Source organism: Salmo salar, chromosome 03, assembly GCF_965601325.2.
Source record: "Salmo salar chromosome 03, fSalSal1, whole genome shotgun sequence".
NCBI classification, from domain to species: Eukaryota; Metazoa; Chordata; class Actinopteri; order Salmoniformes; family Salmonidae; genus Salmo; species Salmo salar.
In genome coordinates, this window is record NC_138293.1 from 46,948,232 (window position 1) to 47,020,320 (window position 72,089).

The 72,089-nt window shown below is 43.7% G+C and overlaps 3 protein-coding genes across 3 annotated transcripts in view; 1 reads left to right on the forward strand and 2 right to left on the reverse strand.

The window, feature by feature from the left end:
- The first annotated feature begins 6,250 nt into the window (after positions 1-6,250).
- LOC106600531 (fibronectin type III domain-containing protein 7-like) lies at positions 6,251-24,683 on the forward strand. Its single transcript, XM_014191956.1, has 9 exons — positions 6,251-6,413; positions 9,859-10,119; positions 13,631-13,912; positions 18,016-18,267; positions 19,849-20,103; positions 20,210-20,467; positions 20,745-21,005; positions 22,696-22,954; positions 24,662-24,683. Exons 1-9 carry the CDS (start codon positions 6,251-6,253, stop codon positions 24,681-24,683), a joined length of 2,013 nt encoding a protein of 670 aa, XP_014047431.1.
- A 16,388-nt stretch (positions 24,684-41,071) lies between these two features.
- On the reverse strand, positions 41,072-59,277 carry LOC106600568 (uncharacterized). The gene is made up of 6 exons (XM_014192026.3): positions 58,672-59,277; positions 57,978-58,046; positions 47,320-47,471; positions 45,190-45,250; positions 42,306-42,523; positions 41,072-42,201 (listed from the first exon to the last, which is right to left on the reverse strand). The coding sequence occupies exons 1-6, from the start codon at positions 58,894-58,896 to the stop codon at positions 41,499-41,501; spliced, it is 1,428 nt and encodes a 475-aa protein (XP_014047501.1). The 5' UTR covers positions 58,897-59,277; the 3' UTR covers positions 41,072-41,498.
- Positions 59,278-62,585: 3,308 nt separating this feature from the next.
- LOC106600567 (EEIG family member 2) overlaps positions 62,586-72,089 on the reverse strand; it is an 18,910-nt gene continuing 9,406 nt past the window's right edge. The window contains exons 6-11 of the mRNA XM_014192025.3: positions 70,820-70,932; positions 70,493-70,588; positions 70,068-70,302; positions 69,810-69,946; positions 66,339-66,402; positions 62,586-66,087 (exon numbers count right to left, since the gene is read on the reverse strand). Coding sequence (XP_014047500.3) covers positions 66,045-66,087; positions 66,339-66,402; positions 69,810-69,946; positions 70,068-70,302; positions 70,493-70,588; positions 70,820-70,932 — 688 coding nt within the window. The 3' untranslated portion in view covers positions 62,586-66,044. The remainder of the gene's footprint in view (positions 66,088-66,338; positions 66,403-69,809; positions 69,947-70,067; positions 70,303-70,492; positions 70,589-70,819; positions 70,933-72,089) is intronic.

Here is a 72,089-nt window from a genome sequence, read left to right on the forward strand (position 1 = left end):
GTCTCTGACCAAGCCATCCACTCCAGCTCCTGATCTGGCAAAACCTAGGCTACAAAACGACTGGAGCCTCAATCCAGCACAGCGGCAGTTGAATCCAGTAAATTCAACAGACCGCCCTTTTTAACTATACTTTTTAGTAAGAAAACGTGTTTCTGTTCAAAACAAACCATATTTTCAGATATAAAATAAAGGTTAAAGTCGACAACAAAGATAGCGTTTGCCTAGCTCCTCACTCTCGACCCGAATCACCCGTGCAGAGTCCCGTACCCCCACAAACCAAGAGTCCCCGGATTGGCCCCAAAATTTTACAAGCTTTATGATTCGCTAATCCAGCCAGGTCACCAAATTCATAGTAGAAAAAAAACATTAAATTGACAGTACTGTACATACAGAATTCAACCAACATGACTCAAATGATTGCCCTGTAGTACCTCTTTGAAATGTGGGCATTAAATACAAAAACAAGTGTTTGCAATCCAAAAACAACATAGGCTCAACATCAAACTGAATTAAACCATAATGCTACTAATACAGTTGAAGTCGGAAGTTTACATACACTTAGGTTGGAGTCATTAAAACTCGTTTTTCAAACACTCCACAAATTCCTTATTAACAAACTATAGTTTTGGCAAGTCGATTAGGACATCTACTTCATGCATGACACAAGTAATTTTTCCAACAATTGTTTACAGACAGATTATTTAACTTGTAATTCATTGTATCACAATTCCAGTGGGTCAGAAGTTTACATACACTAAGTTAACTGTGCCTTTAAACAGCTTGGAAAATTCCAGAAAATGATGTCATGGCTTTAGAAGCTTCTGATAGGCTAATTGGAATAATTTGAGACAATTGGAGGTGTACCTGCGGATGTATTTCAAGACCGACCTTCAAATTCAGTGCCTCTTTGCTTGACATCATGGGAAAATCAAAAGAAATCAGCCAAGACCTCAGAAAAAAATGGAGACCTCCACAAGTCTGGTTCATCCTTGGGAGCAATTTCCAAACGCCTGAAGGTACCACGTTCATCTGTACAAACAATAATAGTACGCAAGTATAAACACCATGGTACCATGCAGCTGTCATACCGCTCAGGAAGGAGACACGTTCTGTCTCCTAGAGATGAATGTACTTTGGTGCGAAAAGTGCAAATCAGTCCCAGAACAACAGCAAATTATCTTGTGAAGTCTTCTACGTCTTCTATGATGCAGTTAACCATGCTTCGCGGGTAAACGTGAGAAAGTACGGAGAATATTGGTTGCTTAGTTCTGAGTGCAATTGTCCGAATGTACAAGATGTCCGATATGCTGACTCCACTTGCCCTGTCTCTGGATTGTGTTCCAAGCATGCTCAACAACGTTCTATTAAATCTCTCAGGCCATGGATCTCCTTGAGGATGGTATGGTGTTGTTCTTGACTTCGACTCCAAGCATGCTCAACATCTCGTGTATTAGGCAACTTTCAAAATCTCTTCCCTGATCACTATGCATTCTTCGGGGCAGGTCATAATGGATTAATTAAGTACTTCTCCCTTCTCCCTTTCGCGACCGTGGACGCTTTCTGATCCTTCGTAGGAAAGGCTTGAGTCTATCTGGTATAGTGATCTGTAATACCCAGGCCATTTCCTGTGTTACTGGAATCTGGTTCAATGGACAGGAAATCCATGCAGACAAGATCCTAAGGTCCACCCCTATGTATATGGGACAAAAGAGCAACTATCTTGGGTAGAGCCTTTCTCTGAATACAGCGAGCACAGGACTTGCAGTAGTCTTCGACATCTGCTTTCATACATGCCCAGTTGAAACGGTCTCTAACTAATCCATAAGTCTTGTCAAATCCTAGATGACCAGAGTCATCGTGTAGTGACTTCAACACCACTTCTCTGAATATCTCTGGCAGAAGTAGCTGTTTGGAGGATTGGTTACCCTGTACAGCACTCGTCTTCAATCTTTAGTTTCTCCCATTCTCTCAGCAGTAGAGAGATGGCTGGATGTCCCATCTTCATGACATCACCTTTTGCTAGAGCTGACCACACCTTGCCAATGCAGGGATCTTCTTGTTGAGACGCCAACAGTTCAGATGGACTTAACCTTGGCGGCTGATGAGCACTCAACGAAGTCAGGTTGCAGTATGCTTGAGGAACGGCATGTATGGAACCAATCACTCTGTCTTGAGATAATCAACAAGTCACTGTAGACATCTGGCACGATGCAGGAATATTTCTCCAAATCGGGTTTCATTTCAGGTTTCTCATGCGGACGATGGGATAAAGAGTCGGAATCAATGTTCTGTTTTCCTGGCCTGTACTTCAGACTAAAGTCATAGGTAGACAACACAGCAAGCCAGCGATGGCCTGTAGCATCCAGTTTTGCTGAGGTCAAGACATACCGTATGTCAGCGGATTGTTGTCTGTTCTCACCTCAAAATTTGCTCCGTACAGGTAATCATGCAGTTTGTCAATGACAGCCCACTTCAAAGCTTGAAATTAGCAGGATTGTTGCGCTCAGATGGGAATAAGCTTCGACTGACGAATGCGACTGGACACAGGTGTTGATCCTGGTCTTCTTGGTACAGTACTCCACTTAACCCTTCACCGCTTGCATCAACATGTAGTACATATGGCTGTTGAGGGTTTGCAAAAGCCAGCATCGGAGCTTTAGCAAGGCTTTCCTTCAGTTTCTCAAAGGCCATTTCACACTTCACATCCCACCTAGACCCAAAGGGTTCTGAGGACTTGAAAAGACAACGTGTACGTCCTTTGGCTTTCTTCCTTTCTTTGCTGAGGGAAGGCAACCATGCAGGAGTCGATTCAATGGGTAACTCACTTTTGAGTAGACTCACAAACCGTCAGTAATAGCCACAGAATCCGAGGAAAGAGAGCAGAGCAGACACAGTACTGCTTAGAACTGTGATACTATATCAGGATGGAGTGGCTACAGATCTATGTGTCCAATATACAGTACATCACCAAAAGTATGTGGACACCTGCTCCTCAAACATCTCATTCCAATATCATGGGCATTAATATGGAGTTGGTCCCCCCTTTGCTGCTATAACAGCCTCCACTGTTCTGGAAAGGCTTTCCACTAGATGTTGGAACATTGCTGCAGGGACTTGCTTCCATTCAGCCACAAGAGCATTAGTGAGGTCGGGCACTGATGATGGGCCATTAGGCCTGGCTCGCAGTCGACGTTCCAATTCATCCCAAAGGTGTTTGATGGGGTTGAGATCAGGGCTCTGTGCAGGACCAGTCAAGTTCTTCCACACCGATCTCGAGAAACCATTTTTGTATGGACCTCGCTTTGTGCAGGAAAGGGCCTTCCCCAAACTGTTGCCACAAAGTTGAAAGCACAGAATTGTCTAGAATGTCATCGTATGCTGTAGCGTTAAGATTTTCCTTCACTGGAACTAAGGGGCCTAGCCCGAACCATGAAAACAGCCTCAGACCATTATTCCTCCTCCACCAAACTTTACAGTTGGCACTATACATTCAGGCAGGTATCGTTCTCTTGGCATCCGCCAAACCCAGATTCGTCCGTCGGACTGCCAGATGGTGAAGCGTGATTTATCACTCCAGAGAACGCGTTTCCACTGCTCCAGAGTCCAAAGACTCTGGAGCAGCGAGCTTTACACCACTCCAGCCGACGCTTGGCATTGCACATGGTGATCTTAGAATTATGTGCGGCTACTCGGCCATGGAAACCCATTTTATGAAGCTCCAGACAAACAGTTATTGTGCTGACGTTGATTCCAGAGGCAGTTTGGAACTCGTAGTGAGTGTTGCAACCAAGAATATATGATTTTTATAAAATCTTCACCTCCTTTCTCTACACAGGCCGTGATCAGCCTTCTCACCACAGCAGTGTTCGTACCAACCAGGATAGACTTCACCTTTCATGGACGGGTCTGGACATACCAACATAAGTGCTTCAATGGTCTCCGCTACACTCTTACTGATCCTGAAAACTAAAACTTCAGCGACAAATAGCCATCATAGGAGTATTGCTCTAAGCTAAGGCCCCAAATCTTCAAGTGTTTAATTTGCTTTAATGGCAGATGTGTCAAGAACTTGTGGTAAAATAACCTGTAGAGTAGAGTAATGTGAGACCCACTATCTAATAATGCTTTAGCATAGATGCCTTCAATCTGTACAGGAACAACAGCACTATGGCCCACTAAACCAGTAGGTAGTAGGCCTTTTACTGCTTGACCTTTCTTGTTGCACTTGGTGGAACGTATCTTCATCGGGAAGTCAGGCCACTCCTTTACTGGGTCCCTCTGTTGTTCCCCATTGACCGTTTCTGGCGGATGAGACGCTTGTTGACTTTCTTCAAGTTTTCTTCACCCTCACAGTCTTGTTTGAAGTGTCCATCCTCTCCGCATTTATAGCAGAAGATACCAGGTCTACCTTCATCCTTGGTAGGACCTTGAAATGGATCAGCATTCTTCTTTCTGACTTTGACAGTGGAATCTGACTTCTGAGTGGATGTGTCAGGCTTACCGGTGGTGACAGCAGTGGACCTAAGACAAGTCATCTCAGTTTTCAAGCCACTCATTCCTTTTCTCAGCAACTCAATGTCACTGTTAGATTCTGTGGTTGCAGCAGCAACTATAGTGACAGCTGCTGACATCACAACACTTGTGAAAACATTCCAGTCTTGAATAATATCTTCCTCCTCCCTTACCTCGGAAAGCCGCTCTGAGAAGGCAGGTGGCTCACACAGCTTGAAGGTCATCCGTATGCGAAGAGCAACCATGCTGTGTGACAGTGCACCTCTCGCATTCTGTTCAATGTGTTTGCGATTCATCTCAGACAGTTGAATTCCTATTTGCGAAACACACTGTGCAGCAGTTTGTTTAATCTCAGTACATATGTAGAAAGCTTCTCTCCCTCATTCTGGAACGTGCTTCTGAACCTTCCCATCAGATCAGATGCACTGTGTTGCCGAATGCAGTTTCAAGAGCATTCATGTAAGCAGTGGCAGTAGCTGTGGGATTCCCAATCTTCAAAAACCTCACAATGTCAGCAGCAGGACCCTTTAGACTTTCAACTATTCTCTGCTTCTTCACCTTTTCAGTACATTGCCATTCATCCAGCAGATGAGTAGTCCGTTCAGCCCAAGCATCATACTCCTCTTCTCCACTGGGAGTAGTCTTCACACCAGAAAACATGCGTAGCTTGCAGTAACCTTGCATATTAGTAGGTACACTGTGGCATTTCTTCACCAATGAGCTAACGGCACTAAACAACTGTGTTCAGATCAACAGCAGGGGAGGGACTTATCAGGCCTTTAACATCAGTAACAATCTTCCCCTCAGCAGCAGATGCAGGTGATGCACAGGCCAGGGACCAACCTCTCCAGGTATCCCTATAACATCTGGTTTAGGTTAACAGTTTTGGTTAACAAGTATGCACAATACACCAGTATCATTCAAGGAAAACAACTGAATAACATCCCAGACAGAGGCCCAAAAAATGTAACCCTCTCAAATCAAATCAAATCAAATTGTGTTAGTCACATGCTCCGAATACAACAGGTGTAGACCTTACAGTGAAATGTTTACTTACGAGCCCCTAACGAACAATGCAGTTTTAAAAAATACAGATAAGAATAAGAAATAAAAGTAACAAGTAATTAAAGAGCAGCAGTAAAATAACAATAGAGAGACTATATACATTTTAAAACTGACTAATCCAGCCAGCTCACCAAATTCGCATGCACAGGAGAGAAAAATAATTAAGTGGACAGTACATTACAGAATTCAACCAACATGTCTCAAATTATATTTGTGAAATGTAGACATAAAATAAAAACTCAAGCGTTTGCAACCCAAAAACAATATAGGTTCAACATCAAACTGATTATTTTAAATGTTTTATTTATTTCACTAGGCAAGTCAGTTAAGAACAAATTCTTATTTACAATGACAGCCTACACCGGCCAAACCAGGACGATGCTGGTCCAATTGTGCGCTGCCCTATGGGACTCCCAATCACGGTCGGTTGTGATACAGCCTGGATTCGAACCAGGGTGTATGTAGTGACTCCGCTGCGCCACTCGGGAGCACCAAACGATTTGCGTTGGCAGGGAATTACACCATAGAGCTTCTAATACATGTGTTTACAAAATATTACATAAACGCAAATAATAAGCCTAAAATGTATTAATAAGTGATTTCTGTTCTTTCCCCACTTTGCAGACATAACATTCTCTGTGTTCCAAGTGACCACAAAAAGTATGACGGTGCGATGGAGTCGTTACTCCGGCGCCAGCTCTTCGCCCAGTTCCGCGGCAACTCCGTAAAGGGCTCTGTCAACTCTCTCTCCCCCAATACGGTGTACACCATGCGGGTCGAGGCCATGGATAAAACCGGAAACGTCCTGAGCTGCGCAGAGTTGGAGAGGAGCTCATGTATGTTGGCTACTGTATGCGCGCCTAATGGACGTGTGTGCGTAATGGACATGGAGAGAAAACAAATCACAGGCGTCTTTATCCTATTCCGTCATACTTTATGAATAGCACTGGTGGTAACACTCCCCGGCACAAGTCACATTATACTATGCCCTACCAGAGACCGTGGTTCAATCCCCACGTCCATATTTCCCACTGTTGCTACCACCTACCTGTATCCCCTTCTGATTTCCAAACTGTCTCAATAAAAGTGTGAAATACCCCCCCCCCCCCCCCATTTAAATCATCATCTTTATTTTTATATTTATATTTATATATATATATATATATACTGTCTATATCTATATACCTACAGTACCAGTCAAAAGTTTGGGACACACCTACTCATTCAAGGGTTTTTCTTTATTTGACTATTTTCTACATTGTATAATCATAGTGAAGACATCAAACTTATAAAATAAAACATATGGAATCATGTAGTAACCAAAAAAGTGTCAAACAAATCAAAATAGATTATATATGTTAGATTCTTCAAAGTAGCCACCCTTTGCCTTGATGACAGCTTTGCACACGCTGGGCATTCTCTCAACCAGCTTCACCTGGAATGCTTTTCCAACAGTCTTGAAGGAGTTCCCACATATGCTGAGCACTTGTTGGCTGCTTTTCCTTCACTCTGCAGACCAACTCATCCCAAACCATCTCAACTGGGTTGAGGTCGGGTGATTGTGGAGGCCAGGTCATCTAATGCAGCACTTCATCACTCTCCTTCTTGGTCAAATAGCCCTTACACAGCCTGGAGGAGAGTTGGGTCATTGTTCTGTTGAAAAACAAATGATAGTCCCACTAAGTGCAAACCAGACGGGATGGCGTAATCGCTGCAGAATGCTGCGGTAACCATGCTGATTAAGTGTGCCTTGAATTCTAAATAAATCACAGACGGTGTCACCAGCAAAGCACCCCCACACCAACACACCTCCTCCTCCATGCTTCAAGGTGGGAACCACACATGCGGAGATCATCCGTTCACCTACTCTGTGTCTCACAAAGACATGTCTCACAAAGACGCGGGTGGAATAGAAATCTCAAATTTGGACTCATCAGAACAAAGGACAGATTTCCACTGGTCTAATGTCCATTGCTTGTATTTCTTAGCCCAAGCAAGTCTCTTCTTATTGGTGTCCTTTAGTAATGGTTCCTTTGCAGCAATTCAACCACGAAGGCATGATTGACGCAGTCTCCTCTGAACAGTTGATGTTGAGATGTATCTGTTACTTGAACTCTGTGAAGCATTTATTTGGGATACAATTTCTGAGGCTGGTAACTCTAATGAATTTATCCAGAGGTAACTCTGGGTCTTCCTTTCCTGTGGAGGTCCTCATGAGAGCTAGTTTCATCATAGTGCTTGATGGTTTTTGGGACTGCACTTGAAGAAGCTTTCAAAGTTCTTGAAATGTTCCGTATTGACTGACCTTCATGTCTTAAAGTATTGATGGACAATCATTTCTCTTCGCTTATTTGAGCTGTTCTTGCAATAATATGGACTTCTTTATACCAACCCTATCTTGTCACAACACAACTGAAACGCATTAAGAAGGAAATAAATTCCACTAATTAACTTTTAACAAGGCACACCTATTAATTGAAATGAAGCTGTCTGAGAGAATGCCAAGAGTGTGCAAAGCTGTCATCAAGGCAGAGGGTGGCTAAGAATCTCAAGTATAAAATATATTTTGATTTGTTTAACAATTATTTCTGTTACTACATGATTCCCTATGTGTTATGTCATAGTTTTGATGTCTTCACTATTATTCAACAATGTAAAAATAAAGAAAAACCCTGGAATGAGTAGATGTGTCCCAAACCTTTGACTGGTACTGTAGATATATACAGTTGAAGTAAGAAGTTTACATACACCTTAGCCAAATACATTGAACCTCAGTTTTTCACAATTCCTGACATTTAATCCTAGTAAAAATTCCCTGTCTTAGGTCAGTTAGGATCACCACTTTATTTTAAGAATGGGAAATGTCAGAATAATAGTAGAGAGAACGATTCATTTCAGCTTTTATTTCTTTCAACACATTCCCAGTGGGTCAGAAATGTACATACACTCAATTAGTATTTGGTAGCATTGCCTTTAAATTGTTTAACTTGGGTCAAATGTTTTGGGTAGCCTTCCACAAGCTTCCCACAATAAGTTGGGTGAATTTTGGCCCAATCCTCCTGACAGAGCTAGTGTTACTGAGTCAGGTTTGTAGGCCTCCTTGCTCGCACACACTTTTCAGTTCTGCCCACACATTTTCTATGGGATTGAGGTCAGGGCTTTGTGATGGCCACTCCAATACTTTGACTTTGTTGTCCTTAAGCCATATTGCCACAACTTTGGAAGTATGCTTGGGGTCATTGTTTATTTGGAAGACCCATTTTGCGACCAAGCTTTAACTTCCTGACTGATGTCTTGAGATGTTTCTTCAATATATCCACATAATTTTCCTCCCTCATGATGCCATCTATTTTGTGAAGTACACCAGTCCCTCCTGCAGCAAAGCACCCCCCAACATGATGCTGCCACCCCCGTGCTTCACGGTTGGGATGTTCTTCGGCTTGCAAGCCTCCCCCTTTTTCCTCCAAACATAACGATGGTCATTATGGCCAAACAGTTCTATTTTTGTTTCATCAGACCAGAGGACATTTCTCCAAAAAGTACGATCTTTGTCCCCATGTACAGTTGCAAACCGTAGTCTGGTATGTTCATGTCTAGGAGACAGAACGCGTCTCCTTCCTGAGCGGTATGACGGCTGTGTGGTCCCATGGTGTTTATACTTGCGTACTATTGTTTGTACAGATGAACGTGGTATGTTCAGGCGTTTGGAAATTGCTCCCAAGGATGAACCAGACTTGTGGAGGTCTACAATTTCTTTTCTGAGGTCTTGGCTGATTTCTTTTGATTTTCCCATGATGTCAAGCAAAGAGGCACTGCATTTGAAGGCAGGCCTTGAAATACATCCACAGGTACACCTTCAATTGACACAAATGATGTCAATTAGCCTATCAGAAGCTTCTAAAGCCATGACATCATTTCTGGAATTTTCCAAGCTGTTCAAAGGCACAGTCAACTTAGTGTATGTAAAACTTCTGACCCACTGAAATTGTGATACAGTGAATTACAAGTTAAATAATCTGTCTGTAAACGATTGTTGGAAAAATGACTTGTGTCATGCACAAAGTAGATGTCCTATTCGACTTGCCAAAACTATAGTTTGTGAACAAGACATTTGTGGAGTGGTTGAAAAACAAGTTTTAATGACTCCAACCTAAGTGTATGTAAACTTCCGACTTCAACTGTAGATGTATACAGTATATTATAAAAAAAGAAAGATGATGATACTGAATCTGATGACGATGTGTGCATATGTGTGCGTGACCACTCTTCTCTAACCACCAGGCCCCGAGGTACCAACCATTGAGCAGGCCTACTCCAAGCAGAGCAACAGCATCACCATGGAGTTCACTGAGGTGTTTGGGGCTAGTGGCTACATCCTGCAGGCCAAGTCTGAGGTGGGAGAATTATTTTCAGAGACCGTGGTGACCAGCTCCCCAGGCACGGTGCTGCAGTTGCAGCCATACACAGACTACACCCTCAGTGTCATGTCTGTCAACAGTGGGGGACACAGCCAGCCCTCAGCACCCGTCCAGATCAGAACAGGTAGATGATTTAGTTACCTGTCCATATACCTGTTTACAAATATACCTGCTCATGTAAATACAATTGTTCATATCAGGACAGGTAAATAGATCATGTACATACACATGTTTAGGTACATACACTACCATTCAAAAGTTTGGGGTCACTTAGAAATGTCCTTGTTTTTGAAAGAGAGGCACATTTTTTTGTCCATTAAAATAACATCAAATTGATCAGAAATTCAGTGTAGACATTGTTAATGTTGTAAATGACTATTGTAGCTGGAAACAGCTGATTTGTTAAGGAATATCTACATAGGCGTACAGAGGCCCATTATCAGGAACCATCACTCCTGTGTTCCAATGACACGTTGTGTTGGCTAATCCAAGTTTATCATTTTAGAAGTCTAATTGATCATTAGAAAACCCTTTTGCAATTATGTTAGCAGAGCTGAAAACTGTTGTACAGATTACAACTGGCCTTCTTCAGACTAGTTGAGTTTAATACCCTTGTTTGAACCAAGTAGTGAGTTTATTTGTTATAATTAATTGGTATTATATTTAAAATATGATTGAATTGCTCCTAAACTGTATGTTGTTAATGCATTATGTTTTTTGAAGAAATATTTATTTAATGTATAAGTGAATAGTTTAGTTTACTTTGAAGTTTAAGTTTTGACCAATAAGGTCGCTTGTTAAGCTGTGGCCAATGGGAGTTGACCTGGTTAACGGGAGGCCTGGCAAAAAAGAGAGGGAAAAGACGTTGATAAAGGGATGGACGTTTTACATTCGGACCGTTGGTGAAGAAAAATTATAAAACACGACAGAACTAGAACAAAACCCATACCTACTAAGACATGAAGGGAAATTATAAAAGAGTTGTTATAGTTTTGTTAAAACTTAGTAAAGACTGAAGCTACCGTCTCGTCGTGGAGGTATTTGCCAGCCTTGAGGTTAGCCTAGCATCGTGTGACACCGGGAGATAATTGCATGGGAAGCTTAACAAGTTCATGTTCCCATGGGATATCGGTTACGGCTAAGGAGTACTGTCTGCATGGGTAGCTGTGCTTGCCTTGGACTTTGTGAGGAAACCTGCATGGAACTGCCATACTTCCCTGAGGGAATATCTACTAAGTACTGAGTAACCACAATGTGAGGTGCTTCTGGATATTTTTGGGTGTTGTCATTTTATTTTTAGCTCCAACGCGCGCCAACGGTTTATTTAAGCAAACTTGAAATCATTTGGACACGGTTGTGCACGACTCATTGTGGTTTATTATTTTTTATTTCTTTTGATGTTGTGTCTGAAAATGTATTTGTGTTTGAAAATGTTTTAATACACATATGGAACGTTATGTATGTTGCCTTGGTGGAGTCATTGATTGTTTCAATTTCATTTAATGCATGGGATGGTTTATCCTGATTCAATAACAGAAACCTATAATCATTTCATCTGAAGTGAATACCCTATTGTCATAACCCTAGATAGTTTACAATATGAATTCTTATTGGAGATGTCCTTCTCACCTAACATCCCATGCTGTTGAGGCACTCTACATAAATTAATATTGTGAGAGTCATATTCGAGCCTGGTGAGAGGGTTACATGAGTATCTGGAGCATCAGCATTTGTGGGTTTGATTACAGGCTCAAAATGGCCAGAAACAAAGAACTTTCTTCTGAAACTCGTCAGTCTATTCTTGTTCTGAGAAATTAAGGTTATTCCATGCGAGAAATTGTAAGAAACTGAAGATCTCGTACAACGCTGTGTACCACTCCCTTCACAGAACAGCGCAAACTGGCTCTACCCAGAATAGAAAGAGGAGTGGGAGGCCCCGGTCCACAACTGAGCAAGAGGACAAGTACATTAGTGTCTAGTTTGAGAAACAGACGCCTCACAAGTCCTCAACTGGCAGCTTCATTAAATAGTACCCGCAAAACACCAGTCTCAACGTCAACAGTGAAGAGGCGACTCCGAGATGCTGGCCTTCTAGACAGAGTTGCAAAGAAAAAGCCATATCTCAGACTAGCAAATAAAAATAAAAGATTAAGATGCGCAAAAGAACACTGACACTGGACAGAGGAAGATTGGAAAAAAGTGTTATGGACAGACAAATTTAAGTTTGAGGTGTTTGGATCACAAAAAATAACATTTGTGAGACAATTTTTTTTTTAAAGATGGAGGAGTTCTTGATGCCATCTGTCAAACATGGTGAAGGCAATGTGATGGTCTGGGGTGCTTGGTGGTGGTAAAGTGGGAGATTTGTACAAGGTAAAAGGGATCTTGAAGAAGGAAGGCTATCACTCCATTTTGCAACGCCATGCCATACCCTGTGGACGGCACTTAATTGGAACCAATATCCTCCTACAACAGGACAATGACCCAAAGCACAGCTCCAAACTATGCAAGAACTATTTAGGGAAGAAGCAGTTAACTGGTATTCTGTCTATAATGGAGTGGCCAGCACAGTCACTGCATCTCAACCCTATTGAGCAGTTGTGGGACCAGCTTGACCGTATGGTACATAAGAAGTGCCTATCAAGCCAATCCAATTTGTGGGAGGTGCTTCAGGAAGCATGGGGTGAAATCTCTTCAGATTACCTCAACAAATTGACAACTAGAATGCCAAAGGTCTGCAAGGCTGTAATTGCTGCAAATGGAGGATTCTTCGACGAAAGCAAAGTTTGAAGGACACAATTATTATTTCAATTAAAAATCATTATTTATAACCTTGTCAACGTCTTGACTATATTTCCTATACATTTTGCAACTCATTTCATGTATGTTTTCATGGAAAAGAAGGACATTTCTAAGTGACCCTAAACTTTTGAACTGTAGTGTGTATAGACCCGTTCAGATATTTACCTGTCGGATATATGCACCTGTTTAGATACATATTCCTGTCCAGGTTCATATACCTGTTCAGGTAGCTGAGCTATTCCAAAATCTGTTTTCCCAAACCAAGACATAACCTTACACTTCTTTGAGACAAGTTCTAAAACTGTCTCAGGACCTATGGTTAGAAGGGCAGAATGCCACATATCAGAAGTGGCCTTGAGTTTAATGTTGCACTAATTAGAAAGGCAAAGGACAATTAGTATCTATTTCATCCGAGCCACATTGAAGAATAGATCACAGTCAATGAGTCTGTCCCACAACTTTCACTCACTCTTCAAATTAAATTAAAAGTTGTTTACTTAAGATCCTAATCATGACTGAAACGCTCTGAGAGACAAAGGGCTGCTATCTCCTACCTAGAGCCATAATGGAGTGCAGTTTCACAGCTCCGTTGGGATAGTGGGTGCATGGGGCGGAAACTGTGATGCAACGGTAACTATCTCCCCATTTGAACCTCAGAATATGAGAAGTGAAACCATGAGAACTACGTTGTCTCCTCTCCCCAAGATTTTCCACAGGAAAATCAATATTATTTGACACCTAACAAGCAAAGAATGATGACTCTCTCTGTCTCTCCCCCTCTCCCCCTGTCTATCAATTTATTAATCTTCAGTTTCCTCCCTTACCATCCCCAGTGGTGGTGGCCCCAGAGCTCAACTCAACCTCTCCCAGTAATGACACCATCTTGGTGACCTGGTCTCCGGTAGACCATGTCATCCTCTACATCCTCTGCATCATCAGGGAAGGCTCCGACTTCCGCCTCAAACTCAACACCAGCAATCCCTTCATGAACTTTGATGAACTGGAGCCCGGCACCACCTACTGCATTAAGGGCACGGCATGGGACCTGGACGGTCGCCCCGGAGACGACCTCACTGTGTGTCAGATCACCCTTAAGCATGGCAATTGGGTGTTTGGTAACTTAAAATAGCTTTTATTTGACCAGGAAGGCTTTGGTAAGATGTTGTAACCTTTGTCGAGAGAAAGACCTGGCTAGATGACCGAAAGGGAAAAGCTATTTATACTTTGTGTATAGACACAATACTCAACAATAGACACAATGTAACAAATATGACAAAGCCTGGCAGAAAGAGTCACTGGTTGGGAGGGGTCTGCTATGGGGCTGGTAAACATTTTCATCAGAGCCTATCCACCTAGTGGTAGGCCAACCTGGACTCAGGGGTAGACGTAGCATAGTAAATATGTCTCCCTCTATTTAGAATGATATGTTAAGTTTCCTATGGTATATATTAATTTGTGTACGTCCATCATCCATTTCGTATGATATGTTATGAATTACAATTCATATATGTTACGAATTTCAATTTGTACAATATGTTACAAATTTACAATATGTATGACACGTTACGAAATCCAATTTGTTGTGGCTAACGTAACCATACCAAACATAACATATCATACTGATTTCAATGTCCAAGAAAGGCATTGATGTTTATGGTTGGAGCAACGTGTACCTAAGCGATTATATGCAACGCAGGACAGGCTAGATAAACTAGTAATATCATCAACCATGTGTAGTTAACTAGTGATTATGATTGATTGATTGTTTTTATAAGATAAGTTTAATGCTAGCTAGCAACTTACCTTAGCTTCTTACTGCATTCGCGTAACCTCGTGGAGTGCAATGTAAAGCAGGTGGTTAGAGCGTTGGACTAGTTAACCGTAAGGTTGCAAGATTGAATCCCTGAGCTGACAAGGTAAAAATCTGTCGTTCTGCCCCTGAACAAGGCAGTTAACCCACCGTTCCTAGGCCGTCATTGAAAATAGGAATGTGTTCTTAACTGACTTGCCTAGTTAAATAAAGGTCTTAAAAAAAAAAACGGCCAAATCGGCATCTAAAAATACTGATTTCCGATCGTTATGAAAACTTGAAATCGGCCCTAATTAATCGGCCATTCCGATTAATCGGTCGACCTCTACTGGAGGCTTCGTGCCATGGATCATCACTGGAGGCTCCGGGCCATGGATTATCACTGGAGGCTACGGGCCATGGATTATCACTGGAGGCTTCGTGCCATGGATCATCACTACAGGCTTCGGACCATGGATCATCATTGGAGGCTTCGTACGTGGAGCCGGAACAGGTCTCACCGGACTGGGGAGACGCACTGGAGGCCGGGTGTGCAGAGCAGGCACAGGGCGTACCAGGCTGGAGAGACGCACTGGAGACCGGGTGCACGGAGCTGGCACAGGATATACTGGGCCGTGGAGGCACACTGGAGGTCTGGAGCGTAGGGCTGGCACAACCCGTCCTGGCTGAATGCTCACTTTAGCCCGGCAAGTGCGGGGTGCTGGCACAGGACGAACTGGGCTGTGAAGGCGCACTGGCGACACAGTGCGTAGAGCTGGCGCAGGATATCCTGGACCGAGGAGGCGTACTGGAGACCAGGAGCGCTGAGCCGGCACAATCCGTCCTGGCTGAATGCCCACTCTAGCATGGCAAATGCGGGCGCAGGCACAGAGCGCACCGGGCTATGAATGCGCACTGGAGATATAGTGCTGATCACAGCATAACACGGTGCCTGACTGGTCACATGCTCCCCACGGTAAGCACGGGGAGTTGGCTCAGGTCTCAACCCTGACTTGGCCAATCTCCCCGTGTGCCCCCCCCACAGATTTTTTTGGGAGCTGCCTCTCGGGCTTCCGTTGTTGCCGTGCTAATTCCTTGTAACATCGCCGTTCTACTCTCGCTGCCTCTATCTCCTCCTTCGGACGGCGATACTCCCCGTCCTGCCTCCAGGGTCCTTTCCCGTCTAGGATTTCCGCCCAGGTCCATTCGTCCTGACCACGCTGCTTGGTCCTTTGGTGGTGGTTAGTTCTGTAACGGCTCTCGTCGGACCAAAGCGCAGCGTGGAAAGTGTTCATGATTTTTATTGATCAAAAAACACTCGAACAAAGTAACAAAACGAAAAGCGAACAGTTTTGTCAGGTAATAGAATACTAAAGAGAAAATAACTAACCACAAAACACAGGTGGGAAAAGGCTGCCTAAGTATGTTTCCAGCTGCCTCTGATTAGGAACCATAATCGGCCAAAAACAAAGAAATAGACAACATAGAATGCCCACCCCACATCACACCCTGACCTAACCAAATAGAGAAATAAAACGTCTCTCTAAGGTCAGGGCGTGACACTTTAGCAGTATGCTTAGGGTCATTGTCCTGCTGGAAGGTGAACCTCATCCCAGTCTCAAAACTCTGGAAGACTGAAACAGGCTTCCCTCAAGAATTTCCCTGTATTTCGCGTCATCCATCATTCCTTCAATTCTGACCAGTTTCCCAGTCCCTGAAAATGAAAAACATCCCCACAGCATGATGCTGCCACCACCATGCTTCACTGTGGGGATGGTGTTCTCGGGGTGATGAGCGGTGTTGGGTTTGCGCCAGACATAGCGTTTACCTTGATGGCCAAAAAGCTACATTTCAGTCTCATCTGACCAGAGTACCTTCTTTCATATGTTTGTTGAGTCTCCCACATGCCTTTTGGCGAACACCAAAAGTGTTTGTTTATTTTTTTTCTTTAAGCAATGGCTTTTTTCTGGACACTTTTCCTTAAAGCCCAGCTCTGTGGAGTGTAAGGCTTAATGTGGTCCTATGGACAGATACTCCAATCTCCGCTGTGGAGCTTTGCAGCTCCTTCAGGGTTATCTTTGGTCTCTTTGTTGCCTCTCTGATTAATGCCCTCCTTGCCTGGTCTGTGAGTTTTGGTGGGCGGCCCTCTCTTGGCAGGTTTGTTGTGGTGCCATATTCTTTCCATTTTTTAATAATGGATTTAATGGTGCTCCGTGGGATGTTCAAAGTTTCTGATATTTTTTTATAACCCAACCCTGATCTGTACTTCTCCACAACTTTTTCCCTGACCTGTTTGGAGAGCTCCTTGGTCTTCATGGTGCCACTTGCTGTTACGGCTTGGTAGTCGTGGAGGAGGAATGAGGCGCAGGAAGCAGCGAACACAGGGTAGTGGTGTTTTTAATATACACTCACACAAAAACAAATGTTCCCAAACACAGGGGAGAAAACACATACGGCGTAAAACAACGCCGACACGAACATAAGCCGTCTGACAAGAAACAATCCCGCACAACACGGAAGCGGGCCAGCTAAATTAAATAGCCCCGCTAATTAACTAAACTGAACACAGGTGCCCAAAACCAAAAAAAGGGAAAACCAAAAAGGGAATCGGTGGCAGCTAATAGGCCGGTGACGACGACCACCGAGCGCCACCCGAGCAGGAGGGGGCGCCACCGTCGGTGGGAATCGTGACACTTGCTTGGTGGTGCCCCTTGCTTAGTGGTGTTGCAGACTCTGGGGCCTTTCAGAACAGCTGTATGTATGTATGTATGTATGTATGTATGTATGTATGTATGTATGTATGTATGTATGTATGTATGTATGTATGTATGTATGTATGTATGTATATATATGTATATATATGTATATATATATATATATATATATATATATAGAAATCATGTGACACTTAGATTGCACACAGGTGGACTTTATTTAACTAATTATGTGACTTCTGAAGGTAATTGGTTGCACCAGATCTTATTTAGGGGCTTCATAGCAAAGGGGGTGAATACACACCACTTTTCTGTATTTATTGTTGTTTTTTTTTACATTTTTTGAAATAAGTATTTTTTTTTATTTCACTTCACCAATTTGGACTATTTTGTGTATGTCCATTACATGAAATCCAAATAAAAATCCATTTAAATTACAGGTTGTAATGCAACAAAATAGGAAAAACGCCAAGGGGGATGAATACTTTTGCAAGGCACTGTATGTTATGTCTAGTCTATGAGACCAGGCTGGGTAGGCAGAGTTAATTACAACCCAGGTATTACTGTATATGTCTGCACTGTGTTTGTGTTTTTCCTTGAATAGATGTATGCGAGTCTCTCTGTGTGTCAATCAGTGTGCTTATGTGCATATTCATTTCTATCATTACGTTTATTTTTGTGTCTTTAAATAATTGCATGTTTCTCTCTGTTCCAGGTCCTCTCAGCCCTGAAGCCATCCAGGTGTTGTTGACCCAAGGCACGTCTGTGGAGTTGTCAGTCTACTGGCAGACGGTGCGTGGTGCGGATGACTACTTGGCCAAGACCTCTACTGGTCAGAACTGCTCTGCCTCAGAGAGGTACTGTATCATCAGTCCACTGCGCTGCGGGCAGAACCACCGTGTGACTGTTACTGCCGAGAACAGTGCTGGACGCAGCAACCCCTCTGACCCTGAGGACTTCATCACATGTATGTATACCCCTAACCCTTGACCTCTCATCTGTGACCCTTAACCTAATCTCAGGGATAAGGTATGTGTAATGTAATCCTATGCTAATCTTTCTTGTGTCTCTCTGTCAGTCCCATGCCCTCCAGATATTTCCAGTGTTATTACTATGGTATAAGGTCTACAGTGGCAAGAAAAAGTATGTGATCTCTGGAATTACCTGTATTTCTGCATAAATTGGTCATCAAATTTGATCTGATCTTCATCTAAGTCACAACAAAAGACAAACATAGTGTGCTTAAACTAATAACACACAAATTATTGCATTTTTATTGTCTATATTGAATACATAATTTAAACATTCACAGTGTAGGTTGGAAAAAGTATGTGAACCCCTAGGCTAATGACTTCTCCAAAAGTTAATTGGTGTCAGGAATCAGCTAGCCTGGAGTCCAATCAATGAGACGAGATTGGAGATGTTGGTTAGAGCTGCCTTGCCCTATAAAAAACACTCACAAAATGTGAGTTTGTTATTCACAAGAAGCATTGCCAGATGTGAACCACGCTTCGAACAAAAGAGATCTCAGAAGACCTAAGATTAAGTATTGTTGACTTGCATAAAGCTGGAAAGGGTTACAAAAGTATCTCTAAAAGCCTTGATGTTCATCAGTCCACGGTAAGACACATTGTCTATAAACGGAGAAAGTTCAGTACTGTTGCTACTCTCCCTAGGAGTGGCCGTCCTGCAAAGATGACTGCAAGAGCACAGTGCAGAATGCTCAATGAGGTTAAAAAGAATCCTAGAGTGTCAGCTAAAGACTTACAGAACATGCTAACATCTCTGTTGACGAGTCTACGATATGTAAAACACTAAACAAGAACGGTGTTCATGGGAGGACACCACGGAAGAAGCCACTGCTGTCCAACAAAACATTGCTGAACGTCTGAAGTTTGCAAAAGTGCACCTGGATGTTCCACAGCGCTACTGGCAAAATATTCTGTGGACAGATGAAACTACAGTTGAGTTGTTTGGAAGGAACACACAACACTATGTGTAGAGAAAAAAAGGCACAGCTTCAACAAAAGAAAATACGCCTTCTGGAGTGGTCCAGTCAGAGTCCTGACCTCGACCCGATTGAGATGCTGTGGCATGACCTCAAGAAAGCAGTTCACACCAGACATCCCAAGAATATTGCTGAACTGAAACAGTTTTATAAAGAAGAATGGTCCAAAATTCCTCCTGACCGTTGTGCAGTTCTGATCCGCAACTACAGAACACATTTGGTTGAGGTTATTGCTGCCATAGGAGGGTCAACCAGATATTAAATCCAAGGGTTCACACACTTTTTCCACTCTGCACTGTGAATGTTTACACAGTGTTTAATAAAGACATGAAAATGTAGAATTGTTTGTGTGTTATTAGTTTAAGCATACTGTGTTTGTCTATTGTTGTGACCTAGATGAAGATCTGATCAAATGTTATGACCAATTGATGCAGAAATCCAGGTATTTCCAAAGGGTTCACATACTTTTTCTTGCCACTGTAGATAATGTAATGTGCTGCCTGGAGTTCTATATTTATATATCTCGTGTCTCTCCATCAGTCCCGTGCACTCCGGAGCGTATCTGGGTAGAGGAGCGCGAGGCAGGCAGCTGCTCGATGGAGTGGACCGAGATGCCCCTGGTGGATCACTACATGGCCTTCATCAAGAGAGACGACGGCGCTGAGGAGCTCTGTAATACCACCGACACCACCTGTCAATTCCACTGCATGTGTGGGTACACCTACCTCACCACCGTGTTCGCCTACAACCATGCTGGGTCCAGTCCTCCAGGAGAAGTGTTGAACTATACTACTAGTAAGAGTTATTATACTGTCCACGCGCACACACACACACACACACACACACACACACACACACACACCTTTGTCAAGTCACTCACCTCTTTTTTCTTCCTCCTCAGTCCCATGTTGCCCAGAGGATGTTACCATAGCACTGGTGTCCACGGAAACCCTGGAGATCATGTGGTCATCGGTGCGAGGGGCGGAGCTATACGAGACGATGGCGGGGGAGATTGATGAAGTCATCCACTGTAAGGACACGGCGCCTGTGTGTGCTCTGTCTGACCTGCGCTGTAACACACAGTACAGTGTGGTGGTGACACCATGCCGCGAGATACAAGGCTGCAACCACACATGCAAACCTCATACACATGAGACAGGTAACACAAACACATTCACACACACAAGACCGACAGCACACATACACATTCACACAAGAAACAGGTTACACACACACACACACACTCATACATACAATGCAGGTAACAAACACATACACAGTGAAGACAAGTAATAGATAGACAAATATAGCACTGGAAATGTACGGTCACTTACAGAAACATTACATATATTCCATATTTTCATTCATACTGTACTTTCAAGAATCCAATCCATCAATCAATGAACCAATCCATTAACCCCTGGTTCCCCCTTCAGCTCCCTGTTCTCCAGAGATCCTGAGTGTGTCTCAGATCAACTCGTCCTCCAATGTCAGTGTCCTGTACATGGCCTCCAACACCCTCAACACTACCTACACCATCACAGCCCTGGGGCTCACCAACACACACACCTGTCAATCCGTCTCCACCTCCTGTCAGCTCACACAGCTGTCCTGTGGAGCCACCTATGATGTTACGGCGTATGCCAGCACGGCAGTGGGGCGAAGCCTGCCCAGCTACAGCGTGCCCCTGGAGACAGGTACGGGAAACCCTGTGTGAGAGAATGTGTTAATGAGTAGTGCAATATGGGAATTAGGGTGTCATTTGAGACTTGTACTTGGTGAATGTGTGGGGTTTAATATAACCTGTTCCTTCACCCAGAGCCATATACAGTGCATTCAGAAAAAGTATTCAGACGCCTTCCCTTTTTCCACATTTTGTTATGTTACAGCATTATTCTAAAAATGATTCAATTAAATGTTTTTCTCATCAATCTATACACAATACCCCATAATGACAAAGCCAAAACAGGTTTTTACATTTGAGACAAAAACAGAAATACCTTATTTACACAAGTATTCAGACCCTTTGCTATGAGACTCGAAATTGAGCTCAGGTGCATCCTGTTTCCATTGATCATCCTTGATGTTTCTACAACTTGATTGGAGTCCACCTGTGGTAAATTCAATTGATTGGACATGATTTGGAAAGGCACACACCTAGTTGACAGTGCATGTCAGAGCAAAAACCAAGCCATGACGTTGAAGGAATTGTCCGTAGAGCTCCAAGACAGGATTGTGTTAAGGCACAGATCTGGGGAAGGGTACCAAAAAATGTTTGCAGCATTGAAGGTCCCCAAGAACAAAGTTGCCTCCATCATTCTTAAATGGAAGAAGCTTGGAACCACCAAGACTCTTCCAAGAGCTGGCCACCCAGCCAAACTGAGCAATCGGGGAAGAAGAGCCTTGGCCAGGGAGGTGACCAAGAACTTGATTGTCACTCTGACAGCGCTCCAGAGCGCTGTCAGAGTGACAATCAGCGCTCTGACAGCGCTTCCTCTGTGGAGATGGGAGAACCTTCGAGAAGGACAACCATCTCTGCAGCATTCCACCAATCAGGCCTTTATGGTAGAGTGGCCAGACAGAAACCACTCCTCAGTAAAAGGCACATGAATGCCAAGCATCATGTCTGGAGGAAACCTGGCACCATCCCTACGGTGAAGCATGGTGGTGGCAGCATCATGCTAGGGGGATGTTTTCAGTGGCAGGGACTGGGAGACTGGTCAGGATCGAGGGAAAGATGAAAGTTGGAAAATACAGATTCTTGATGTAAACCTGCTCAAGAGCGCTCAGGTTCATCTTCCAACAGGACAACGACCCTAAGCACACAGCCAAGACAATGCAGGACTGGCTTTGGGACAAGTCTTTGAATGTTCTTGAGTGGCCAAGCTAGAGCCCGGACTTGAACCCGATCGAACATCTCTGGAGAGACCTGAAAATAGCTATGCAGCGACCCTCCCCATCCAACTTGACAGAGCTTGAGAGGATCTGCAGAGAAGAATGTGAGAAACACCCCAAATACAGATGTGCCAAGTTTGTAGTGTCATACCCAAGAAGCCTTGAGGCTGTAATCGCTGCCAAAGGTGCTTCAACAAAGTACTGAGTAAAGGCTCTGAACACTTATGTAAATGTGATATTTCAGTTTTTTTATTTGTAATTTTTGCTAAAATTTCTAAAAACCTGTTTTTCCTTTGTCATTATGGGATAGATTGATGAGGGGAAAAAAACACTAACTCATTTTAGAATAAGGCTGTAACGTAACAAAATGAGGAAAAAGTCAAGGGGTCTGAATACACTGTATATAGAGAGTTTGGCAAACTTGGTCTGTGACTCAAATGACACCATATTCCCTATCCAGTGCACTAGTTTTACATTCTGCTCCCTTCCCAGGTCCCTGCTGTCCCTCCACCCTGACAGTAGACCAGGTGACCCAAGCCATGACCAACATCACCTGGACCCATGCTAGATGGGCAAGCTTCTACGTCACTGCGCTGACATCATCGCGGGGATATGCCAAGTGCCACACCATGGACACGCACTGCCTGATGGGATGCATCACCTGCGGGACCAACTACAGCGTGAGCCTGGAGGCCATCAGCAGGACAGGCCACATGTCAGAGTGCAGCTATCATGGGTTCTCCTCCAGTGGGTACACACAGGCTACACATTCACACAGACACACACATACAGTGGGGGAAAAAAGTATTTGATCCCCTGCTGATTTTGTACTTTTGCCCACTTACAAAGAAATGATCAGTCTATCATTTTAATGGTAGGTTTATTTGAACAATGAGAGACAGAATAACAACAACAAAATCCAGAATAACGCATGTCAAAAATGTTATAAATTGATTTGCATTTTAATGAGGGAAATAAGTATTTGACCCCTTTGCAAAACATGACTTAGTACTTGGTGGCAAAACCCTTGTTGGCAATCACAGAGGTCAGACGTTTCTTGTAGTTGGCCACCAGGTTTGCACACATCTCAGGATGGATCTTCTCCAAGTCATTAAGGTTTCGAGGCTGACGTTTGGCAACTCGAACCTTCAGCTCCCTCCACAGATTTTCTATGGGATTAAGGTCTGGAGACTGGCTAGGCCACTCCAGGACCTTAATGTGCTTCTTCTTGAGCCACACCAGTTGTCCTCTGAATCATTCAGATGTTCATTGGCAAACTTCAGACGGGCATGTATATGTATTCTTGAGCAGGGGGACCTTGCGGGCGCTGCAGGATTTCAGTCCTTCACGGCGTAGTGTGTTACCAATTGTTTTCTTGGTGACTATGGTCCCAGCTGCCTTGAGATCATTGACAAGATCCTCCCGTGTAGTTCTGGGCTGATTCCTCACCGTTCTCATGATCATTGCAACTCCACGAGGTGAGATCTTGCATGGAGCCCCAGGCCGAGGGAGATTGACAGTTCTTTTGTGTTTCTTCCATTTGCGAATAATCGCACCAAATGTTGTCACCTTCTCACCAAGCTGCTTGGCGATGGTCTTGTAGCCCATTCCAGCCTTGTGTAGGTCTACAATCTTGTCCCTGACATCCTTGGAGAGCTCTTTGGTCTTGGCCATGGTGGAGAGTTTGGAATCTGATTGATTGATTGCTTCTGTGGACAGGTGTCTTTTATACAGGTAACAAGCTGCGGTTAGGAGCACTCCCTTTAAGAGTGTGCTCCTAATCTCAGCTCGTTACCTGTATAAAAGACACCTGGGAGCCAGAAATCTTTCTGATTGAGAGGGGGTCAAATACTTATTTCCCTCATTAAAATGCAAATCAATTTATAACATTTTTGACATGCGTTTTTCTGGATATTTTTGTTGTTATTCTGTCTCTCACTGTTCAAATAAACCTACCATTAAAATTATAGACTGATCCTTTCTTTATCAGTGGGCAAACGTTCAAAATCAGCCTGAATTTAAAATGGATTAAATCGGCCTGTCTGGATTCTTCTTGAGCAGCTTTTACACTTTCCCTTACATACTCTGCCATCTTGAATAAATTATAGTTCCTTTCTTCTATCAAATCATTACTCCACCATGCTGCTTGCAACTGTAAAGCCTGGACATGAGGGACGTGTATCCCACCCAATTGCACCGGGAAATGTACTTCTAAACAGAATGGTTCAGTTGGGATTGGGCAGAGCGATCCTTCGTAGATCATATTTGATGATGAATCACACACCACTGGGTCGCTCAGACTTGCCAAGCCCCTGTTGCCTCTACCAGAATAACTACCTCCCACACTGCTGAACCACTATGTGAGAAAGAACGCATGGTGGCGCATGAGCAAGTTACCCATTTTCCCTCAACACAATAGTCGGTAGTGGAAATCCAGGTCTCTTTGCCCCTTTCCCAGTAGCCCCCTCGGCCCAGCCTGATGAAATGGTCACCTTGCTGCATTCGCATAGATTGGAATCTATTCACTTTCATAACATACATTTTCTCAAACTGGGGTCAGACTACTGTTAAATTCCGTTCCCACTCAGATATGCAGTATCTATGGCAATCCCGACCAAAGGTTCATTTTCAATATGGGAAACATCTATCTGTGCGGTGAGTAGGCTCGCCAACTGCTGTTTTACTCAATCCGGTACCTTCCCTATCTGCAGGTGTGCAATGTCCTCTATCATTTGGTCTTTAAGGTTTTGGGCCAGGAATAAACACCCTGCATGCTGTGTTAGGTTAAGATAACTTTGAAGCAATGCCTGAGTTGGACTGCAGATATGGTGTGCCATGCACTTACCCCTACGTCATTAATGGCTTTTCCTGCCAATTCTGCAACTCATTTGGATAACCCCACTACATGTCCCACCTGTTCCGAATTACTTATGGAGTTGATAGCCCCAAATGTTCCAATAATATCTCCCCAAAGACTACTTCTAGCCCACTTAGTCCAATAATACAATTTCTTTGCAGTGTGTAGTGACACTTGTTCATCTAATTATTGCGTATCTTAGTGAAATTTGAACATATATACCTTCCAAAGATGCTACTTAAGTTATACCATACACATTGGCCAGTAATGATATATAGACTCTAAAGGTCTCCAAATCATTAGCATATGTGTTTGGTTCATGCGGTAAATCCCAATTCCTACATCAGAAAAGTTGAAGTTCATGCCTGATGTTTCACAGTATTCTATTATGCAAACGTGTCCCATTAGTGTGCGTGTAACGTCTGTGTCGTCATTCATTGGTTCAAATAAGATGATTCTCACAACAAGGATATTTAAGTGATAATGCCAGAGCAGCCAGTGTTCGGAGGAAACCGTGCCAATATATCCTCCAAACACCGGCTTCGAGGAGACGGGACGTCTGTACATCAATACTGGCCAACGTAGCATTTTTGGAAGGTCTATATGTTCAAATGTCACTAAGATAAGCAATGATTAGATGGACAAGTGGCACTACACACTGAAAAGAAAATGTATTCTTGGAGTAAGTGCACTATATGTTGTCTGTGGGAAGATATTCTTGGGATTTATTTATACAACGGGTTAACAACATGTTCAAATAACGATTTACATATTTTTTATTATAAACGTTATTTTAATACATTAATTCATACTATTTCATCCTTCCACAAGATATAGTCCCGACACAAATCTAGGGTTTCTACCGAGGCCGGCTGGTCGTTCATTCTATCGGTTCGGGTGGCCAGAGACACGACCCAGTCGTTCAGTCTTTTTGTTTTGTAATCTATGGACGCGACCAAGTCGTTCATTCTAAATGTTCTATTGCCGTACTGACTGGCAAAGTTCTTATCCTTTGCCTGCTAGCTAGCCAACTACAGTTAACACAGTCACGTAAAACAGTGCAGCCACAATAACAGCAATGTAGCTGCATTTGCATTTGTTTAAGCTGTTTTCTACATCCATAACAATGAGCTAATGATGCACGATATCACCTGGCATAGAAAATGTGCTCTCTCATCAGGAAACTACTATTTTTCAGAGGAGCTAGTCAACAACACAACTAACACAATCACTTCAAACTGAAGCTGGAAAGATAGCAAACTAGCCGCACTTCGTTTTGTTTTACCTGTTTTCTATTGATAGTTTTTTGTGTATATATATATATCTCCATAAAAATTATGCTGATTCATGATTTCGACTGGCTAAGAAAAGCTGCCTGCCCATCTGTCTCAATCCCAACTCCCAAGATGTTCATTACTATGAGAAAGCTGGAGATTGAATTTGAATATTGAAGCAATGTGTAACATCTACGCGGGGAGTCAGGAAGCAGGTGCAGAAGGTGAGTTTAATGATAATAATTAGAAGTAAACAAAACAGGAGAAGCGTACTGGACGTGACCAAAACCAATACTGCCTGATGACTGAGGCTACTGGGGGCTAAATAAAAGGGAGAGTAATCAAGGTGATGATGAGGTCCAGGAGTGCATAGCGATGGGGAGCAGGTGTGCATAATGATGTTTGCCAGGCCCGGTGCTTAGTAAACCGGCAACGTTGAGTGCTGGAGTGGGGGAGAGGAAGAGGAGATGGCCCGAGGGCGAGCAGCGGGCCGGTCCGGATGGCAGAGATGGAAATCCTGTACAATGTTGGGGTGCAGGTTGTCGGCCGCCGAGACCTAACAGCGCTCCTCTGGTTGATTCCAGGGGACCAGGAACCACCGACCTGAGGTGGGAAACATGAAAAAAGGATGAGATCCGGTAGCTGGTGGGGAGTTGGAATTGATATGCTACCTCATTCACCATCCGGAGGACCTTGAAGGGCCCCACAAACCGGGGGCTCAGCTTCCGGCAGGACAGGTGGAGCGGGAGGTTCCCGGTAGAAAGCCAGACGTGATCACCAGGATCGTACACGGGAGCTTCACTGAGGTGGCGGTCTGCCTGCTCCTTCTGGCAAAGGAACCACTCGTCCACCGAAGGGCTTTGCTCTGGCTCGGGGTCCATGGAGTCAGCACGGTGCAGGAGTGACGAAGTGAGATCTGGGCGTACTCTGCCCAGGGAAGGAACTGGGCCCACTCCCCCTGCTGGTCCTGGCAGTGACTCCTAAGTAACCTCCACAGATCCTGGTTGATCCTCTCCACCTGCCAGTTGGACTGAGGCCGGTACCCGGATGTGAGGCTGACCGTGGCTCCCAACTTTTCCATGTAGGCTCTCCCTACCCGCAACGTGAATTGGGGTCACGGTCGGAAACAATGTCCTTCAGAAGGCCATAGTGTCGGAAGACCTGCTGGAACAGTGCCTCAGAGACCTGGAGAGCGGTAGGGAGACCAGAAACATGGATAGAACAGCAGGATTTCGAGAATCTGTCAACAGCAACAATAATAGTGGTGAAACCATCATACCTGGGTGGCCAGATCCCTTACCCCCGTGGGAATGTAGGTGTGCTCCGGAGGGTAGGTAGCAGGTGCAGGTTCCCTCTCCATAGCCTGGCAGATTTCCACGTCTACGTCCCAAAGCACAGTGGCAACAATTCAGGAGGGCGGAATGATGGGCACACTCAGGACAGAAACCTCTCCCGAATCGTGGAAACGGGACAAGGCACTGGCTTTGATGTTCTTTGAACCTGGGCGATATGACAGGGTGACCTTGGAGTTGGGACAGAACGGCTCCCACGCCCACTTCTGAGGTGTCCACCTCCGTAACGAAGGGCAGCGTAGGATCTGGGTGTTTCAGCAATGGGGTGTAGGGCAAACATCCCTGCAGTAGGAGGAAGACCTCATCGGCTGCAGGACTCCACACCAACTGGGATCGCCCTTGAGGAGAGATGTGAGAGGAGATGGAGCTGAAGTTCTTAATGAAGCGGCGGTAGAAGTTGGCAATCCCCAAAAACCATTATAGCCCCTTTACCGTGGTTGGGGCTGGCCATGACCTGACTGCCTCGACCTTCCTTTCATCCATCATCACTCCCTGCGGTCTGATTCGGTATCCCAAGGAGACAGCAACATGATGGAACTGGCACTTCTCCACTTTCACATACAGGAGGCATCCCAGGACTACTCGGACGTGGGCGATGTGATCCTCCAAGGTGGCCGAGTAGACCAGGATGTCGTCAATATACACGACCACCTGGCGCCCGAGCATGTCCCGGAACACCTCGTTCACGAATGCGTTGAACACCGATGGAGCATTGGCTAATCCATAAGGCATCACCATGTACTCGTAGTGGCCAGATACCGTGCTGAAGGCCATTTTCCATTCATCCCCCTCCCAGATTCGGATCAGATTGTAGGCACTCATGACGTTGCAGCCACGGGAGGCCGAGGATGACTTTGTGTACGGGTGCGGTGATGAGGAAGGGAAGGCTTTCTTGATACATGGGTCCCAACGATAAGGGTGAGTGGTGCTGTGATGTGCATGATTGTGCCGGATCCCAATGGTCGATTATCCAGGGCTTGGACTGGAGGAGGAGAAGAGAGTGGGGTACGAGGTGATGTTCAGGGAGGAGGCGAGGACCTGGTCAATGAAATTCCCTGCAGCACCGGAGTCCACTAGGGCTGTAGAAACAACACACAGACCTGCCAATCCTGTCCAACTTTTTAAGAGTACTAGATGCATGCGGCAAATTGGAGATTCAATTCACACGTAGTTCAGGGCAAATTGGGGGTTCTCTTTCCCCCCACGCTCGTGCGCACGCTGTTTGTCTAGAAAAGGTTGGAATACTTTCTTTCTTGACAGCATTCCATTTACTCATATGGTAAAAGTCACTAACAATATCTAATTAGAAAGAACACACAAATAGTTGTTTTTATTTTATTAAACAAATAATAAGTTATTTGTTTAGGTACTAAATGTACAAACGTCTTATCCACAATACTTTTTTTGATAAGAAGAACAAATGTTTGAAGCAGAGCATCAGTATCAAATCAACATGTTATCCATAATAAAAACCAAAAAGCTATGATAGGAAACAGTGGGTGGGAACAAATCTTCTGGATACCTTCAAATGTTCAGGAAATAATTTCCTAGACAGATTTGTCTGGAAGCTAACAGATTTAGCCTTACGCAGCAGGGCATCGAGGTAGACTTCCCTGTGCCAGAGAAACCGTTCCTCTGGCAATCATTGTCACCTTCTTGGTAACGAGGGCACTCAGCATGTCTGTACTCAGGGTGCTTTTGCGACGTGGATCATAATTACAGTTACAGTCTATCAGGTTGAGTGATCCTCGTAATATTACATGGAAAATACAACTAATGGGACGCAGTATTAAATGAATATCACACTCGCACAAATGCGACCAGTTATTTTTCGTATTTTCATTTAATTTCTTTCACTAGCAAATGCGAGTGAACTGCTGGCACTTTAGAGCCCACTGAATGTCCATCTTATGTTCGCTAACGTTAGCTTGAAACAATTAGTGTTTACCTTTCCACAGCACACAGAGTCAAAAAGGGATTTGTCCATGTGTTTACGTACAGCTTACAGTCGGCAAACTTAGCATCTCACCAAACAGGAAGAAGAACAGACACGTATGGTGTGGCTACATCGAATAATGATGTATCAATCTCCATGTCCGTTGACACAAACTCTGTACATGTCTGTGTGTTGCAGCTCGAGAATCGGGATGTTAGATTTAAAAATAATAATCAGGCCCTATTCATTTCTGCGTACTTTTACCTGCGTACATGGACAGAGAATTGCGTAGTTGGTACGCAAAATGTGTGCACGTTGGCAGGTCTGCAACACATGAGGGACAGCCTGCCAGTGAAATGGAAACCAGGAACAGTTTGGTGGAAAGCAATGATGATGGAATACTCACACCTACCCTGGGAGACAGAAGATCACGGGGCCGCCCCTCTTGGGACCATTGGGACACACCGGACACTACTGAAGCTGATGCCCCTCCTGGACGCAATAGGAACAGAGCCCCAGCTCTCTCCGGCTCTGCCGCGGAGAGGTGTGTGGCCCCTACCTCCATGGGTTAACCTGTTTGGGATAGGGGTCAGTATTTTCACGGCCGGATAAAAAACGTACCCGATTTAATCTGGTTACTACTCCTGCCCAGAAATTAGAATATGCATATAATTAGTAGATTTGGATAGAAAACACTAAAGTTTCTAAAACTGTTTGAATGGTGTCTGTGAGTATAACAGAACTCGTATGGCAGGCCAAAACTTGAGAAGATTCCATACAGGAAGCGCCCTGTCTGACAATTTATTGTCCTTCTGTAGCATCTCTATAGAAAATACAGCATCTGTGCTGTAACGTGACATTTTCTAAGGCTTCCATTGGCTCTCAGAAGGCGCCAGAAAGTGGAATGATGTGTCTCCTGTCTGTGGGCTAAGAACAGCAGGAGTATTTGTTAGTGGTTAGGCTGGGAACAGTGACACTGGAGATGCACGTCCACGAGACTACTCCATTTTTTTTCTTTCAGCCTTTGAATGAATTCAACATCGCCCGGTTGGATTATCGCTATTTTATGAGAAAAATAGCATAAAAATTTATTTTAAACAGCGTTTGACATGCTTCGAAGTACGGTAATGGAATGTTTTGACATTTATTGTCACGAAATGCGCTCGCGCGTCAACCTTCAGATGGTGACCTCAACGCACAAACAAAACAGAGCTATTACAATAAAACGATGGACTATTTGGAACCAAAACAACATTTGTTGTTGAAGTAGGAGTCCTGGGAGTGCATTCTGACGAAGAACAGCAAAGGTAATCCAATTTTTCTTATAGTAAATCTGAGTTTGGTGAGGGCCAAACTTGGTGGGTGTCAAATTAGCTAGCCATTATGGCCGGGCTATGTATTCAGAATATTGCAAAATGTGCTTTCGCCGAAAAGCTATTTTAAAATCTGACACCGCGATTGCACAAAGGAGTTCTGTATCTATAATTCTTCAAATAATCGTTATGTATTTTGTGAACGTTAATCATGAGTAATTTAGTAAATTCACCGGAAGTTTGCGGTGGGTATGCTAGTTCTGAACATCACATGCTAATGTAAAAAGCTGTTTTTTGATATAAATATGAACTTGATTGAACAAAACATGCATGCATTGTATAACATAATGTCCTAGGAGTGTCATCTGATGAAGATCAAAGGTTAGTGCTGCATTTAGCTGTGGTTTTGGTTTTTGTGACATATATGCTTGCTTTGAAAATGGCTGTGTGATTATTTTTGGCAGGGTACTCTCCTGACATAATCTAATGTTTTGCTTTCGCTGTAAAGCCTTTTTGAAATCGGACAATGTGGTTAGATTAACGAGAGTCTTGTCTTTAAAATGGTGTAAAATAGTTGATTGTTTGAGAAAAATGAATTGTGGTATTTTAGTTGGTTTTGTATTTCGCGCCGTGCGATGCCATTGGCTGTTGGCTAGGGGTTCCGCAGGCGGAACGTCTGTCCTTATTAAGGCTCTAACTTAGGACGGCCAAAGGAGGAGGGCGAGAGGTGAGGGGGGCACCAGTGCTCCCGAAGAGAGTTGTCCAGACGGACAGCCACCACAATTAGTGTGTCCAAGGAAAGGTTGTCGTTCCGGCACGCCAACCTTATCTGGACCTCCTTGCACAGAATAGGGTGCGGAGCACCGGCTCATTCCATCTGCTGGAGGCTGCCATGGTCCGGAAGGCGAGGGCGTACTCCGCAGCAGTCTGGGCACCCTTCCGGAGTTGGAGAAGTCCCTCACCTCCCTCTCAGCCCTCTGCTGGATGGTCGAAGACCACCCTGAACAAAGCCATGAACATCTCATAGGAACCCAGCTCTTTTTTCTCCTCTCTCCCAGAAGGCTGTAGCCCACTCCAACGCCCACCCGGTCACCAGGGAAATTACCGTGGCAACCTTGGACCTCTCAGTGGTGGGGGCTTCTGTCTAATGTACGAAATAGAGGGAGCACTGGAGTAGGAAATCGCTGACCTGGGCGGACTGCTGGGTGGGCTGGGGGGCTGGCTTGCTGGGACGACTCGTGGTAGGAGGCCCTCCACTAGTTGGAGGTGAATCTTCTCGGGTGGTGTTGAGACAGTGGAGGACGCCAAAAACCTCATCCATCGCCGCAACCAGTTGCTCCAGCTGATCATGGTGTTGGTGGAGTAGGTGTCCTTGTTCGCCGACCGTCTGGGAGATGTCTTTCTCTTCTGCTGCTTCCATATAGTGAGGCAGTCATCTGTAACCAAGCAGGTGCAGAAGGTGAGTTTAATGATAAGAATAAGGCAGATAAACAAAACATGAGAAGTGTATTGAACGTGAAATAAACCAATACTGCCTGATGACTGAGGCTACTGAGGGCTAAATAAAGGGAGAGTAATCAAGGTGATGAGGTCCAGGTGTGCGTAACGATGGGGACCAAGTGTGTGTAATGACGGTTGCCAGGACCGGTGGTTAGTAGACCGACGACGTCGAGCCATGGAGTGGGGAAATGTGAGATAATGTTAGATGCTTTTTATATTGAAAATCAAGTTTATAAATTGCCTGGCTGGGCTGTTGAGACAGTGGATTGCACAGTCAGATGGAACAGTTTCTTAATAAGTGCATGCTTATCAATAACTGGAAGAAACAATTTCATAAATGCATGAAGTGCAGCATCTGAATGCTCCTCATTAAATACTCTCTCCATCATATCCTATTCTTCTATTGCTGTCTTGTCTGGTGTGTGTCTTTAGTTTTGCAATCCAGGTGTCTGGGTCACCTACAGTTGAAGTCGGAAGTTTACATACACCTTAGCCAAATACATTTAAACTCAGTTTTTCACAATTCCTGACATTTATTCCTAGTAAAAATTCCCTGTCTTAGGTCAGTTAGGATCACCACTTTATTTTAAGAATGGGAAATGTCAGAATAATAGTAGAGAGAATGATTTATTTCAGCTTTTATTTCTTTCATCACATTCCCAGTGGGTCAGAAGTTTACATAAACTCAATTAGTATTTGGTAGCATTGCCTTTAAATTGTTTAACTTGGGTCAAACGTGTTGGGTAGCCTTCCACAAGCTTCCCATAATAAGTTGGGTGAATTTTGGCCCATTCCTCCTGACAGAGCTGGTGTAACTGAGTCAGGTTTGTAGGCCTCCTTGCTCACACACACACACTTTTTCAGTTCTGCCCTCAAATTTTCTATGGGTTTGAGGTCAGGGCTTTGTGATGGCCACTCCAATACCTTGACTTTGTTGTCCTTAAGCCATTTTGCCACAACTTTGGGTCATTGTCCATTTGGAAGACCAATTTGCGACCAAGCTTTAACTTCCTGACTGATGTCTTGAGATGTTGCTTCAATATATCCACATCATTTTACTTCCTCATGATGCCATCTATTTTGTGAAGTGCACTAGTCCCTCCTGCAGCAAAGCACCCCCACAACATGATGCTGCCACCCCCGTGCTTCACAGTTGGGATGGTGTTCTTCGGCTTGCAAGGCTCCCCCTTTTTCCTCCAAACATAAAGATGGTAATTATGGCCAAACAGTTCTATTTTTGTTTCATCAGACCAGAGGACATTTCTCCCAAAAATATGATCTTTGTGCAGTTTCAAAACGTAGTCTGGCTTTTTTTTTTTATGGTGGTTTTAGAGCAGTGGCCTCTTCCTTGCTGAGTAGCCTTTCAGGTTATGTCGATATAGGACTCGTTTTATTGTGGATATAGATACTTCTGTACCTGTTTCCTCCAGCATCTTCACAAGGTCCTTTGCTGTTGTTCTGGGATTGGTTTTCACTTTTCGCACCGAAGTACGTTCATCTCTAGGAGACAGAACGCGTCTCTTTCCTGAGCGGTATGATGGCTGCGTGGTCCCATGGTGTTTATACTTACGTACTATTGTTTGTACAGATTTAGGTGGTATCTTCAGGCATTTGGAAATTGCTCCCAAGGATGAACCAGACTTGTGGAGGTCTACCATTCTTTTCTGAGGTCTTGGCTGATTTCTTTTGATTTTCCCAGGATGTCAAGCAAAGAGACAGTTTGAAGGTCAGCCTTGAAATACATCCACAGGTACACCTCAAACTGACTCAAATGATGTCAATTAGCCTATCAGAAGCTTCTAAAGCCATGACATCATTTCTGGAATTTTCCAAGCTGTTTAAAAGCACAGTCAACTTAGTCTATGTAAACTTCTGACCCACTGGAATTGTGTTACAGTGAATTAATCTGTCTGTGAACAATTGTTGGAAAAATTACTTGTGTCATGCACAAAGTAGATGTCCTAACTGCCAAAACTATAATTTGTTAACAAGAAATTTGTGGAGTGGTTGAAAAACGAGTTTAAATGACTCCAACCTAAGTGTATGTAAACTTCCAACTTCAACTGTATATCATCCTCTTCCCTACCAGTTGCCCCTGGCTGCTGCTGTTCTAAGTGCTCCACTGGCCTGCTGTTCTCATCTGTCCTCCTCCTTGGCTCATCTGAAAGGTAGCCAGATAGAGGTGCAACTTGTCACTGGTTAGTTTAAGGGAAAACGCACTTCCTGATTTGGACTTGTTTTAGGTCATTACGAAATGCTAGTGGCCATGACTGAATTCAAACGTGAGTTAGTTTTCAGGTGTGGTTGTCGTGTGTGTGTTCACAGGTGGTAGGAGTTAGTCAAATGATTTTGCCAATTAGGGGAAGTAAGGTGATACCTAGTCAGTTGTACAACTGAATGTCTTACGCATTTAACCCAACCCCTCTGAATCAGAGGGGCTGCAATATATGACAACCATGTCTTCGTCACCCAGGGAACAGTGGGTTAGCTGCCTTGCTCAGTGGCAGAACGACAATGATTTTTACCTTGTTAGGGATTTAATCCACAACCTTTCGGTTACTGGCCCAACGCTCTAACCGCTAGGCTACCTGCCGCCACATTTAGCTTCAGCTGGCTGGTGTGTGACCTGACTTTGACTAGCCTATGTCCAGGGCTAGTTAGCAACCCTCAATAAATTACAAATGTAAATTAGACTATTTTCATGTGCCCCACTGTTACAGATGCCTCTTGGAGGGAACGCAACACCCAGCTACAACCCAACTCCCTGTGGAGTGAAAAAAGGTATGTGATTGTAGGTGCGGGTAAGGATGACAGAGGCAGAGAATATTACCATTTACAGGGAATGTATTCTTCCTCCACACTGTAAGGTGGGGAAAAGGCACTGGACTGAACCAAAGCAAAGAAAGTTAAAGTTCCCCCTCTCCTACCTTACCTGCCTACCCACTGGTTACCTATTCTTAGTACCACCTGGCACACTAACCAAAATACAGGGGGTGGTCCGCCCAGGTCTTACCTAATGTGCATAGACATAGTAAATACTACGGGTATATGTATGCCTGCAGGCCTCTTGCCTAAACTCTCCCTAGGTGCCTTCCCCCCCCAGGAACAAATGAAACAGAATAATTCACCAAACTTAGTAAACAATTTGAATAAACCAAAAGCCCTAGGTATTACGGTATACACATACCTCTACAGGAGCAGCTACAAAACACTTCACAACACTTTCTAACCAACACAGCACATACAAGGAAGCTCTCTCTCTTAACAAAGGAACACTGGATTTTCAAGCTGCAGAGTGAGTCGGTAATTGCAGACAGCTGTATCCCTTGACGAGAGGGCGGGGTCAAAACTCCAATTAGTGATGCGCTGACCAATCAGCTGTTTTGGAATCCAGGAAGCCATTTCCTGAAATACACACACACACATATACACAAACCCACAACAACACAGAAACTGGGGAACGTTAACACACACATTTTCGTTTTCTCATTAAATGCTTTCAATATTTGTACATGTATTTCTACAATTTATAGTTCGTTTCAGGGTTTTAAGTCATGTGGAGTTATTGGAATTTGAACATATTGTCCCATGTACATTGTGTAATTTACAGATGGTACCTAACTACCCCATAGGGATATCCAAAGTCAACCCAAATTTACCACTGGTATTAAGATTGGGTCGCATTCAGCTGAACTCTGAATTGATGATTACTTGTGTGGTGTGGGCATGATTGAAACAAATCCAACCTTAATTTACGTTGTGATGCAGTCATGACCACAAGTCTCACAAAACTCTGTTTTGGACGAGACTGGCTCTATGACCAATATTATCCTATTTAAACTTTGTAGTCAATTTTGATTGTGGAATAAATGTTTCTGACTCACATCGATCCCACATAGGCTGTTTTCTAAATGAGAAGTTGATTTTTAGGGGCAGTTGCTCTGTAAAGTTAATGCATACTGACACGACCAGGACATCACATTTTTCTTAACAGTTGAAAGTGCCTGCATAACAGTGCAGCACAACTCCAAACATGACAGATGAGAAGCTACATAGCCCCTAGGCTATATGAATATAAAGAGACATGAGCCAAACATGACAGATGAGAAGCTACATAGCCCCTAGGCTATATGAATATAAAGAGACATGAGCCAAACATGACAGATGAGAAGCTACATAGCCCCTAGGCTATATGAATATAAAGAGACATGACAGATGAGAAGCTACATAGCCCCTAGGCTATATGAATATAAAGAGACATGAGATAAACATGACAGATGAGAAGCTACATAGCCCCTAGGCTATATGAATATAAAGAGACATGAGCCAAACATGACAGATGAGAAGCTACATAGCCCCTAGGCTATATGAATATAAAGAGACATGAGACAACCACAAAAAGAGCTGTTGAATTGAGTAAGTTATAAGACGTCTATGATTCATTTCATTTCATCCATTCTACCAGCTAATGTGAGATTTTTTGATTACATAAGATTATTTAACGTAGGGCCTATGTATTTTCAATGTTTTGTTCACCCACAATCTAACCACAAAGCTTGTCATCATTTCCCCTGTCTTTCTGGCTGACCCCTTCCCTTCTAAATTCAAGTTCAACTTTGTTTATTTTTCATATATACATGGAGAAAGTACACAGTGAAATGAAATGCTTACTTGCAGGTTAACCTCTAGAAAATTCCCCCCCAAAATTACAATTAAATAGCTAAGTGAATAAAAGAGTAATACGAATAAAAACTCAATTAAATATTTTCCCAATTTAATAATGGGCAGTTTTTGTTAAACAAAAAGTTACATAGCCTATATGGAAATAACAAACATGAGCCAAGCATTTTTACCTGTAGAATGGAATAGGTTATAAGACCTCTATGGATAATATAATTTAGTAAATTCTACCACATCAACATTACTCATGTTAAACAGGTTTAACTATAATGTTGGAGTAAAGTTCAGCTTCAGTCCACAGTCACTCTGTGACTGTCAGAAGATATGCGCTTCAGTCAGAAAAACGTTATCTCATCTCTTTGGTCTCAGCTAGCTAGCCAGAAGCTACCCTAGTGGATAGCCAGCCAAGATAGCTACAGATTTTGTATTTTTTATTCAACCTTTATTTAACTAGGCAAGTCAGAAACAACACCCATCAAATTCACTCTAGAAATAAACACTAATATATACACTAAATAAACACTTAATATCATGACTTATATCAGCATCTTTAGCTTGCCCATTCACTAAATATACTGTTAAATAACTCTGACTGACACCCAATAGTGTAAGGATGTTGAGCTCTCGTTTATTAGCATAAGCAAACAATTATGCTGAGAGAGACTAGCTAGTTATCTACCAGCAACCCTGCACAAACCTGTGGCTAACTCTGCTGCTGCTTCACTTTGACTTTCTGGCTGTTCTGCCCTCTCCACCTCCATTCACTGCTGCCTCAACCTGCTAGTTTTTTTGCAACTCTTTTGGAAGGTCAGAATATCCAGACTCTGACTGAGTGAAAGGCATTTTGCTGAGTGATGACTGACATCTAACCGGTGCTGTATGACTAAGTCACACAAGACAAGTTGGTATCAGTAAAAAAAACACTAATAAATAACAATAGACAATTCTCTAATTTGTAATTTTCCTCCACAGATGCATGTTTTAAAATATTTGTATTCTGTAGCGGCCTCCTTCTTTTCACTCTGTCATAGATGGGATTTGGTGAGTTCTGAGGAACAAGACCTTACCAAGCACTGGGATCCGGCCAACGGAGCAGCGTGTTATTACGAGTATACAACGGGTGGGTCTAATCCTGAATGCTGATTGGTTAAAACCGTATTCCAGCCGGTGTCTATTCCACAAGTTACCACCGGCTAAATCAATCACGTAAAATGTTAATATTTGTTGGTGTGTATGTAAAGTTCGGACTACAACTGTATGTGCTCCAGAGAAGAGAGTAGCGAGTGTTCCAGAGTAGAGATATCAACTCTGAGTACTGGCAGTGTCTGCTGTGGCAGTTGGGAAGGGGCAAGTTACCTGAAAAATATCTCAATGTTCATCTTAAGGTGCACTAAATTCATGCATTTAGCTGTTGAAATTCATTTTTCTTTGGTGTTGGGCTAAGCCCCCCATTGTCTTCAAATCCTTGGAACGCCTGATTCACACAATTGCACTATTTATAAGTATTACAAAAATCACTATTTTTGGACAAACAAGCAACAAAATCATAGTTTCTGATCTAGCTAATGATTAGCCCATTGGGGTAAATAATGCAGAGAAGCAACCCCATGCTTTAGCCATGATGCTGCATCAGCCTGGTGTTGATGCTTATTGTTAAAATAGCACACCAATATGTTATTGGGCTCATTTCTGGATGGGAATATTACATTGAGAGGGGGGATGGTTACATTGTTTTCCTATCAGATTATATAGTTGGCTATAGAAGGTATTTTCCCAGACTGCAAATGAAAATCCCCCACGATTGAAACTTGCTTTCCTGTGATCTTGACCCGCGCCACTAATTCTCTCATTCAGGCCAGCAGTTTTCACTTGGTACTGGTCCGGTGTGCCACTGGCAAATTTACTTGAATGTCAAGCCCTGGACTGGTACCCAGACTGCCTGCCTTCCACTTTAAGACATGTTCATTATTGACCAGATATGGCAGCTCTAACATAATGGATAATCTGTGGTCACACACACACAACTGAAACGTGTTAGTCACGTGATCGCAATAGGCACGAAGGGGAGCGCTGCATCATTCGTGGGGCACGACATGTTCCCTATTGCCTTGTTTCATTTTGTTCAAACACAAAAATATACGAATTAAGTTAAATTACTTGGATAATCCCCTTTAATTGATATAGTACCCTCTTACATCTAGACGTTCCGCTAGCGGAACACCTGCTCCAATATCCAATGATGGGCGTGGCGCGAAATACAAAGTCCTCTAAAATCCCAAAACTTCCATTTTTCAAACATATGACTATTTTACACCATTATAAAGACAAGACTCTCCTTTATCTAACCACACTGTCCGATTTCAAAAAGGCTTTACAACGAAAGCAAAACATTAGATTATGTCAGGAGAGTACCCAGCCAGAAATAATCAGACACCCATTTTTCAAGCTAGCATATAATGTTACAAAAAACAAAACCACAGCTAAATGCAGCACTAACCTTTGATGATCTTCATCAGATGACACTCCTAGGACATTATGTTATACAATACATGCATGTTTTGTTCAATCAAGTTCCTATTTATATCAAAAAACAGCTTTTTACATTAGCATGTGACGTTCAGAACTAGCATTCCCACCGAACACTTCCGGTGAATTTACTAAATTACTCACGATAAACGTTCACAAAAAACATAATTATTTTAATAATTATAGATACAGAACTCCTTTATGCAATCACGGTGTCCGATTTTAAAATAGCTTTTCGGTGAAAGCACATTTTGCAATATTCTGAGTAGATTGCCCGGCCATCATGGCTAGCTATTTTGACACCCACCAAGTTTGGTACTCACCAAACTCAGATTTAATATAAGAAAAATTGGATTACCTTTGCTGTTCTTCGTCAGAATGCACTCCCAGGACTTCTACTTCAATAACAAATGTTGGTTTGGTTCCAAATAATCCATAGTTATATCCAAATAGCGGCGTTTTGTTGTGCGTTCAAAACACTATCCGAAGGGTAACGAAGGGTGACGCGCCCGGCACGTTTCGTGACAAAATATTTCAAAATATTCCATTACCATACTTCGAAGCATGTCAAACTCTGTTTAAAATCAATTTTATGCGATTTTTCTCGGAAAAAAGCGATAATATTTCCGACCGGGAGTCGTTGTTTTTGTTCAAAGACAGAGAAAGTAAAATGGACTCTTCTCGTGCACGCCAGTCTCATTGTTCTCAGATCGACCACCATCCAAATGCGCTACTGTTTTTCAGCCATGGCCTGCAAAGTCATCGTTCTGGCGCCTTCTGAGAGCCTATGGGAGCGTTAGAAAATGTCACGTTACAGCAGAGATCCCCTGTTTTGGATAGAGATGAACAAGAAAGCCAAGAAATGGTCAGAGAGGGCGCTTCCTGTTTGGAATCTTCTCAGGTTTTGGCCTGCCAAATGAGTTCTGTTATACTCACAGACACCATTCAAAACAGTTTTAGAAACTTGAGTGTTTTCTATCCGAAGCTAATAATTATATGCATATTCTAGTTTCTGGGCAGGAGTAGTAACCAGATTAAATCGGGTACGTTTTTTTATCCGGCCGTGAAAATACTGCCCCCTAGCCATAACAAGTTAAACAGTTTATTTCTGACTTTGACGAGGCACAACAATGGGTTATGGCGCTCTTCATAACGTGTAGTCAGGGTAATTACTACATTTGGACGTACTGAGTAATTGCTTAACCGAGATAGTGTCAGAAACTCACCCACACATTAAAATGTTGCCAATGGTTCCGATTGAATCAGCACCTTTCCAATAGCTCAACGGGTTTGTATGTTGTAATGTTTGAGCAGTGGTACAAACAGGGAGAGTGGACGAAGTGATGTTTGCTGCACAGTGAAGCCTGTTAGATTTGTAGTTGTCTGCGTTAGGAATTACAGTATCAACAAAACTACAATCAGAATTCTCCTTCCATAAAAGTAGTTTTATTAGAAAACAAAATGCAACAGAGCAATTGACCAAATACAGCACGGTTCAGTGCGAGTACAAATTCCCCTTTGGAGGTTGCTCTGTAGGATTTAAAACATTCTCAGACCCATATGTACAAAGCAATTTGGAACTTTCCAGACACAAAAACAAAGTACAATAAAGATTGAAATTACTACAGTAGAGAGAAGAGTAACGCTGGTCTAGAAAGGGATGATAAGGCAGAGAGAATGGTCTACACAAAGTTACGTTGGCCAAAGACAAGTCCAGGTGGTTTTGTGCTAACGTTTTTTTTCTTTTTTTTTTTAAACAAATGACAGACTACATGATCAAGTAAAAAAATGTAAGGAAGAGAAAGGATGGAGGGAGAGTTGTGAATTGCGCTAGGGGGGCTCAGCACTAGTTCGCACTCATCGCTCTGTGCTCTGGCTCGTTTTGCGCTCCCCGTGGTCTTTCCCGTTGCTGGGCTCACGTGGCCGATGGCTCCGCTCTTTACTGCGGCTGTGTTTGTGCGAGCGCTGCTCCCCCTCCCGGCTGCACTGCTTCTTCCTACTCTTCTCCTTCTCCCCTACCTCAGCCCTGCCTCTGCTCTCTTCTTGGACTTGTCGCTTTATGGACTTCTCCTTGTGTCTCCTTTCCCTGCTTGCACTCCGACTGGAGCGCTTGGCCTTCCTCTCCTCCCTGTGACCCCTCCTCTCATCTCTCTCTTCTTTTTGTCTCCTGTCCTCCACCTCTCCCTTGCTCCTCTTGTCCTTGGACCGCTCCCTCTCGCTGCCCCCATCTTTATGGTACGCCCTGTCCTTCTTCCTGTCATTCTCCATGCCCCCCTGCCCATCTTTCTCCCTGTCTTTCCGCTCTCCCTTGCGTTCCCGGCTCCCGCTGCAGCTCCTGCGACGTTCCCGGCGCTCCTGGGCACAGTCTGCGCTCCGGGACCGCCGCCTCTCCCGCTCGCCTCCTTTCCCGTCCCCAGAGTCCCGCTCTTTCTTCTGGCGGTCGCGTTCCCTCTCCAGCTCGCGGTCGAAGCTGGGGCCGTGGCGCTCTCGTTCGCGGTGGTGGCTCCGGCTCCTCGACCGTTTGGGAGTCCTCCTGGGGCTCGGGGTACGTCTGGGGCTCCTGACCAGAAACAAACCAACATTTCAGCTGCATTAACGTCACAATCCTTCCGACAGATGTGATCAACATAATATTATCTGTTATGGCTGCGCTCCATTTTCTACCTGGAGCGTCTACGGCCCTCCGTTGGTGGTTCCTCCGGCTCCTCTACCTTCTCGGGAACCTTCCGGGGCCTTGCCTTCATCTGCGTGTCGATCATCTTCTGCACGGGCACCGGGATGCGTGGAAAGAGTGTGGAGAACCACTCTAGCTTGGTGAGGAACGACCGGACCATCTCTCCGATGGTCATAACGCAGCCACCTCCGGCCTTCACATCCAGCTCCTGAGAACATGGGGAGGGGGGTGGGGTATTCAGAACCTTATTGACACAGATGCCAACAGAAGTACAAAAGGCATTGATTGTATTTAGAATCTTATTTATTTAAAATGTTTGGCATTTAGCAGACACTTATCCAGAGCGATTTACAGGATTCTTTCTAGTCCCTGGTTTTTAACACTTGCCTCCATCACTCAATTAGAAATAAAATACAATTTGTGATGACCATGTACTGAACCTTCACCTCTGTTTTCATCTAGCTTAATATGCTCACATATGAATCATTATCATGTGTTTGCATAAAAATTTAGCTTAGTGCCTGATACTATAGGAAATAATAGTAGGGAAATGGAAAAATAGCTGCTGTCATCTAATCTGTCTGGCTCTCCTCAAGAGTCTGTACTTAGACTGAACCCTCTTAAAGATACACTACATCACCAAAAGTATGTGGACACCTGCTCATCAAACATTTCATTCCAAAGTCATGGGTATTAATATGGAGTTGGTCCCCCCATTGCTGCTATAACAGCCTCCACTCTTCTGGGAAGGCTTCCACTAGATGTTAGAACATTGCTGCAGGGGGACTTGCTTCCATTCAGTCACAAGAGCATTAGTGAGGTCGGGCACTGATGTTGGGCGATTAGACCTGACTCGCTGTCGGTGTTCAAATTAATCCCAAAGGTGTTCGATGGGGGTTGAGGTCAGGGCTCTGAGCAGGCCAGTCAAGTACTTCCACACCATTTGACAAACCATTTCTGTATGGACCTCACTTTGTGCACATGGACATTGTCATGCTGAAATAGGAAAGGGTCTTTCAAACTGTTGCCACAAAGCTGGAAGCACAGAACCGTCTAGAATGTCATTGTATGCTGTAGCGTTAAGATTCCCTTCACTAAGGGGCCTAGCCCGAACCATGAAAAACAGCACCAAAAAAAATACTTTACAGTTGGCAATATGCAGTCAGGTAGGTAGCGTTCTCCTGGTATCGGCCAAAACCAGATTCTTCTGCCAGACGGTTAAGTGTGATTCATCACCCCAGAAAACCCGTTTCCACTGCCCCAGAGTCCAATGGCGGTGAGCTTTACACCACTCCAGCTGACGCTTGGCATTGAGCAAAGTGATCTAAGGCTGCGGCTGCTCGGCCATGGAAACCCATGAAGCTTCCGACGAACAGTTATTGTCCTGATGTTGCTTCCAGAGGCAGTTTGGAACTCGGTAGTGAGTGTTGCAACCGAGGACAGACGATTTTTACACGCAGCAGCACTCAGCGGTCCTGTTCTGTGAGCTTGTGTGGCCTACCACTTTGCCGTTGAACCGTTGTTGCTCTTAGATGTTTCCACTTCAAAATAACAGCCCTTACAGTTGACCGGAGCAGCTCTAGCAGGGCAGAAATGTGAGGAACTGACTTGTTGGAAAGGTGGTATCCTATGACGGCACCATTGTGAAAGTCACTAAGCTCTTCAGTACGGGCCATTCTACTGGCAACGTTTATTTATGGAGATTGCATGGAGGTGTGCTCGATTTTATACCGTCGGCAACGGGTGTAGCTGAAATTGCCGAATCCACTAATTTGAAGGGGTGTCCACATACTTTTGTATATATTGTGTATGCTGTCAAAATAACAGAAAACCTGGGGTGCACCTCAATAGTCTAAAGTGGCTTCCTCTTCTCTTATCCACCATCTGCACTAGCATTAAAATTAGTAGTAAAGGTGGAGGTGAAACAAGGAGAGAAAACGACTTTAAACAATGGAGATGGATCCGTGGACAGTGAAGAAAGGTTTCAAGAGAAGAGTTGTGCTTCCTCCTTCCTCGACAGTCCAGGGAGACATTGGTCACAGTGCAAGTACAGAGTGGAGGAGGTAGATAAGTAGGTAGGCGCACACCAGCTACAGAGAGACCAGGTTTGAATGGGTAGAGAACTGAACAGCCGTTTTGCACTCACACACGCAAACCAACAGTGCTGAGAGATACATTATCCAATTCACCTGCTGCACAAGGGGCATCTAAAGAAGAGAACATGGGAATTAGCCAGTTAGGTAGGTTGTCAGAGGATGTAAGGTTAAAATACTGCATCAGAACAAGAAAGTAGGCCTGGTTGCACAGTCTGCCAAACACTATCCAGCCAATTGAAAGTGCACAGAGAAGATAAATCTATAACAAGATTCTCCCCAGGAAATTATTAAATTCAACTAAGTAGGTGTGTGTGTGTGTGTTAGAGAGAAACAAACAAAGCAAAGCAAAGGATTGATGTGTTAAAGGTATATTTTCTAATAAAATTTGAATTTTTTACAAAACAAAAACTGATCTGTGAAGTGGTGGGGCCAGGGAGGAACCATGTTATACATTTCGGAGTAGTGGTCAAGTTTTGTAAATTTGTTTTGTGCAATAAGTCCTGATAACTAAGGCATGCCCAGATGTAAACAGAATTTGACTACGGTCAAATATACTTACCCTGACAAAAACAGGCAGCACAGCAGAGTGAATTACCTAGTTACCCAACTTTGGGGAGAGGGACTGGGGGGGAGGGGGCAATTAAGCCAAATGAATGCAAAGGTGAAAAATCAGCTCTGAGCATCACAATGAGGAGAGAACTGAGACAACAGTTTGGATCATGCCAGACTAGTTAGTGAAAGGTAGAGAAACATGAAAGTATTACCCGTGTGGACATACCTCCTCATCATCCATGAAACCATCATACCAGTCCACCAGGTCTGCAGGGGGCTGGGTGTATCTGGATAAACAAAAACACCATGAGCATCTAATTATGAACATCCCATTGAAGAACACATGTCCATGTCTTGGACTACCGCCTGTTAACCATCTAAAACTAGATAGCAGTAATTCCCTTCTCCCTTTTTTCTAAGGTACACAATAGTAGGTTTTGGTAGACAGAAGGTGCTCTTTGGTAAAAGGAGTAAATTGGTCATCAATAAGATGTACATGCCATACAAATAAAGGCATTTTAATTACAAGAAGAGTGCCTTGGTCCTCCTTTTAGATAACTATATAGTGTTGTATGTGAATCAGATTTTATCAAAAGTAACTCACCATTCCAGGAAAGGACAGGTAAGAGAAAGGGGGACACTTGGTCAGTTGTACAACAATGCATTCAACTGAAATGTGTCTTCCGCATTTTACCCTGCCTTAATCAACATCCATGTCATCGGCGCCCGGGGAACAGTGGGTTAACGGCCTTGCTCAGGGTCAGATTTTTATCCATGTTCTGCATACCACCCCTACCTTGTCACAACACAACTGATTGGCTCAAATGCATTAAGGAAATAAATTCCAGTACTTAACTTTTAACAAGGTACACCGGTTACTTCAAATGCATTCCAGATGACTACCTCAAAGCTGGTTGAGAGAATGCCAAGAGTGTGCAAAGCTGTCAAGGCAAAGGATGGCTATATGAAGAATATCAAATCTAAAATCTAATTTGATTTGTTTAACACTTTTTTTGGTTACTACATGATTCCATATGTGTTATTTCATAGTTTTGATGTCTTCACTATTATTCTATAGTGTAGAAAATAGTAAAAAGAAAAACCCATGAATGAGTAGGTGTAAATATATATTTTTTTTTTACATGTATTTATCCTCTTTAGGCACTAAACTTTTTATTTTTTTCCTGGTACCGGTGACCTTCAGACGACTCAAGGCTTGCTAAGGTTTGTGGGCATCCTAGAGCAAAACGGTGAACACCATGTGTTTGTGAAAGTATCAGCTGTCCACATAGGGGTCATATTAGTGCGTCTCCCAAACCGTTTGGACGCTGAAGACAGAAGTTGGCAAAAGAGGCTGTACCGACTTCAGACGAGTCGTGTGAGCATCCTAGAGCAAAACGGTCTCTTCTTTCAATAGACTAGTCATAATACTTTGTAGGCCAAACCGTTCGGGACGTTATAGGTTTTTGTGAGAACACCGATTGGTCTGACAAACACTGCTCGAGCTTTGCCACCTTTCACAGCAGATGCGGAAGGGCGATATTGGCGGATGCTGTGGATTGAGACGATATCACTAGCTTAAACAATTTATGTTAATTCGAATTTCAGCGGGGCACAGAAATTGTAGGCTCAGGGTTAAAGGTCATGAACAGTCAAAATCATGTTTTTTGATGACATTTGGATAAATACAGATCAAAGTATAAAAAATGACTACCACGTCTACATTCATTGCTAAAATATTATCATAAAGTTACCCGTGTCAAACATGTGGCTTCAGGAGGCAGGATTATTAAGGGAATATCACCAACTGTAATTTTGATAGTGTGATATCTATACACCTTATTCTCTTATTTAAATAAGTACTGCCTTGGAACCATCATCCTAAAAGGTATGTTTACAGAGGGGCGTGGTTTATACAGCTACTCAACTGGTGCCAAAGTGTTAATGTCGGCTGTCAGAAAATGCTATAAGAATTTTGCCCTATTCATCTATGGCAAAGACACATTTCCCATTTCAGGGAGAGTAAATGACCAACATTGGCATTATACCTGTTCAAATAGTACACTCTAGGTGGCAGTGGGCACCCGTTCAGTTTGTTTGCCAACTCATAGAAGTAGAAGAAAATTGACTTCATCAAAGTGGGGATGGCCTCACAGAAGCAATAATGGGACAGATACAATGACGCGATGTTTAAGTCTATGCATGCAACTAAACACCGCAAAATGACTGCTGAGCGTTTCACAAACAGGTTGCAACACTAAGGTAGGGTGATTGAAATGTATTTGCAGCCATAAATAGGTCCAATCCTTCTGTGCAAACAAATTTGACATAAACCAACATTAAAATAGAATTGTACCTTATGTACATAAAGCCAAGTGCTCTGATGTAGGGTGAGTCGTTGTGAGTGATCAGTCCCATCACCTGTTTACGGGTCATCTTGATGGTAAACAGTTTATAGAGCAGGCAGAAGGCTGTGGACACAATGCCGCCAGTCCCGACTCCCCGCACCTGAGGACAACAGAGGTTCATAAGTCAGACATGTTCTTTTTGGGACCACCTTAACATCTCAAGTCGACCTGTAAGTTTTGGGGTGAACCACAATCAGTTTTCAACACAGCCCTACTCCACAGTTAAGTGTGTTGCTTGCGTTCAACTGCATTTGTCAACTACATATTTGTTTCCCCCCCCACTCCATATACAGACGCACACCAACAATGACTACATCTCATATCTGCCCAGACGCGCATGCTCACACCCCCATCCCTAGTGCCTGCATTAGTGTTTGCCACTTGGCCTTAAATTCAGTTTGTTTTTCCTCAGTCACCCATGCTATTTAAATAATTTATCATTTGATATTTTTCCATTGTTTTTAGTATCCATTTTCTTCAAGATGAGTGATAAGAGAACTGTCCATCCCATTGGGTATCTCACTACACCTCCATATGCCATGTCTTGAACTATGCAGATTAAAAGTATGTTTTCATTGAAATATTTCTAGCAGACAACTTTCAAGCTCTGACTTTTGATGTGTGTATGCAGCCAGGTCAAATTATTGACCCCCTTGATAAAGATGACGAACTACAAAAAAAAAAAAAAAAAAAAAAAAAAAAAAGAGCCATTTTATATGCACCCAAAATATTGGAGATTATATTTTATACTAATACCATTACATAGAAACAGATTGGTATTGAAACTGGGGTGCCATTCAAAAGCTCACCTTGCCAGGATAACCGCACAGATTGGAGAACACATTGGGAGGGATCTTAGATCATTCTTCCATACAGAATCTTTCCAGATCCTTGATATCCTTCATCTTTGCTTATGGACTGTCTTCAATTCAAACCACAGGTTTTCAATAGGAGACTGATTTGTGGTCAATTAATTTATTGATGGATTTTATGTGCGCTTGGGGTTATTGTCTTTCTGGATGATCAATTTGCTGCCAAGTTTCAACCTCCTGGCAGAGGCAACCAGGTTTTTGGCCAAAAATGTAATGATGCCGTTGACATTAACAAGGGCACTAGGACCAGTGCAAACAAAATAGCCCCATATGATCAAAGATCCACCACCATATGTTACAGTAGGTATGGGGTTCTTTTCTTCATATGCATCTTTCTTTCAACGCCAAACCCACTACTGGTGTGCGTGGCCAAAGAACTCAATTTCCATGTCATCTGGCAAAAGCAGCGGATCCAATCCAAGTCCCAATGCAGTTTAGCAAACTCCAGTTAACATTTGTTGGATGACATGAAAAGAGAGCTCTTTGGCCACGCACACCAGTGTTGGGGTTTTGGCATCGAAAGAAAGATGACTGTGCAGAAAAGACCCCAAAACCTGTAAAATATGGTGGAGCTTTGATCGTATGAGGCTATTTTAATAAAAAAAAAAACGGGTTGCTTCTGCCAGGAGGCTGAAACTTGGTCACAAGCGAATCTTCCAAAAATAAAAAACAATCCCAAGCACACATGAAAATCCACTAAGTGGTTAATTGATAGGGATGTGCAGCTCTCCATTTATGAATGATTCAATACCCATCTAGATACATGGGCTCCGATATGATACGGTTGGATTAGGGGAACCAATTGATGCAATTGGGTTTGATGTATTTGTTTTGGTATTTTTTAACAAACACATTCATGGCCTGTCTGCAACGAACTTGAAACATTGTATCAACTACTAATTTGGGTCTGGTCAGAAGCTGCAGCTAGCGAAATTGTATAAAATATTCTGGGCACTCAGACTTTCCTGCGCCAGTGAGCTTGGGACAGACAGCTGTAGGCTATTTGTGCAAGGGATAAGAAGTAGTGCTTGACTTGGGCAGGAGCTCACCGGAGCTGAGTACCCGACACCTCACATTTTCTACTGCTTGAGCTCCTGTTCCTCTTACAGAATATAGTGGAGCTCCTGCACCTAAAAATAAACAGTACCAGCACCCAAACCTATTTCAGTCCAAGTCAAGCACTGAATAAGTAGTAATCAGGTAGGCCTATTTTAATGAAGTTTCCACTGGACCAGAGCATGGCATTGTTCCCTTTAACACAGTGGTTATCAAAAGGGAGAGAACTGGAAAGATTTTTCCAATACACTGAGGAACTATTGTCATTCTCAGTTGATGTAAAAAAAGATTTAGTTTGATAGCTCTTTGAGGTGAAGAAAACATTACTTTGAGAAGCTCCACAGCTCATTAGCCAATCAGAAATACAATCAGAGCCCCAAACGGGCACATTTATATGCCTACATTTGTGCTCAGGCCAGGAAGCCTATGGGCCTACTTCTAAGCGTAATCAGGTGCGCGTTCTTACTTAACATTGACAGGAGCTCTCCTGACAGGAGACATTGATTAAATTGACAAAACTCGTAAATGGAATGAAATAAATCAAAACTTGTTTCTCACAAGTGTTGCATAACAGAAATTAACGTAACCAAACACTGTACAGTCGTGGCCAAAAGTTGAGAATGACACAAATATACATTTTCACAAAGTCTGCTGCCTCAGTTTGTATGATGTCAATTTGCAGATGCTCCAGAATGTTATGAAGAGTGATCAGATGAATTGCAATGAATTGCAAAGTCCCTCTTTGCCATGCAAATGAACTGAATCCCGAAAAAACATTTCCACTGCATTTCAGCCCTGCCACAAAAGGACCAGCTGACATGTCAGTGATTCTCTCGTTAACACAGGTGTGAGTGTTGACGAGGACAAGGCTAGAGATCACTCTTTCATGCTGATTGAGTTCGAATAACAGACTGGAAGCTTCACAAGGAGGGTGGTGCTTGGAATCATTGTTCTTCCTCTGTCAATCATGGTCACCTGCAAGGAAACACGTGCCGTCATCATTGCTTTGCCAAAAAGGGCTTCACAGGCAAGGATATTGCTGCCAGTAAGATTGCACATAAATCAACCATTTATCGGATCATCAAGAACTTCAAGGAGAGCGGTTCAATTGTTGTGAAGAAGGCTTCAGGGCGCCCAAGAAAGTCCAGCAAGCGCCAGGACCGTCTCCTAAAGTTGATTCAGCTGCGGGATTGGGGCACCACCAGTACAGAGCTTGCTCGGGAATGGCAGCAGGCAGGTGTGAGTGCATCTGCACGCACAGTGAGGCGAAGACTTTGAGGATGGCCTGTGTCAAGAAGGGCAGCAAAGAAGCCACTTCTCACCAGGAAAAACATCAGGGATAGACTGATATTCTGCAAAAGGTACAGGGATTGGACTGCTGAGGACTGGGGTAAAGTCATTTTCTCTGATGAATCCCCTTTCCGATTTGTTGGGGCATCCGGAAAAAAGCTTGTGCCAACAATAGTCCCACTCAAAACTGCTGGGGCAATTTTGTTTCCACTAGTGCTGAGGGATTTTAGGTTACTTACCTAATTGACCGGCGTTGGTTCAATTTAGGGCTTACCCCAATTAGTCAACTGGTCAATTGTTTGGTTGTTAGGCTGTTGGATGACAGATCTTTTTTGTCGAGCAGTAGCAAATATATATATATTTATGGCACTCGAGACAGGAGTCTTATTCACGCCCATCTCAGTGAACTAATCCACTGCGTAGGCTGAGACTAATCCACTGCGTAGGCTGAGACTAATCCACTGCGTAGGCTGAGACTAATCCACTGCGGAGGACGCAGGGATGGCACAGCCCAAGAATAAGGGAAATGTCGCGACAAAGCAAGTCTCTCCAGAATGCGCTCTGCTTTACATCCATTGAAAATGACAATAGTTCCTCAATGGATTTGAAAAATCTCTCCAGCTCGCTCTCCTTTGATAAAAAAAATGGCATGCTCTCATCCAGTGGAAATGTCATAAAATAGGCCTACCTGATAGCCTACAGCTGCGTCTGTGCCGAGCTCACTGGCTTGGGAAACGGAGGGCCCAGAAGTTAGTTTGCTAGTGAGCTTTGGCAAGACCCAAGTTAATACAATGTTTCAAGTTCATGGCAGACAGGCCATGCCTATGTGATTTATAGGATATTTATTTTAATCCAGATATTTTCTACCTACAGGCTGCAATGTTTATTTATTGGCTTTATGTAGGCCATTTTTACATAGTTGGCAATAGAAGTTACTTTTTAGGTTTGTATCATTTTAATATTGATTTGGATAGAATTTTGATTAACCACATCAATGATTGAGATACAAGACAAATTAAATGAAGCTGTTCCAAAAATGTGCATATGAAAACCATAACTGGCACGCAGATCGGTAGAAACATTAAATTGGTATGCCACATGAGAAAAAAGTTGCAGATTCCACGTTTTACATATTACCGGCAACTTAATGGCAGAATCTGCAGCCAGCAGGAGGATGGTTGGATCAGACTAGTTTAGCGTAGAAATGTGGCAAATAACTACAATGACCACAATCCATTGCTCCTGTTCTTTTCTGGCTGGTCCCGAGTTGGATACACTGTGTTGGGCCAGTAACCAAAAGTTTGCTGGTTAAAATCCCAGAGCCGGCAAGTTGGAAAAATCTTGAGCAAGGCAGTTAACCAGCAACAACTGCTCACCGTGCGCCGATGATGTGGACGTCAACTAAGACCCCGCACCTCCCTGATTCAGAGGGGTTGGATTAAATGCATAAGACACATTTTGGTTGAATGCATTCAGTTATGCAACTGACTAGGTATCCCCTTTCACACCTGTTAGGTTAGATGGACTGCATACGTCGCCATATGAGAGGGAAATGTACACAACGACATGTGAGAAGGATAAGACATACTTTCATGAACTGTCTACTTTCAAAAACTAGTCAAATTATTGTCAGACAGCTCTGCAGCATAGTTGGGCAGTCTAGCTAAATAGGATGACTAAAGACAGTACAGTATGGGGAGAACAGATAACAGATTGTCATCTGTCTGTTACTGCCTGAGCACAGATGACTAAGTTTTATTTGACTTTTAAATTCCTAAGTAATATATTTTATTATTTCATAGTAAATTCTTATTTTTCTATGTGGACCTGACAGACAATGGAATATTTTTTACGTTTTGGCAATTTACTATTTTTTTGCTTTGGAATTTCTATTAAAAGCTTGAATCATTTTAAGGTCAAATAATCGAAACCCATTATTTGTATTTATTTGAACTTCTTTTCTCCCCAATTTTGTGATCAAAATGGTAGTTACAGTCTTGTCCGTACGGGCGTTGCAGCGATGGGACTCGGGGGAGGCGAAATTCGAGAGCCATGCATCCTACGAAACACGACCCCGACAAGCCGCACTGCTTCGACACTGCTCACTTAAACCAGAAGCCAGCCGCACCATTGAGTCGGAGGAAACATCGTACAGCTGGCGACCGAAGTCAGCGTGCATGTGCCCGGTGGCCATAAGGAGTCGCCAGAGCATGATGGGACAAGGACATCGCAGCCGGCCAAACCCTCCCCTAACCTGGACGACGCTGGGCGAATTTTGCATCGCATCATGGGTCTCCTGGTCGCGACACAGCCCGGGATCGAACCCAGATCTGTAGTGACTCCTCTAACACCAATGCGCCACTCAGGAGGCCCTGACCCATGATTATTTTTTATAATAAACCTACTGCAACGCTGCACTAGCTGGTCCTGGGGCTCTTAAGGGCAACGGCATCATTAACTCTGCCCAGTAGCAGTATATTTTAGCCAACAACCTGGTTGCCCCTGCCAGGATCCTGAAACTTGGCCTCAAGTGGATTGTCCAGCAATGCAGTAACCCCAAGCACACATCCACAAAGAAATTGTTAATTGACCACAAAAATCGACAAGTTGCAATGGAAAAAAGACAAATACGCCATGTGATGACTGGGATCATCGGAAGGAGAACGTCGTCGTAGCTGGAGTCAAATTCAATTGCTGGTTCCCATTATTTTGTTCATTTTGTTATTGAATTAGACTCATTTTGCCCCCATTTTTTTCACACTCCTTCATTCATGTGCTATTATGTGCTATTAAAAAGATTAGTGTTTATTCCTCAGACAGCCAACATGTACTAGTTTCATTTATTCATTTTGTGCTATTACAACATGATCGAATAGTTTACCTTTGTTGTACCACAATTATAGAATATTCTATTTGTTTATACCTAATGCATAATAGGCTTATAATAGTCTCCAGACTTCAACCCTGTGGTATGAATTTAAGAGGGAAGTCCATAAGCACAGACAAAGCATATTAAGGATCTGGAAATATTCTGTTTTTAGGAATTGTCCAAGATCCCTCCCAATGTGTTCTTCAATCTCAGAAAACATTTTAGAAAAAGGCTGCCCCGTTATCCTGGCAAGGGGAGTTATTGAAAGGTTTGAAAACAAGGGTCTCAATTTTTACCCCCCCTCCAGTATTTATGCTGCAGTAGTTTATGTGTCGGGGGGCTAGGGTCAGTCTGTCACATCTGGAGTATTTCGCTTGTCTTTTCCGGTGTCCTGTGTGAATTTAAATATGCTCTCTCTAATTCTCTCTTTCTTTCTCTCTCTCGGGGGACCTGAGCCCTAGGACCATGCCCCAGGACTACCTGGCTTGATGACTCCTTGCTGTCCCCAGTTCACCTGACCGTGCTGATGCTCCAGTTCCAACTGTTCTGCCTGCAGCTATGGAACACTGACCTGTTCACCGGACGTGCCACCTGTCCCAGACCTGCTGTTTTCAACTCTCTAGAGACAGCAGAAGGGGTAGAGATACTCTCAAAGATCAGCTATGAAAAAGCCAACTGACACCTACTCTTGTGTTACTGACTTGTTGCACCCTCGACAACTACTATGATTATTATTATTATTTGACAATGCTGGTCATTTATGAACATTTGAACATCTAGGCCATGTGCTGTTATAATCTCCACCCGGCACAGCCAGAAGAGGACTGGCCACCCCTCATAGCCTGGTTCCTCTCTAGGTTTCTTCCTAGGTTTTGGCCTTTCTAGGGAGTTTTTCCTAGCCACCGTGCTTCTACACCTGCATTGCTTGCTGTTTGGGGTTTTAGGCTGGGTTTCTGTACAGCACTTTGAGATATCCGCTGATGTAAGAAGGGCTATATAAATAAATTTGATTTGAAATAAATTTGATTTGTTTAACAAAATCTCTCTGAGCAGTTGTATTAATCTGTCTGGGCTAGGGGGCAGTATTTTCACAGCCGGATGAAAAACGTACCCAATTTAAACAGGTTACTACTCTGGCCCAGAAATTAGAATATGCATATTATTAGTAGATTTGGATAGAAAACACTCTGAAGTTTCTAAAACTGTTTGAATGGTGTCTGTGAGTATAACAGAATGGCAGGCAAAAACCTGAGAAAAAGTCAACCAGGAAGGAGGATCTGAGAATTGTAGTTCTTTCTAGTCCCTTTCGAAACTACAGTATCCGTGGGGCTACGTTGCACTTCCTAAGGCTTCCATTGGCTGTCTAAAGCCTTCAGAAAGTGGTTTGAGCATTCTCCTGTCACTGGGCAGATAATAGGAGTTCAGTTTCTGAGTGGACTGCTTGGCAACAAAGGGATTGGATATGCGCAGTCACACCGGCGCGCCGTTCCTTCTTTTTCTTCTTGAATGAATATGCTATTGTCCGGTTGGAATATTATCGCAATTTTACGCTAAAAATACCATAAAGATTGATTTTAAACAGCGTTTGACATGCTTTTAAGTACGGTAATGGAACATTTTGACTTTGTCTCTGGTACCGCACTCGCGCGTTATGCCTTTGGATAAGTGATCTGTACGCACGAACAAAACAGAGGTATTTGTACATAAATATGGATTATTTCGAACAAAAATATTTATTGTGGAAGTAGCAGTCCTGGGAGTGCATTCTGACGAAGATCAGCAAAGGTAAGAGAATATTTCTAATACTAATTCTGAGTTTAGGTTGCCCCGAACTTGGCGGGTGTCTGTATAGCTCGCCGTGATGGCTGAGCTATGTACTGAGAATATTGAAAAAATGTGCTTTCTCCGTAAAGCTATTTTAAAATCTGACACAGCGGTTGCATCCAGGAGTAGTCTATCTATAATTCTTTAAATAATTGTTATATATTTTGTAAATGTTGATGAGTATTTTTGTAAATTGATACGCACATTCACCGGACGTTTTGGTGGGAATACATTTTCTGAACATCTCGCGCCAATGTAAAATGCTGTTTTTGGATATAAATATGAACTTTATCTAACAAAACATACATGTATTGTGTAACAATGTCCTAGGAGTGTCATCTGATGAAGAGCGTCAAAGGTTAGTGCTTCATTTAGCTGTGTTTTGGGTTTATTGACACATGTCCTTGCTTGGAAAATGGCTGTGTGATTATTTTGGTCTATGTACTCTCCTAACATAATCTAATGTTTTGCTTTCGCTGTAAAGCCTGTATGAAATCGGACAATGTGGTTACGTCAAGGAGAAGTGTAACTTTAAAATGGTGTAAAATAGTTGTATGTTTGAGAAAGTTGAATTATGACATTGTTGTTTTTGAATTTGCCGCCCTGATATTTCACTGGCTGCGTCCCACGTAGCCCATAGAAGTTATTAATGTGTTTATTTAATAATATTTTTTTTGCTCATCTTTATCAAGGGGGCCAATAGTTTTATTTTATTTCACCTTTATTTAACCAGGTAGGCAAGTTGAGAACACCCATTTACAACTGCGACCTGGCCAAGATGAAGCAAAGCAGTGCGACAAAAACCACAGTTACACATAGGATAAACAAACGTACAGTCAATAACAATAGAAAAATCTGTATACAGTGTATGCAAATAAAGTAAGGAGGTAAGGCAATAAATAGGCCATAGTGGTAAAGTAATTACAATTTAGCAATTAACCCTGGAGTGATAGATGTGCAGATGAGGATGTGCAAGTAGAATTACTGGTGTGCAAAAGAGCAGAAAAACAAAAACAAATATGGGGATGAGATAGGTAGTTGGATGGGCTATTTACAGATGGCCTGTGTACAGCTGCAACGATTGGTAAGCTGCTCTGACAGCTGATGCTTAAAGTTAGTGAGGGAGATATAACTTCAGTAATTTTTGCAATTCGTTCCAGTCATTTGCAGCAGAGAACAGGAAGGAAAAGCAGATAAGAGGTGTTGGCTTTGGGGATGACCACTGAAACATACCTGCTGGAGCGCATGCTACGGGTGGGTGTTATGGTGACCAGTGAAATATACCTGCTGGAGCGTGTGCTACGGGTGGGTGTTATGGTGACCAGTGAAATATACCTGCTGGAGCGCGTGCTACGGGTGGGTGTTATGGTGACCAGTGAAATATACCTGCTGGAGCGCGTGCTACGGGTGGGTGTTATGGTGACCAGTGAAATATACCTGCTGGAGCGTGTGTTATGGTGACCAGTGAAATATACCTGCTGGAGCGTGTGCTACGGGTGGGTGTTATGGTGACCAGTGAAATATACCTGCTGGAGCGCGTGCTACGGGTGGGTGTTATGGTGACCAGTGAGCTGAGAAGACGGAGCGTTACCTAGTGATGACCTGGAGCCAGTGGGTTTGGCGACAAATATGTAGCGAGGACCAGCCAACGAGAGCATACAGGTCGCAGTAGTGGGTAGCATATGGGGCTTTGGTGATAAAACTGATGACACTGTGATAGACTACATCCAATTTGCTGAGTAGAGTGTTGGGGGCGATTTTGTAAATGACATCGCCAAAGTCAAGGATCGGTAGGATAGTCAGTTTTACGAGGGTATGTTTGGCAGCATGAGTGAAGGAGGCTTTGTTGCGAAATAGGAAGCCGATTCTAGATATAGTTTTGGATTGGAGATGCTTAATATGAGTCTGGAAGGAGAGTTTACAGTCTAGCCAGACACCTAGGCATTTATAGTTGTCCACATATTCTCAAGTCAGATCCGCCCAGATTAGTGATGTTAGTCAGGTGGGGGCAGCGATCAGTTGAAGAGCATGCATTTAGTTTTACTAGCATTTAAGAGCAGTTGGAGGCCACGGAAGGAGTGTTGTATGGCATTGTAGCTCGTTTGGAGGTTTGTTGACACAGTGTTCAAAGAAGGGCCCGATGTATACAGAAGAGGTGCGTAGAGGTGGATCAGAAAATCACCCGCAGCAAGAGCGACATCAATGATAAATACAGAGAACAGAGTCAGCCCGAGAATTGAACCCTGTGTCCTCCCCATAGAGACTGCCAGAGGTCCGGAAAACAGGCCCTCCGATTTGACACAATGAACTCTGAGAAGCAGTTAGTGAACCAGGCGAGGCAGTCATTAGAGAAACCAAGGCTGTTGAGTCTGCTGATAAGAATGCGGTGATTGACAGAGTCGAAAGCCTTGGCCAGGCAAATGAAGACGGCTGCACAGTACTGTCTTTTAATCGATGGCGGTTATATCGTTTAGGACCTTGAGCGTGGCTGAGGTGCACCCGTGACCAGCTCAGAAACTGGATAAGTTTGGACCCGACTGTATGTGATGCACTTATGAACGTGAGTTGGCAGAGACTAGCTTCTCTGGTCAGGATGGAACTTGCATGGATTTTACGCTCAGCTGCAGAAACAACCCAGGCAGCATCAGGGAGATAGAAACACGGGAAGGCAAAAGGCACGTACTTTCTAACTTACCCCTCCGCACATTCCAGTCTGCCCTGCAGTCTTCCTACTGCCTTTCTCCCAGGGCTCAACATGAGTAACCTAGGGAGAAAATAACATGGTGACCCAATGATGCAAAAATCACATTGTGGCGTTGGCTACGTCATTTGCTGCCTGCCTCAAAGTTAAAGTTAAGCCATAAGTGACAAATCTCACGACATGCAAATATGTTGATGACGTTGCGTTGTATGGTCATGCAATTATTACCGCTCACTAGTCCACATAACTTGAAGATAACTAGCTAGTGTTATGTAACCTAACGTTAGATATTTGGCTAGGCAGTCTCGCTAACGTAAGCTAGGTTTGTCTAGAAAGTTTAGTTAACTACTTTAACGTTACTTCCAACACAATATTCCCAATTATCAGCAGTCGACTTAACTATAGGAAACCACCACAACTGGGATTGTTAACTAGCTAAATATAGCTATAACTAACGTTAGCAAACCGCTCAAATGTGTAAACAAAACAGGAACGAGTGTCCGTTTAGCCGTGGAATTAACATTGAGATAGTTACATACTGACACATTAAAACAAAGTTAGGCAAAAGTTAGTTAACATTACCTGCCAATTAATAATTTAGCTAGCCATTTCCTCAATTTTTTATTCAAACTGCTAGCTGTTAGCTAGCTAACGTTAGCCAGCCTTGTAGCATGGGTCTCGACGTTACCTTGAAATAGATCTCATCCACCACCTCATGGTAGGTTTTCAATTCATACAGCTGAACTTTGAAATATGGAGATGAGAGCACGTTGGTGAGAACCATAGGGTTCAAGTTCATAGTCTTTTCGTTGCCCCAGAGAGGCAAGTTGTTGCCATGTTTTCCAGCGTTAGGGCCAATCTTGCTCACGGCCTGTGGTTGTTGCTGGTTTCCAGCGACAGTGTTGTTGGCCATAATGCGAGGATCCCACGCTGTCGATTCAACAATGCGGGAAGTTAGCCGCTAACGTTAGCTTTCTTACACAATAGATGCTTCTGACTATAACGCCATTAAAACGCGATATGAAACCTTCAATAGTCACGGTAAATAAACTATTATCTATATCTACAATAACCTAGCGTCCGATTTTAAACCGCCAAACCCTATTTTCTATAACTATATGTCTGGCTAGCCGTGATTCTTCGACAAGAAATGTGCACGTAACAGCCACTGCCAGTAAAAGACCGTAAAACGCAATGACAACGAACGCCGTGCTTCTTCTTTAAGCTTTTATTGCCGGATCGCAACCAACCAAGCTGCTTACATCGCCACCTACTATACTGGAGTGTGAGGCCGGTCACGACCTACTCGAGCATACCATACCGCAGGAGGTTGTGACGCCTTTAATTGTTGGTAATGGTAATGTCTGGAGCGGAATCAGTGGAATGGTACACATGGTTTGATGCCATTCCATATACTCCGTTCCAGCCATTATTATGAGCCACTATATTATTCTCTTAACTAACCCTGAATTTCATACATGTTCAATTGTTTCCTCTACCATACAGCCATTACAGGGAAATGTTAATCAGAGCGGTGCGGGGGGCTGCCATAATCGACATCCACGTCTTCGGAGCCCGGGGAACAACAGAGTTTTACCTTGTCAGCTCGGGGATTCGATCAAGCAACCTTTCGGTTACCGGCCCAACGCTCTAACCACTACACATGAAGGCCAAGGAGTCTACAATATCTACCACCATGGTTTTGCACATCTCATTTTACCTTTGCACAGTGCACAAATGAGCAACATGCCCAATCTGTTGGCATTTAAAGCACCGAAGTGGAGGCCGCTGTTTGTCAAATGGGGACACGCTTTTCAAGCCACTTCGATACAAAGTGATTTTTGTAGCAGATTAGGTGACCATTTTCCCTAACCTTTTCCCCAGTCTCTTAACCTGCTACGAAAAAGTAACTTCTGTATTGAAGTGGCGTGAAAAGAGTGTTTCTCTCGTCCAATGAGTGAGTCTCCTAAACGGGTACCAAAGTAAGCTCTACATGTACACTAACTGCTGCAGGGAGGAATTCAAAATCTTTGACTCAATGTATATGTAACCGATGTGAAATGGATAGTTTGTTAGCGGTGGTACGCGCTAATAGCGTTTCAATCAGTGACGTCACTGGCTCTGAGACCTGAAGTGGTTGTTCCCCTTGCGTTGCAAGGGCCGCGGCTTTTGTGGCGCGATGGGTAACGATGCTTCGTGGGTGTCAGTTGTTGATATGTGCAAGGGTCCCTGGTTCGAGCCCAGGTTGGAGCGAAGAAAGGGACGGAACCTACACTGTTATATTGATGCTGTTGACCCAGATCATTGGTTGCCTACACTGTTACATATACACCGATGCACGATCATGTTGTTTTGAAAAATGTATTGGCATTCTCCCATCCATTATTAAGTGTGTTAGGTTAGCCTATTGTGTCTTTAAGCATTTGCATATGATCAGTCCTAGGTGTGTGTACACAAGTAAACGGTCAAGCTTTGATTTATTTATGCCTACTGCTCTTGCCATTATTTACATTTGAGTCATTTAGCAGACAGACACTCTTATCCAGAGTGACTTACAGTTAGTGCATACTGTACATTATTGCTATGAAGTCTGAGCCCTTATGACACAGGAGACTGCTCCAACAATTCCCCCTCAATCACTGCAGTATACGCTGACAATCAAGAATATACAAATCCCTTCTCTCATATATTCAAAAGCTAGAGTCAAAGACAGTTGTTCACTACATGTATTCATTCTTCCCCTCACGGTAATACATGGGCCTTTTTATGCAGCAAAAATTGGTCTCAGCATCCCAATCCCAACCTAGTGCAGCAGCTCTGTAAATTAAATAGGATTATTCCAAGAACGTTCCCTCCTTGCCAGTGATAGTATAAAGATCCATGGCAGCAAGCCATCTGCCCTGCAATGCAGAGCCAGGGTGCCAGACTGGCGGTGACAAGTAGCCCTGAGGGCTATCTCAACCCCCACACGACCCTGCGTTGAGTACTAATGATAGGAGTAATATAGCTGCTTTTTGAGCCTGAATGGATCCGCTGTTTCAAAATCAGACTCCATTTTGAAGCATCCATAAAGAGGCCCTCGGTCTGAACTCCTCCCTGTGCAACTACACTTCCTGATGGGCCGACCCCAGGTGATGAGGGTAGGCAACAACACGTCCACCACGCTGATCCTCAACATGGGGACCCCACAGGGGTGTGTGCTCAGCCCCCTCCTGTACTCCCTGTTCACCCATGACTGCATGGCCATGCACGACTCCAACGCAATCATCAAGTTTGCTGATGTCACGACAGTGGTATGCCTGAATACCAACAAGGACGACAACCTAATGTTCCTCAATGTAAAAACAGAGGAACTGATCGTGGACTACAGGAGTCCCGCCACCATCCACATCGATGGGGCCACAGCAGGGGGTCAAAAGCTTTACTATTCTTGGCGTGCACATCAGTGAGGACCTGAAATGGTCCCACCCCACCGACAGTGTGGTGAAGAAGGCGCAACAGCACCTCTCTCCTCAGGTGGCTGAAGAAATTCAGCATGGCCCCTAACACCATCACAAACTTCTACAGATGTACCATTGAGAGCATTCTGTCGGAATGCACCGCCCTCAACAGAATGGCTCTGCGGTCAGCCCAGCACATCACAGGGGGCATTGCTGCCTGCCCTCCAGGACTGTTTACTCTGCGCATTTATAAACTGTATTCTCAACATAGCTCATCTTAAATCTACCTACTACTGTGCATACTCATTTTCTTTACCAAATTATTTGTCTATAAACACCACATATTTATATTCTGTATTCTCACACATGCTCACTGTAATATATGTACTTTGGATTGTTCTTTTTTTTAGATTGTTTGTGCATTAGTATTGTATTCGCTAGACATTCTGCCGCGCTGTCGGAGGTAGCAACACAAGCATTCTGCCGCGCTGTCGGAGGTAGCAACACGAGCATTCTGCCGCGCTGTCGGAGGTAGCAACACGAGCATTCTGCCGCGGTGTCGGAGGTAGCAACACGAGCATTCTGCCGCGCTGTCGGAGGTAGCAACACGAGCATTCTGCCGCGCTGTCGGAGGTAGCAACACGAGCATTCTGCCGCGCTGTCGGAGCTAGCAACACAAGCATTCTGCCGCGCTGTCGGAGCTAGCAACACAAGCATTCTGCCGCGCTGTCGGAGCTAGCAACACAAGCATTCTGCCGCGCTGTCGGAGCTAGCAACACAAGCATTCTGCCGCGCTGTCGGAGCTAGCAACACAAGCATTCTGCCGCGCTGTCGGAGCTAGCAACACAAGCATTCTGCCGCACTGTCGGAGCTAGCAACACAAGCATTCTGCCGCGCTGTCGGAGCTAGCAACACAAGCATTCTGCCGCGCTGTCGGAGCTAGCAACACAAGCATTCTGCCGCGCTGTCGGAGCTAGCAACACAAGCATTCTGCCGCACTGTCGGAGGTAGCAACATAAGCACTTCACGTCACCTGCTAGAACATCTGCAGATCTGTGTATGCAATCAAACTTTAATTTGATTCTTTGTAGCTGGGAAGGAAAAGTAGGCTACAGTTTAGCAGAGGAAAGACAAAAACCGCTATTGAGCAAAAGCACCACGGTTTACTAAATAAGTGGAATTGTTTTATTAAGATATTGTCACATACACCGGATACGTGCAAGGATTTAAAAAAAACATTTTTTTTTTTACACAGGGTACTTTACAGTACAACACAGCATGTGTTTGTGAATTGGGATACAGTATTGAAATAACCATCTTCCAACATTTAGAAAATTAAACAATGTGGGACCAGCACTTGCAACATCAATCTACAGAAATAACCAGAAAAGCAACTAACAAAGTACTACACCAACATCATAAAGACATGCTATAAAAGGTATCACTGTGGTAAAGTGGACATATAAGAAAGTCATTAAAAATGTAACATTATGAAAATCAGAATACATTTTTTCCCCCTCTTCTCTAATCTGTATTCATACCGATAAATGCAGACAGTATCAACATACACAAATACAAGAACTGGTCTGCTAATTGAATGCGAGGTTGAATGAGGCAACACTTATCATACTGCATCATGGACATAAACTCCCACAAACAATATTTCAACAAGGCACAAAACAAAAAGGTCACATTTGGCCTTGCAGATGATTGATGCTTGTCAGAACTGATCCTGGTTTGATCACTGTACTTGACTGACTCCATCTTTCCTTGAATGAACCTGCCCATGCCCCACTTTGTACTCGCAAAATGCTCACTGTCCCTAAATCAGTTTTCCCTCCTACTTACTAATACAGTATCAAAATAAGCTTTCTGAAAAAAATAAACACCTGATTTGATGTCTGCACAAGGAGGCCTCTCCAAATACTTACAAATACAATTTTGTAAATCAAAGCAAGTGTGAACTGAACTGTTGTCAATATTGGGATCATAGACCATAGTGAAGCTACGATATAACCGTTTTGCTGAGGATTCAACACCTAAACACCAACCCACAGGACTGTCTTGTAACTAATCCAGTTACAAGGACATCGTCAACTAAATCTGATTTTAACACTTCTCCTCCCTCATCACAAAGGAGCCAAGCAGCAACACCATCTGGTACCATATATAATTCCGCTGCTTATAGAATCTTAATGATGTTCCCGGCTTGAGTCTTCATGTATAGCTGAACACACTGTCAGTTCTTTGTTCATACGACAGAATCAGGCACCTGTAGGTGGATGACATCACAACCTGTGTGTGTGTATAGTTCTTTAGTCAGTTAAGGTCATTGTGGAAAATGAAATGAGCTCATGGCCACATTTTGTCAGTTAAAACACCTGTGTGCGCAGGTTAACATTTTTATTCGTAGATAAACTGATCACTCCCTATACGTTCAATGCATTTTTCCACAAAAGGTAGGTAAACTGTTGTACCAAAAAAATAGCTGAGTCAACTTTGTTTATTTGTCCTCCACTACACCCCCTGCGCATTTTACACAGTGAACACGTCAAGCAGCAACATACAACTGTAAATTACAACATACCTCCCAGAGTAATAACCTAGAACCATTTGACTTCCATAAAAAAATTCACAAGCCATTTTTGTTGTAAGAGCACAGTAGTCTCCTACTTATCTAAAAATGTTACATAAGGCCTGCAGAATTGAAACACTACCCCCTCTGGGTAGAGAGAACATTATACTGCTCCACTCAAGTCTATACAGCGCATTCGGAAAGTATTCAGACCTTGACTTTTTCCACATTTTGTTACGTTACAGCCTTATTCTACAATTTATTAAATCGTTGTTTCCCATCAATCTACACACAATATCCCATAATGACAAATATCATATTTACATAAGTATTCAGACCCTTTGTTGAAGTACCTTCCGCTGCGATTACAGCCTCGCGTCTTCTTGGGTATGACGCTACAAGCTTGGCACACCTGTATTTGTGGAGTTTCTCCCATTCTTCTCAGCAGATCCTCTCAAGCGATATCAGGTTGGATGGGGAGAGTCGCTGCACAGCTATTTTCAGTACTCTCCAGAGATGTTCGATCGGGTTCAAGTCCGGGCTCTGGCTGGGCCACTCAAGGACATTGAGACTTGTCCCGAAGCCACTCCTGCATTGTCTTGGCTGTGTGCTTAGGGTTGTTGTCCTGTTAGAAGGTCAACCTTCGCCCCAGTCTGAAGTCCTGAGCGCTTTGGAGCAGGTTTTCATCAATGATCTCTCTGTACTTTGATCCGTTCATCTTTCCCTCGATCCTGACTAGACTCCCAGTCCCTGCCACTAAAAAACATCCCCACCACCATGCTTCACCATAGGGATGGTGCCAGGTTTCCTCGAGATGGGATGCTTGGCATTAAGGCCAAAGAGTTCAATCTTGGTTTCGTCAGACCAGAGAATCTTGTTTCTCATTGTCTGAGAGTCTTTTAGGTGCATTTTAGCAAACTCCAAGCGGGCTGTCACGTGCCTTTTACTTGGAAGTGGCTTCCGTCTGGCCACTCCACTACAAAGGCGGAGTCTGGCCCTTCTCCCCCGATTGCTCAGTTTGGCCAGGCGGACAGCTCAAGGAAGAGTCTTGGCGGTTCCAAACTTCTTTCATTGAAGAATGATGGAGGCCACTGTGTTCTTGCGGACTTTCAATGCTGCAGACATTTTCTGGTTCCCTTCCCCAGATCTGTGCCTTGACACAATCCTGTCTCGGAGCTCTACGGACAATTCCGTCGAACTCATGGCTTGGTTTTTGATCTGACATGCACTGTCAACTGTGGGACCTTATATAGACAGGTGTGTGCCTTTCCAAATCATGTCCAATTGAATTTACCACAGGTGGACCAACCAAGTTCTAGAAATAGCTCAAGGATGATCAATGGAAACAGGATGCACCTGAGCTTAAGTTTGAGTCTCATAGCAAAGGGCATGACTTTTTTCTCCCCAATTTCTTGGTATCCAATTGGAAGTTACAGTCAAGTCTCATCGCTGCAACTCCCGTACGGACTCGGGAGAGGCGAAGTTCGAGAACCGTGCGCCCTCCGAAACACAATCCAACCAAGCCACACTGCTTCTTGACACAATGCCCACTTACACCAATGTGTCAGAGTGCGCAATGAGACAAAGACATCCCTGCCGGCCAACTCTCCCCTAACCCGGGCGACGCTGGGCCAAGTGTGCGCCGCCCCATGGGTCTCCTGGCGCGCGGTCGGCGACAGAGCCTGGACTCAAACCCAGAATCTCTAGTGGCACAGCTAGCACTGCGATGCAGTACCTTAGACCACTGGACCACTCGGGAGGCCAGGGTATGAATACTTATGTAAATAAGGTATTTCTGTTTTTTAAAAACCTGTTTTCACTTTGTCATTATGGGGTATTGTTTGTAGATTGATGAGGAAAAAAATGTAATTGAATACATTTTAGAATAAGGCTGTAACATGTGGGAAAAGGAAAGGGTCTGAACACTTTACGAATGCACTGTATATCCTCCTCCCTCTTCTCAAAAACAAGTTGACATGAACCTCAGGTCACCTTCTTCCTTTAACACTAGGGGGAGCAGTCTCACATGTCCGCTCCCCCTGGGGGCTAGCGTTTGATCACCACCTGCTCGTAGGGCCCAGCCCCAACCCTGAAAGAGAACACCAGACATAAACACGTGTTATCTCACCAGCCAAAACTCACACAAACAAGTGAAAGGGCATTACTGAAAAACTCTTCACGACCAACAAACACAGTCTATTAATCAAATATTCTTTAACTATCGATTGGCACTCGTGCAGTTAAAAAAAAAAGGTGAAATATCAGTGACAGTGCCTGTTGTGTCATTCTATTTCTATGTAGTCACCCACTTCTGATGCATTAGGTAATGATGTCACCAACCTGGTGTGTTGGCTGCCCAGCGCCGTGCTTCCACCAGGACCAACAAACAGCTTGAGCCCCTCCTCTGTAACACGCACAAACAAGTAAGTTACTGTCAATCAACGCAAGGTCGCCGCGCTGCGAAAATTGCTTAGGAACCAACACAGCAATCTAAAAATAAGTGGTTATTGACAAGAGTATTATTCACAATGAGAAAGAGGCATGGCATAGAGGGACTTTGCTTTAGCAGCAAATAACTAGAAATGTGTTACTTGAAAATGACAAATACAGTAATCTGTTAACCCATTAGCCTAATCCAAGTCTAAACCAGGGGAGGGGGTTTCTACTAAACTATAATGAATTGTTTTAAGAAGGTCATACCAAGGATCATTTTGCTATTTGATTTCGAATTTTAAGACCCCTTGATGTATCGAAAAAATACAATTATTTTATGGAAAATCTGATTTGGCCTTACTGCCATTAGCCCATACAAACGCAGTGAATAACAGATTCACTACATGGAACAGAGAGACCCACCCCCAAGAAAAATCTAAAGGAAGTTTGTTCTGAAGTGTCTGTCCTATATGTGAGAGATGTTATATATATATATATATACACATACATACATACATACATACATACATACATACATACACACAACCTTTCAAAAGTTTGGGGTCACTTAGAAATGTCCTTGGTTTTGAAAGAAAAGCACATTTTTTGTCTATTAAAATAACATCAAATTGATCAGAAATACAGTGTAGACATTGTTAATGTTGTAAGTGACTATTGTAGCTGGAAAAGGCAGATTTTTTATGGAATATCTACATAGACGAATAGAAGCCTATTATCAGCAACCATCGCTCCTGTGTTCCAATGGCACATTGTGTTAGCTAATCCAAGTTAATCATTTTAAAAGGCTAATTGATCATTAGAAAACCCTTTTGCAATTATGTTAGCACAGCTGAAAACTGTTGTTCTGATTAAAGAAGCAATACAACTGGCCTTTTTCAGACTATTTGAGTATCTGGAGCATCAGCATTTGTGGGTTCGATTACAGGCTCAAAATGGCCAGAAACGAAGACATTTCTTCTGAAACTCCTCAGTCTATTCTTGTTCTGAGAAAGATCTCGTACAACGCTGTGTAATACTCCCTTCACAGAACAGAGCGAACTGGCTCTAACCAGAATATAAAGAGGAGTGGGAGGCCCCGGTGCACAGCGGAGCAAGAGGACAAGTACATTAGAGTGTCTCCTTTGAGAAACAGACGCCTCACAAGTCCTCAACTGGCAGCTTCATTAAATAGTACCCGCAAAACACCAGTCTCAACGTCAACAGTGAAGAGGCGACTCCGGGATGCTGGCCTCTTCACTGTTGACGTTGAGACTGGTGCTGAGAAAAGGAGAGTGTACCGTCTAGCCATACTCCCAAGTACTTGTATGAGGCGACTACCTTAAGCTCGCTAAACCTTCAGAGGTAATAATAACACCTCTGGGGAGAGGGGCATTCTTCTTACCAAACCACATGACCTTTGTTTTGGAGATGTTCAGAATAAGGTTAAGGGGCAGAGAAAGCTTGTTGGACGCTAAGAATGCTTTGTTGTAGAGCATTTAACACAAAATCCGGGGAGGGGCCAGCTGAGAATAAGACTGTATTATCTGCATATAAATGGATGAGAGCTTCCTACTGCCTGAGCTATGTTGTTGATGTAAATTGAGAAGAGTCTGGGGCCTAGGATCGAGCCTTGGGGTAAACCCTTGGTGACAGGCAGTGGCTGAGACAGCAGATGTTCTGACTTTATACACTGCACTCTTTGAGAGAGGTAGTTAGCAAACCAGGCCAAAGACCCCTCAGAGACACCAATACGCCTTAGCTGGGCCACAAGAATGGAGTGGCCTACCATATCAAAGCTTAGGCCAAGTAGCAGCACAACATTGCTTGGAATCAAGGGCAATGGTGACATCATTGAGGACTTTTAAGGTTGCAGTGAGACATCCATAACCTGAGCGGAAACCAGATTGCATACCAGAGAGAATACTATAGACATCAAGAAAGCCAGTCATTTGATTATTGACAAGTTTTTCCAACACTTTTGATAAACAGGGCAAAAAGGAAATATACCTATAACAGTTAGGATCAGCCTGATCTCCCCGTTTAAATAAAGGACGAACAGTGGCTGCCTTCCAAGCAATGGGAACCTCCCCAGAGAGGAGAGGGGTTAAAAAGGTCAGAGATAGGCTTGGCGATGATAGGGGCTGCAACCTTACTGAAGAAAGGATCTAAACCATCTGACCATGTTTTTTGGGGTCCAGTTTAAGGAACTCCTTTAACACCTCAGACTCAGTGACCGCCTGCAGGGAGAAACTTTGTAGCAGGGGAAAAAGAGGGAGGAGCATCTGGGCTAGTCGCATTAGAAGGGCTGGGAGATGAGGAAATGTTGGATGGGCAAGGAGGCATGGCTGAGTCAAATAGGAATCCTGACTTAATGAAGTGCTGTTTAAAGAGCTCAGCCATGTGCTTCTTGTCAGTAACAACCGCATCAAAATTAAGGGACATGGGCAGCTGTGAGGAGGAGGGTTTATTCTCCAGGTCTAACATTTTCCAGAACTTCTTGGGGTTAGACCCACAGAGAGAACTGATCCTTAAAGTAACTAACTTTGGCCTTCCGGATAGCCTGAGCGCACTTATTTCTCATTTGTCATGTGCTGTGCCTTTCGCCAAATGCAATTCTTGAGGTGGAGTAACTCTGCAAGATCATGGTCAAACCAGGGGCTGAACCTGTTTTTAATTCTCATTTTCTTTATGGGGGCGTCTTTGTTAACAATCACATTGAAAATAACAAAAAAGAAGGTTCAAGTGTCTTCAGAGGGGATGAAGCTGATTCTATATCAATTTACAGAGGCCAGGTCATGAAGGAAGGCTTGCTCATTAAAAAGTTTTTTAGCAAGCGTCTATGACAAATCGGGACAGGAGGTTTTACTGAGCAGCCATTACGAACACAGGCTGTAAAGCAGTGATCACTAAGGTCATTACAGAAAACACCAAACTGATACCTATCAGGATTATTTGTGAGGGTAACATCGAGGAGAGTAGCCTTTTCTGGGTGTTTGGAGTCATACCTTGTGGGATTGGTAATAATCTGAGAAAGATTTAGGGAGTCCCATTGCTTTAGGACTTGGTTAGGTGGTTTAAGCATGTCCCAGTTTAGGTCACCTAGCAGGACAAATTCAGACTTAGTGTAAGGGGCCAGGAGAGAGCTTAGGGCAGGTAGGGTACAGGCTGATGCTGATGGAAGACGATAGCACCAAGCAACAGTCAACAAAGAGCTATTTGAATGTTTAATGCTTAAAACCAGCAAATCACATTGTTTGGGGACAGACTTGGTGGAGACAACCGAGCACTGAAGGTGATCATTGGTAAAGACTGCCAATCCCCCACTGAGCTAAGCCTAAGCCCATCCCTCTGAACTAAAGCCAGGGCTTGTGAGCGTACCCTCAGTGCTGGAGTCCAGTAGGCCGTGGCTGAAGTCCTGGCTCTGGAGGATCTTATCCACAATGTCGTCCGCATCCACCCGGGTAGCATCCACTCTCTTCAGCTGAGACTCCACTGAGTTCTGCTTCATCAGATGCCTAAGGCACACACACACGTAAGAAAAAAAAAAGCACTGGTGGATGAGATGGAAAGAAAGACTCCTATTGATTACATTGCGATACTCATCTCTGACCTTTCAACAAAGTATGTGAATATTACCTGCTCAGTCTCTCTGAGGCAGAGCTCTTTGCGGGGGTGGGGGGATGTTCAGGCACGGGGGAGGTGACAGAGACCAGGGGTGTAGAGCGGGCCTCCTTCTCCCCCCTCTCAGTCCCCCGGTCCTCGCTGGGTTCAGGAATGCTTGCAATGCTTGTCGAGGCGGAGCCCGCTGAGGGGTTCCTCTTGTGCGTGAGCTCTGATAGGCTGGAAGAGCGCGAGTGACCTGTGCTGTAGCCTATGGGGAACAAGTTGGTAATGTTACCCTCCACACAACAGAGACAGCAACAAGAACCATAACTTTGACAGCAAGCTATAGCTTTTCAGACATTCATGCCTGCTGTTCATATCTTATTTAGTTCATGACACAAGTCATAGCCTTTTCTCATCCATATTTGGTTCAGACGAGGCGTGTAGCTACTAGCTACCTGAGACTTTGGACTGTTGGCTGGCGTAGCTGGATGTTCTAGAATGGCCACATGCTCCCAGTTCATCAGGAACAGATGCACACTTCCCTGGGGGCTCTGAGCAGGAGGGAACAGCAGTACAATATTTTGACAATGTCAATACACAACATTAGCACTAATGATTACCAGGGTTTAATCCTTGCAAATCAAAGTGTTATATGTACAGAGCCAGCGGGAGGTATGTGTGTGTTTGGGTGTGTGTTTGTGTGTGTGTGTGTGTGTGTGTGTGTGTGTGTGTGTGTGTGTGTGTGTGTGTGTGTGTGTGTGTGTGTGTGTGTGTGTGTGTACCTGGGACGGGGAGGCAGGGTGTTGGTGTGTGCGTGTCCCCTCCCTTCCTGTCTTCGTGGAGACACTCTGCCTCAGCCTGCTGAAGGCCCAGTTTCATGGCCGTGGACGGTGGCCTGCAGGGACATTGTCAGTTACATCAACTGCTTTCACTGACCCGATCACCTGCTTTACAAACAACACCATCTGTTCCAAACCTACTACTCCCTACCATGCATGGTTGTTGGTTGTGGCTGAATTGAATACATGTTAATGTAACATCTAAAGCCATAATGTGACCCATGGCTTTAGAACTGTATTTGTTTTGTGAATGTAAAGTTCTTCTGTGGAACTGGAACACATGAATCATATCCTATCAGAAGTGCTGATCTGTTAGCAAGAGGTTTTTATGAGCCCTATATCCGGTTAGCTGAGCTTCACGTTCATCTTTAATAACCCCACTTTCACAACACAGTCAACCACCAGGTCTCACTTCTTTTATTTTTCTTAGATGAACGGGTCTAACTCAAGATTGGAGAGGGGGTGGACTCAAATTACATACAAGAGACCAAATGATATACAAGAGACAGAGAGACAGTGAAAGTGAGGGAGAAGAAGAGAGTTGGAGAGAGACATTTAAAGAGAGACACTGGGAGGAGAGAAAGTTAGTCAAAGGCCCAGTGCAGTCAAAATTCTGTTCTAACTCAGCCTGTTTGCATGGGCGGAAGTTTCAGCTTGCCTGGTGGCGTCACCACATCAAATCTTATTTGTCACGTGCCAAATACAACAGGTGTAGACCTTACTGTGAAATGTTTACTTACAAGCCCTTAACCAACAATGCAGTTTTAAGAAAAATACGTGTCAAGTAAAAAAAACAACAACACAGCAGTAAAATAACAGTAGCGAGGCTATATACAGGAGGTACCGGTACAGAGTCAATGTGGAGGCTATATACAGGAGGTACCGGTACAGAGTCAATGTGGAGGCTATATACAGGAGGTACCGGTACAGAGTCAATGTGGAGGCTATATACAGGGTGTTACGGTACAGAGTCAATGTGGAGGCTATATACAGGGTGTTACGGTACAGAGTCAATGTGGAGGCTATATACAGGAGGTACCGGTACAGAGTCAATGTGGAGGCTATATACAGGAGGTACTGGTACAGAGTCAATGTGGAGGCTATATACAGGAGGTACTGGTACAGAGTCAATGTGGAGGCTATATACAGGGGGTACTGGTACAGAGTCAATGTGGAGGCTATATACAGGGAGTACTGGTACAGAGTCAATGTG

Bases quoted from the DNA above. Each gene is read 5' to 3' on its own strand.
- LOC106600531 (XM_014191956.1), top strand. From the start codon at position 6,251: ATGGAGTCGTTACTCCGGCGCCAGCTCTTCGCCCAGTTCCGCGGCAAC. The intron at 13,913-18,015 runs GTAACTTAAAAT...TCTCTGTTCCAG, and splicing joins GCATGGCAATTGGGTGTTTG to GTCCTCTCAGCCCTGAAGCC. The intron at 20,468-20,744 runs GTAACACAAACA...TTCCCCCTTCAG, and splicing joins ACCTCATACACATGAGACAG to CTCCCTGTTCTCCAGAGATC.
- LOC106600568 (XM_014192026.3), bottom strand. From the start codon at position 58,896: ATGGCCAACAACACTGTCGCTGGAAACCAGCAACAACCACAGGCCGTG. The intron at 58,047-58,671 runs GTAACGTCGAGA...TTTTCTCCCTAG, and splicing joins TGGATGAGATCTATTTCAAG to GTTACTCATGTTGAGCCCTG. The intron at 42,524-45,189 runs GTATGTCCACAC...CCATGTTCTCAG, and splicing joins GTTTCATGGATGATGAGGAG to GAGCTGGATGTGAAGGCCGG.